Source organism: Leptidea sinapis, chromosome 18 (genome assembly GCF_905404315.1).
Source record: "Leptidea sinapis chromosome 18, ilLepSina1.1, whole genome shotgun sequence".
NCBI lineage: Eukaryota > Metazoa > Arthropoda > Insecta > Lepidoptera > Pieridae > Leptidea > Leptidea sinapis.
In genome coordinates this window covers 658,181-730,269 of record NC_066282.1, presented here as the reverse complement: position 1 = coordinate 730,269, position 72,089 = coordinate 658,181, and the positions used below count along the sequence as shown (strand labels likewise).

Genomic DNA, 72,089 nt, shown 5'->3' with positions numbered 1-72,089 from the left:
CCCTTGTCGACGCTAATTACAAGTTCTTGTATGTGGATATTGGCAGCAAGGGTCGTATTTCAGATGGTGGAGTTTTCAAAAACACAAACTTAAATAATAAACTTGGAAAAAAGGAACTCAAAATTCCTTCACCGATAATTTTGCAGGCGCCCTACACAGTAGAAGTACCTTACTTCATATTGGGTGATAAAGCGTTTGCATTGAATGAGTACACATTGAAACCATTTGAAGGTACTCCAGAAAGAGGCTCAGCTGAAAGAATTTTCAATTATCGGCTTTCTAGAGCAAGAAGAGTAGTAGAGAATGCATTTGGAATTTTAAGCTCAGTTTACCGAGTATTAAGAAAACCTCTTCTACTGGAACCAGAAAATGCAACAAAAGTTGTCTTAGCTACCATTTGTTTGTATAATTATTTGCGTAGGGATGAAAATTCGAGTAGACTGTTCAAACCGCCAGGATCATATGATACTGAAGTAAATGGGGAACTTGTACCAGGTAGTTGGAGAAATGAACCAAACATGACATCAATGTTACCTATACAAGCTGTACCACGAAGAGGACAACAAAACGTAAAGCAAATTCGTTTGCATTTGGCCAGACACTTCATAACAAATGGTGCGATTCCATGGCAAAATAATTATCAATAGACACTTACTTGTGTATGAAAAGTATCTTGGGTTTGACCTGGATCATTTCTATTTCCCATAAAGCTGAAAGCTCCATATGCATACCATGTTGAAGTATACACCTCGTCACGAGGTCGTGAATTTTCAATTATCTTTCAGGTGAAAAACACGAATTTTGAGTGACTCGAAACAAAAGATAAAATGACATGACAAGTGCATACTATAATACTTATTAATTTTTAATATAATGCTAATATTTTTACTATTACTATTATAATAATGTAGCTAATTTAAAAAAAGGAAAACATATATATAAAATTACCTGATCCTGTAACCCGGCTATTTTTCTCCCTTGATTTTTCTCTTCGGTATGATCCCATCAAAGACTCCATCTTCTTTTTCAGATCTTTTACTGGGAGATTCATTTCTCTGCTTATATTTCTCCATGCATCTTCCCTCAATCCCCTGTTTGTGTATTGTGGACATTGCGCGTCCCAAAGAAGTTTGTAATTCCCATATTACTCGATAAGTTTCAAGCACAGCTCCTTATCCATGACGCGAGCGAGCGAGGCACACAACGTCCGTCCGACACGAGGCGGATCGGCCGAGGCAATGCTCGCCCGAGGCAGCGCGTGCGCTTGCCGCGAGGCATGCGAGGCGAGGCAGCCTAGCGAGGCTGCCTCGCTCAGTCAGTACGCGCCTGATTGCGAATGAGCCTTCTAGTGTTAGTTCGCGGCCTTCTCAATCTTATGGCGGGAAACAGATCAAAAATGTTTCAACGCGGGCGCAGAATTATAAACGTTCTGCGCTCACTTCTCAATCTAATCATTCTAAAAGCTTGATATCATTAGAATGTTATCATTGTGGTGCAGCGCACAGTATTTACAAGTGCCCCAAATTTCAATCGTTAGGTTCACAAGCTAGGTTGGACTTAGTAAAACAAAACAAGTTATGTGTTAATTGTTTACGTAAACATTCAGTAGATAAATGCGTTTCTAAAATGAAGTGTTTTATATGCGGAGGTAATCATCACACGTTAGTTCACGTCGACAACCCTTCTTCGTTAGTGACTGCGGCAGCCACCGGTCGAAGCGGCACCCACGCCAATACTAGTGCGTTTTTGGGACAGCCTCGCGAGTCGCGACTCGTGCGTGGTACTGCTCGGTACTTGCGTAGTGCACGTGCAAGATGCTTATGGCACGTTGCAGCCGGTTCGGGCGCTCATCGATAGCGGCGCTCAGGATTGTTTCATAACTATGGAATGCGCAAGGAAGCTTGGTTTTCAGTTAAGTCGATGTAACACTACGGTGGCCGGACTTGGACAACATACTGTGTGTCAATTGAGAGGAGTGACTCAATGCTCCATACGGCCGTTTGATCTCACACAGCTCCCAATTTAGCCTATTGTTATCGATAGCATCACTTCTAAAATGCCTACTTGCTCAATTCCAGAATCGGTTCGTAATTATAACAAACACTTAATGTTAGCGGACCCTGGTTTTGACAAACCGTCCGACGTTGAGTTACTCCTCGGCGCTGAAGTGTTTCATCATATCTATGATGGACAGAGGTTGAACTCCAAACCTGGTTATCCAGTGGCTCTGCACAGTATTTTTGGGTGGATTATTTCTGGTCCAACATATGTTGCCAGTTGACAGATGTCGGGTGCCACTTCTTTACTCGCTTCCACTTGCTCTATTGATGAAATGGTCAAGCGATTCTGGGAAGTGGAGGAACCACCTCATACAAAAATTTCTGTTCCAGAGGATGATGAAGTCGAACGATTGTTTTCAAATCGTACTTATAGCGAATCAGACGGTCGCTATGTTGTACCTATTCTATTAAAACAGCCCGCTACTCATTTAGGGGATTCATATTTTAGTTCCATGTCACAATTTATTCATTTGGAAAAACGTCTATGTCGACAAGAACTACTAAATACTGAGTATTGTGAGTTCATGCGTGAATACGACCAGTTAAATCATATGCAAGCAGTGGACAATATTCCAACTGGTAAGTATTTTATTCCGCACCACTGTGTTGTTCGTCCCGAGAGTACAACAACAAAACTTCGTGTTGTATTCAATGCTAGTCATCAAACCACGAATGGTTTGTCCTTGAACGACATTGTTCACACTGGACCTAAGTTGCAGGCCGATATAGTCAATGTACATAACGTACCTTTTACTTGCGACATTTCAAAAATGTGTAGGGGCATATTATTAAGGCCTGAAGATCGAGCGTGGCAATACGTCCTTTGGCGTGAGTCACCGTCTTCGCCTGTTCAAGAATTTGAACTTTTAACTGTAACCTACGGTGTTAAGAGCTCACCTTACTTAGCCATCCGTACCTTGCAACAATTAGCTGCAGATCACGGTGCGCTATATCTGCAGGCTGCTGATGCGCTCCGTTATCATACATATACTGATGACGTAGTCACAGGCGCGCCCTCTGTTGAAGCCGCTCTTCAAGTTAAGCAAGAACTCATCCATCTTCTCAAATGTGCTCAGCTTGAATTGCGAAAGTGGAGCAGCAACAGTTCTAAGTTTTTAGAAGGACTTCCTGTGGAGCATTGTCAAACGCCAAAAGCATTTTGCGAGGATGGTTCTGCAACCCTCAAGGTTTTAGGTATCCAGTGGAACCCAATTAGTGACTATTTTACATACTCCGTTACCCCTGTGAAAGTCGTGTTTACGAAACGTTCTATCTTGTCGAACGTCGCTCGTATTAATGACCCTATGGGTTGGTTAGCGCCATTTATTCTGTTAGCTAAACTGCTTCTCCAAAACTTGTGGCGTAAACAGTTGACTTGGGATGAGCCAATTCCTCAAGAGCTGTCTAAGCAGTGGTCTAACTTTGTTTCTAATTGGTAGCATCTAAATGATGTTAAGATACCGCGAAAAATGGTGGCTCATGTAGAAGCTGAAAATCAGCTTATCGGGTTTTGAGATGGATCTACTTGAGTATGTCCATCGCAAAACCTTATAAATAATAAATATCCTTGAGGATATGGATGCTGTATATATCTTCGGTCAAGTATCGGAGATCAGTTTCAGGTTTCTCTTTTAATTGCAAAATCTAAAGTCCAAGTTTTTGGCCGGCACCTTTCAAAGCTGTATATTCACAAGATGTGCCAGAAATGAAAACGTTTTCTCATTTAGTTCAGTCAAAGGAACCGACGGACAATATATGTCAATTATTGCTAGAACGGTGTTCCTCGTTAACTCATCTTAAGCGAACATTGGCTTGGGTTTTTAGGTTTGTAACCAATACCAAAACTGAGGCTGGAAAACGAATGAACAGTGCTCTTACTACTGAAGAGTTAGATCACTCTTTGCTGGTACTTATTAAGTATGTTCAGCAATCCAGTTTTGGTAATGAAATCGCTAAAATTAAATCTATTCAGTGTCTTCCTAAATATTTGCAAAAGTTGTCTCCTTTGCTAGATGACTCGGGTCTCGTCCGAGTGGGGGGACGACTTAAACATTTTAATGTACCTGACCATGCTAAGCATCCCTATTTATTGCCAAAAGAATCAAATTTGTCTCAATTAATTATTACTTTCTATCATAGGTTAAATTTGCATTGTGGACCTCGCACTTTGCAATCGTTAATACAACGCAAGTTCTGGATTCTAGGCATCAGAAATCTAATTCGTTCTAACTTGTCTAAGTGTTGACGTGTTTTAAGGTAAAACCATTACCGTTTCAACCTTTAATGGAAAACTTGCCCCCTTGTAGAACTCGACAAGGTTATTGTTTTCAAAATGTAGGATTCGACATTCCTCGTAAAAGAGAGCAGACGACGTAATGCACGAACTAAGTAAGTGCTTTTCAGTAAAAGCAGTTCACTTAGAACTCGTATCTGAATTGTCAACCGAGGCGTTCGTAGCCGCTTTAGTTAGATTTGTATCTGGGCGTCGTATCTGTCAACAGATCGTGACAGACTGTGGTACAAATTTCGTAGGTGCTAAACGCTATCTTCACGAAATGTTTCAACTCATGCTAGATAAGAAGGAAGACATTTCCACTCAATAAACTTCACGAGGGATTTCATGGAAATTAAATCCCCCTTCCGGTCCCCATTTTGGTGGGATCTTTGAAAGTGGCATCAACTAAATACCATTTAAAAAGAGTCATTGGCTCTCAAATTCTTACGTTTGAAGAGCTCACAACTATTTTGACTAAAGTTGAGGCTATGCTCAACTCTAGACCATTGTGTCAACTATCTTCAGATCCAAGTGAAGTTGACGTTCTAACTCCCGGACATTTTATTGTAGGACGTCCGTTAGTTGCTCTTCCTGAACCTACTTTCGATGATTAACATCCTAGAACTCGTTGGCAGTTATTACAAAAGCTTTCGCAGCAGTTTTGGCGAGTTTGGCAAACCGAGTATTTGCACACACTGCAACAGAAACGGAAGTGGTTCAAAGATGACCAACAACGACCTGAAGTTGGACAGCTTGTCACTGTTCAAGAACCTAACTTACCTCCTAATGAATGGTGTTTAGGGCGTATAGTCGAAGTTCATCCTGGTAACAATAATATTATTCGCGTCGTGACGGTTAAAACACCAAAGCGTGTACTTAAAAGACCCGTCGTGAAGCTTTGCCCTTTACCTCTCAATTAAAACTATTTAATATTTTTTATATTTTCATTTTTTTATATTTTAAAATAGTACTTAAAGATAAGCAACCTTGTCTTATATCTTTCCTTTTAAGTTAGGTTATCAATGCACATATTTTAGTCTAGCTAGAGAAGATACCTACTTATAAATTTATATTCTAGTTACTAGTTTGTTTTTTTTCTATGTATGTCTATTCTAGTCACTGTCTGAGCTATTGGATGCCTAGATGTTGCCGGGCAGTGAACGTCTTGTGAAACCCCTGGATGGTTTCAAATGGGGGGAAATGTTGCGGCTTCAGAACAATCCCTTATACTTGTCCTGAAAGCCATAACTTCAATCCCATTTCAAACTTTCCCTCCTTACATGCACATCCGTGATGTGCGGCATCTGGCGAACTGTCAAAAGAGAACTCTTGAGGCGCTATAGTCCTAAAAAGTAACATTTTTAAAAATCTACTTAAAATACTTCTACAAATACTACGGTTCCAATTTTTTGACATGTTTATCTTCATTTCTTTATCTAAATTATTGCTGTTTCGAAAACACGATTACGAAAAAAAATCTCGATAGATTTATTTTTTTAAAAATAGTCTTTTTTATTTGAATTGTTTATATTATCATAAAACTATGATAGCTATAAACACAAAACTTATTTTATTCGATAGTTTATTAGTATTTATAAGTTTTCATTGTGGGATTTATCAATACGCTTTGTTAATTATTTTATATTAATTTTTTTCGTAATAAACCAAACGCGACGCCTTGGTTGCATGCTCGCTCAAGCCAACAGTACGCCCGTGACCACTGTCAAGGAAGGTACTGTGTTCGTATCTTTCGGGCTCACATTACGTAAGATTTTAGCAAACAACTACAAAGCGGGAATCATAGTAAAAAAATAATGATGATGACAGCGTATTTGTTGAAATATATAGGTAAATGTAAGTCAAATCAAATCAAATCAAAATATTTTATTGCAAGTTGCAAAAAGGGGGGATTTCATCTATTCCGAAAGAGATTTTATTCTTAATATTTTTTATTATGTTAAAGATGTCTTTGGGTTCAAACGAATTTAGAAGTCGGAAAGTACTAAAATAAAATTTACGTAATATTATTTTGAATATTATGCCACGCGGGATTTTTGTATATATATACGTACTTTAGGGAAGTTAGATAAATCCAAGATGGCCGCCGCACAAAATTATGATTTCATCAATATGGATATCGTGTCCGAGGTTCTCGAGGGTGCAGAGAACGATTTTGGCATCATTTTTGAAATCCAACATGGCCGCCGCGCAAAATTATGATTACAACTGTATCTATTAAATTAATTTTTTAGTTAGTTGATAATTTTCAATTTTGATGTCGGTTTTTTTAAAAGTAGATTATTTTTAACGTTTTAGTGTCAGTTAATAATAATGTATAATCAACCTGAATGATAACTTCAAAAAAGCTGTACACAGAAAACAATTATGTCATCCAGGCAGACGAAAATTTTCAAATGTTCATAAAATGAAAACAACTGGGCTAAACTATGTAAAATTTTTATGGGACCAAATGGCATCATTTCGCGTCAAACAAAAGAATTACGTAAATCGGATCATAAATCTCAGAGTAATCGGTGTACGTATACATAAAAAAAAATACCGATCGAATTGATCACCTCCTCCTTTTTGAAGTCGGTTAATAAAATAGCCACATAGTAATTCTTAGGCAATCTTAAAACCACATGGGAGCCGCGCGGCCCTTAACCATAACAGTTAAGGGTTAATATAATCTTGTGAAGTACCCACCTATTGACATGTGTGTCTACTACAGAAACACCATATCATAACTATTACAACATGCTACACATTTTATACAAATTGCAAGGCGTAAATCATGCGTGACATTAATGCATGTATTTAATAAGATGGAACAAAGTAGCGAGTGTTGTGTGTCCGATTGTACGCCTGATTGACTCCATAATGGATCTGTGGTTAGCTGTCAGCGTCATCTTTATATTATAGGTACAAGCATTGGCACTTGGCAGATGTAGATGCGCGGAGTGTGGACACGTTTCATGTCATGTTCAATTCATCTAAGCTTTTTATTAATTATGAAGTATGAATATGATGTAAATCATAAGAAAGATAAGTATCGACAGATTCTAATTAAGATGTTATGCAACATGATCAACGGTATCTCGATAATGTGTAAAATGACAACTGACTTTATATTCCTCCATACAGCTGTAGCTGTATACAATGTGAAACTGACAGGTGACCGTCATATCGATAATGACAGAGACCCAGCTACTGTCAATGTCATAATTTGGAACACAGTGTCTTTGAAGAGTAGTGTACTTTTAGTAAAGGTACCTTTTAGTGAACTTTTTAAATCACTTAGGTAAGTACTAAATTTGCTTTGGTTTTGTTGACAACATTAGGTAGAAGGATTCTATGATGCAACAGGAATGTCGCTTGCATCTTTGTAATACTAATTTCGTATTAAATACTTAGCATTTTAAATGATTACATCCTGCGCATAAACCATGTACCTACTACAGCTCAATCTACATACATATTTTCAGATTAAGGTATTCAAATCGTACTGTAACGTTTGCGGCATGATGGTGGAGAGTCGCTGTAGCGTGGCGTGCTAAAGAGTTGAGGCTGATATGAAATGAAACGATTGTCTAAATAACTCTTGTGGTAGAAACGGTACACGCGACCGTAGCGCCACCGCGTGGAACGATCCTAATTAAAGTTTATAGAGCGTGACACGCCGCCGGCCGCGCCGCGAGCATTCATATCATCCTCTTAAAATGTAATTAAACGAGAATCTAATTAGATTAGCGGAAGAGTTAGCATACCTAATGAGTTACTTTCAATTGGTAGACATCTTACTATTTCTTTTGAAAACGACTAAGAAATATTAATTAACGTGAAATAAAATCTTTGGGATACTAAGAATGTTTATCTCAGTTCAGTATGAATATTACTAATAAACTGTCTAAATATTCTATACCGTATTATGAAGGGAATGATATCTTTATGGGCTAGGGTGTAGTTTGTGCGTTACTTTTTATATCAACGAGTGTAGGGGGATTGTCGCTTAGGTCGGAAACAGAACGTCAGTGTCTGTCCGAGAGCCTTAACTGAACGCCGCAATCTGCTTACAAATAATTGATATCGAGAAAATCACAAATGCACAGATCCCCATTTGTTAGAGATACAAACAATTTAAGAAGACTTGGATAACCTCCTAACAAATGAAACTTCAAAAAGCTCAATAATAAGAACTGACCATGTGAATATAGATAGATACAATAAGTAATATATGCTACAAGTGTGGATCGATACCACCACGAACACCAGTGCCTGTATTCTTAAAATCAACTCATGGCAAAACTTATCCACAGAGGGTTTTATTTGCAGCGTAGATCATACTGATCACAATTGGATGATTGCATATTAATAACTTAAAAGCTACATACGCAGTTGGACATAATCACTGTACAAGTGTCACAAAAATTGACAACGTCGCAGTCACGCACGATCTACAAAATACCGACTAGACGGTATCGACGGTAACACTCGAGTGGATTAAATTATTAAAACTTTCGTGAGAAATTGTAAACTTTTCTATTAATTCGGCTTTACTCACGTTTTATCGGTGTGGGTACCGACTAGTTTCGGACCAAACGGAGGTCCTTCATTAGGGCAGTGTCACCAATGCAGCTTTTACCAGCAAAAGCTACATTGGTAAAACGGGATCTACCATGGATTAATACGATGCATGCAAAAAATACAAACTCCATCAAATCTACAAAAATAATAGATAGTTCATTGTTGATAGGAAATAAAATGATAAAAAGGAAGTATGGAAGGTGATTGAAAACATAACTCAGACATAAACAGAAAAATGAAACCGGCCGCGGCGGGGAGAAGCTACAACGAACAAATCCTAAAAAATATGTAGACATGGAAAAGATATTTTTTTTTTTATGGAAAAGGAAGACAAACGAGCCTACGGGTCACCTGGTGTTAAGTGATCACCGCCGCCCACATTCTCTTGCAACACCAGAGGAATCACAAGAGCGTTGCCGGCCTTTAAGGAAGGTGTACGCGCTTTTTTTGAAGGGACCCATGTCGTATTGTCCCGGAAACACCGCACAAGGAAGCTCATTCCATAGCTTTGTAGTCCGAGGGAGAAAGCTCCTTGAAAACCGCACTGTGGAGGACCGCCACACATCCAGATGGTGGGGATGAAATCCTAACTTGTGGCGTGTCGTGCGAAGGTGCAATTCGGCGGCAGGAATCAGGTTAAACAGCTCTTCGGAACACTCCCCGTGATAAATGCGGTAGAAGACACACAATGATGCTACGTGCTATGTCTCTACGCAACGCCAAGAGATCCAGCCGTTCACAGAGCACTGAGTCCCCGACAATTCGAGCTGCTCTACGTTGCACGCGGTCAAATGGATCGCGCAGATACTGGGGTGCGCCAGACCAGAGATGACAGCAATACTCCATGTGTGGCCGGACCTGCGCTTTGTAGAGCGCTAGAATGTGGGCCGGCTTGAAGTATTGCTGTGCTCTATTGATGACGCCCAGCTTCTTCGAAGCCAATTTGGCTTTGCCCTCCAGATGACCACGGAATTGGCAATCGCTCGAGATTTCGAGACCCAGTATTCCGATACTAGGCGCGGCTTTAAGAGAAGTGTTCTCGAAGAGCGGTAATACGACAAATGGGTTTTTTTTAGTGGTAAACGCGCAAACTTGAGTCTTCTGGGGTTTAAATTGGACAAGGTTCAACTTACCCCATTCCGCGACCTTCTCGAGAGAGGACTCGATAGAAGACACAAGTTTCTCCCGGCACTGGTCGACGATTTCCCGAGAGAGACCTGCATGGCCCGTGTATATGGCATCACCAGTGCTGTCGTCTGCATAGCAATAAATGTTGGAGGTGTCCATCATATCATTGATATGCAGAAGAAACAGCGTAGGAGATAGCACACAGCCCTGGGGCACTCCAGCATTCACGGGCTTCGGGTTCGAGCAATGTCCATCGACAACGACCTGTATGCTGCGCCCAGTGAGGAAGCTGGAGGTCCACTTACACAAGCTCTCGGGAAGCCCAAATGATGGAAGTTTAGAGGAGCGCCTTGTGCCATACACGATCAAAGGCCTTCGCTATATCCAGGCTAACTGCCAGGCCTTCCCCCTTGCTTTCAATAGCCGCCGCCCATCTATGTGTTAGGTATACCAGAAGATCACCTGCCGACCGTCCATGGCGAAAGCCGTACTGTCGGTCGTTGATCAACTGGTGACCCTCTAGGTATACTAAAAGCTGGCGGCTAATTATGCTCTCCATGATTTTAGAGAGCAGGGAGGTGATAGCAATAGGCCTGTAGTTCGCCGGATCCGAACTGTCTCCTTTTTTTTGGATCGGATGGACAAGGGCTGACTTCCATGAGTCAGGGACTACGCCTTTGGAATAAGAGTGCCGGAATAAACGCGTTAGCACCGGCGTCAACTCAGGGGCACACGTTCTAAGCACGATTGGAGAAATGCCATCCGGCCCGCTCGACTTCCTGACATCCAAGGAAAACAGAGCTCGCCTAACAGTTTTCTGTCTGAACTGTAATTCAGGCATAGAGCTCTGACACCGCGGGATGGTCGGCGGTGTTTTTCCGTTGTCGTCAAGTGTCGAGTTGGAGGCGAAAAGAGCGCACAGGAGCTCGGCTTTCTCTTTTGCCGTATGGGCCAGGGTGTCATTCCTCATGTGCTACGTATTACTATTAAATAAATCAAAAGTTATTAAAGCTTAAAATAACCTGAGGCAAAAGCAACAAAAAATAATAAAATTGGATCTCTGCTATTGCTTACTTAATTAGGAAGATTATTTAAATGAGCTTACTTAATTCTTCACATTTTATTGAATAGCTTCAACATAAAGCGCGCTAAAGTTGTATCGTCTTCATGTTGAATAAGAGCACTAAAAAACTACATTCACCCCACTGTGAGGTAAATACAACTATCAGTCCCTGAAAATGTGCTCTGCAAAGGTCACGAAACGTCGGGTTAAATAGAATTTTACCTTTACGCAAAAACCTAATGTAAAAATACAGTTACTACTACACGCGATGTAATCCTTTAAAATGTATTTTATTGAAATGACACTCGCGTTAAAATATATTTTATTAAAGGGATGGCTTTATGCATAATTAGGCACCTTTACAACTAAAATATTTATTAAGGTAAGACCAGGTATGCAGTTTTTAAATTTGCCTATTGGTATTTGTAATATTATGTATTCTTTGCTATTGGTAGGATGGTATCACTTCGCGGATTTTTTTGTTTTTCGGTAATTTTCACTTTGTAAAAATGTGCAAGTACGTATTCACTTTATTTAAAAGATGAATAAGTATTTTAAATTTATCCAAGATGAAATTCACGATGCTTTCTTAGGTATTAGTTTGGCTCGATGACAATATGATTTTGTTCAATGACATGAAAAAATATATGCCTTTTGCTGTACCTGCGTGGCAAATGATGAGACGCTCGTCCTTTCCAATTGGTGCTGCAGAGTTTGAAGCAGCAGTGTCATCAGTCCAGGATCGGGATACCGTGTGGTCATCGTTGAGCCATGTTTCACCGTAAAGACAATATTTGTTCAATCTTGAATTTTTTTAACTTCTCTTAAAAAATTCACATCGTTTCAAAGCAATATCACTGCGTTCCGTTAATATTTTTAATCTGATTTTTATACGACAAGTTAATTCCTTTTAAATTTTTTGCTAAAGAAGATTTTTGATCAAGAAATAGACCACTTCTTTTCAAAGAAACAATAAGTTTTCTTAAAGTTGGATTTTATTTTTACAGATAGTGGTCATATCGACGACGAATGGTATCAGCATCAAAATCTTCAACTGCTGCCACATCACGAAGCCGGCGTTTTCTTTTTGGTTTTCTTATAAAAGCTTATTTTGTTCTAAGTTGCTCCTGCTGTAGCCTTCGTTAGGGATAAGTCTTTTGACGTCAGCACAATCGGGCCAGACTCGTCCGGGTTAATTACCACACTCGCACAGAATACCGGCGTGAAGTAGCGGCCTAGTGCCGCTATGTTTCGCATAGGTTAGTGTCGAGGACCGGTGGCCATTCCCCCCCCCCCCTCCACCCGAATATGACAGCGGTACTAAAAAAGATTTTACCACAGGAGGGTACCGGCTCTACCAGAGTTGGAGAATCCCTCCCCGGGCACTCTAGCTCGGGCTGCCCTTCGTATTCTGGGGAGGGCACAGAACCGCGCATGACCCAGGACAAACGAGGCAGTATCACCACGGCACCCCGCTCCACACTCAACGTGGACTTTTGCAATATCAGGGGAATTCACTCCAATTTAAACGCCGTCCACCACCACCTTGAGACGGCGCAGCCGGCCTTGTGTTTCCTTACTGAAACGCAGATATCTCGACCTAGCGATACGTCATATTTAACGTACCCCGGGTACAAAACTGAGCACAATTTTTTGCCTCATGCCGGGGTATGTGTGTACGTTAGGGAGGATATCTGCTGTCGCCGTCTCGGCAATTTTGAGGGTAGGGACCTGTCCACTGTCTGTCTGGCTCCGCGTAGATTTAGAGGACCGCGTCCGCATCTATGCGTGTGTCTACAGGTCCCATAGTGGTAACGCAGAAACCGATCATCTCATGGGCTGCGTTCAAGCGGCAATTGACGACGTACTTGCACAGATCCCCTCCGCTGAAATCGTAGTCTTGGGTGATTTCAACGGGCACAATGCCGAATGGCTTGGATCACGTACCACAGACTACGCAGGGCGATCTGTGCATAATTTTGCATTGGCGTACGATCTGTCCCAATTGGTTGAGTCGCCAACGCGGCTCCCGGATGTGGATAGCCACATGCCGTCCTTATTAGATCTTCTGCTGACTACACATCCCGATGGTTACCAGGTCATTGTCGACGCCCCTCTCGGAACGTCCGACCATTGCCTGGTCAGGAGTGTAGTGCCTATACGACGCCTACGTCGCAGACCACCAGCGACCCGCCGCGTTTGGCACTACAAGTCAGCAGATTGGGATAGGATGCGTTCCTTTTTTGCATCCTACCCTTGGAGCAGGGTTTGTTTCCCTTCGGATGATCCTAGTGCCTGCGCCGATGCAGTAGCCGATGTGATGCTACAGGGCATGGATATTTTTATACCAAGCTCTGTAGTACCGATCGGTGGCAGATCACAGCCCTGGTTCGATGCGTCAGTTAAAGCAGCATCTGACTGCAAAAAACAGGCGTATCGCACTTGGGTTGCGGCGCTGGGCACAAAGGATCCGAACTGCATAGTTCTAAAGAGGAAATACAACCGTGCTTCCAGATTTTTTGAGCGGCAAATCGCCCGTGCAAAGTCAAAACACGTCGTCAAAATCGGCGAGCAGCTTTCCAGTTACCCGACCGGAACACGCAAGTTCTGGTCGTTGTCGAAAGCTGCTCTTGGTAACTTCAGCCAGCCGTCCATGCCGCCGTTGCACATGAGGAATGACACCCTGGCCCATACGGCAAAAGAGAAAGCCGATCTCCTGTGCGCTCTTTTCGCCTCCAACTCGACTCTTGACGACAACGGAAAAACACCGCCGACCATCCCGCGGTGTCAGAGCTCTATGCCTGAAGTACAGTTCAGACAGAAAACTGTTAGGCGAGCTCTGTTTTCGTTGGACGTCAGGAAGTCGAGCGGGCCGGATGGCATTTCTCCAATCGTGCTTAGAACGTGTGCCCCTAAGTTGACGCCCGTGCTAACGCGTTTATTCCGGCACTCTTATTCCAAAGGCGTAGTCCCTGACTCATGGAAGTCAGCCCTTGTCCATCCGATCCAAAAAAAAGGAGACAGTTCGGATCCGGCAAACTACAGGCCTATTGCTATTACCTCCCTGCTCTCCAAAATCATGGAGAGCATAATTAGCCGTCAGCTCTTGGTATACCTAGAGGGTCACCAGTTGATCAACGACCGACAATACGGGTTTCGCCATGGTCGGTCGGCAGGTGATCTTCTGGTATACCTAACACATAGATGGGCTGCGGCTATTGAAAGCAAGGGGGAAGGCCTGGCAGTTAGCCTGGATATAGCGAAGGCCTTTGATCGTGTATGGCACAAGGCGCTCCTCTCCAAACTTCCATCATTTGGGCTTCCCGAGAGCTTGTGCAAGTGGACCTCCAGCTTCGTCACTGGGTAGCATACAGGTCGTTGTCGACGGATATTGCTCGAACCCGAAGCCCGTGAATGCTGGAGTGCCCCAAGGCTGTGTGATGTCTCCCACGCTGTTTCTTCTGCATATCAATGATATGTTGGACACCTCCAACATTCATTGCTATGCAGACGACAGCAATGGTGATGCCATATACACGGGCCATGCAGGTCTCTCTCGGGAAATCGTCGACCAGTGCCGGGAGAAACTTGTGTCTTCTATCGAGTCCTCTCTTGAGAAGGTCGCGGAATGGGGAAAATTGAACCTTGTCCAATTTAACCCCCAGAAGACTCAAGTTTGCGCGTTTACCACTAAAAAAACCCCATTTGTCGTATCACCGCTCTTCGACAACACTTCCCTCAAAGCCTCGCCTAGTATCGGAATACTGGGTCTCGAAATCTCGAGCGATTGCCAATTTCGTGGTCATCTGGAAGGCAAAGCCAAATTGGCTTCAAAGAAACTGGGCGTCATTAATAGAGCACGGCAATACTTCAAGCCGGCCCACATACTAGCGCTCTACAAAGCGCAGGTCCGGCCACACATGGAGTATTGCTGTCATCTCCGGTCTGGCGCACCCCAGTATCAGCTCGATCCATTTGACCGCGTGCAACGCAGAGCAGCTCGAATTGTCGGGGACCCAGTACTCTGTGAACGGCTGGATCACTTGGCGTTGCGTAGAGACGTCGCTTCATTGGTTGTCTTCTACCGCATTTATCACGGGGAGTGTTCCTAAGAGCTGTTTAACCTGATTCCTGCCGCCGAATTCCACCTTCGCACGACACGCCACAAGTTAGGATATCATCCTCACCGTCTGGATGTGTGGCGGTCCTCCACAGTGCGGTTTTCAAGGAGCTTTCTTCCACGTACTACAAAGCTGTGGAATGAGCTTCCTTGTGCGGTGTTTCAGGGACGATACGACATGGGTACCTTCAAAAAAAGCGCGTACACCTTCCTTAAAGGCCGGCAACGCTCCTGTGATTCCTCTGGTGTTGCAAGAGATTGTGGGCGGCGGTGATCACTTAACAACAGGTGACCCGTACGCTCGTTTGTCCTCCTATTCCATAAAAAAAAAAAAAATAAGTCACAGTTGTAAGACTGATACCCAACGCGGCCGCAACACCATTTCACACTTGCGAGATAGGTAGGGAATAGCGGTGACCTCTGTAACTCTGTTAAAAAAGTTAAAACGAGTGGCAATAAGTTTCTTGCCACTTCGTCTTCTTCTTATTAAAGCTTAACCCTGAAAGATGGATATAAAAAGAAAGTCATTTCCTTGACCTGCATGAATTAGGTGATTTTTTAACACACACCCTTTCGGTATTTTTACGATCAATGTACTCAGTCGAATCTAAGCACTCCCAAAATTTGCACAATGCGGAGAGCACTCAGCGAAGGTAACATTTATGTTTTTTAATAAAATCATCATTTTAAGACTGAAGTGTATTTCGTAGTAAGAAGGTAATTGACAACACTAACAGATTGATTCACCTTGTATGAAAATTACGTGGATATGGTGTATAAAATTGCCCACCATAAATGAGTTTTCTTTCTGCTATTTTAATATCAGTGTCGGCCATAACTATACACGTGTCATCAGCAAACTGGTATACGGAACCGTGTTTAAATAACCTGCACATATTGTTAACGTATATAAGGTATTCGTTCGTTGCGATTATCGAGCCCTGAGCAGTTCCTCGATCAGTTACAATATTGTTACTGTAGTCGTTTCCAATCTTAACTCTTGTATTTCTCTGTGTGTGGTAACTTTTTAATAACTCTAGCAAGGGGCCTCGAATACCAGTCTGCTCAAATCTTTTATATAATACATTGTATTGTAGCATACCAAATGCCTTGCTGAAGTCAATGGAAATAACGAGCACATGAAGTTTATTATTCAAATGGTCATGAATTTCATTTGCAAATTGACACAACAAATGAGAGGTACTCTTTCCTTTTTGAAATCCGAACTGTTTTTGATGTATGATACTGTTTTGTTTTAAAAAAGTGCTTATTTCATCTGCAATATACCTCTCAATTATTTTGTCAATGCAAGATAATATTGTGATAGGACGGTAGTTATTACAATTGCCGTGGTCACCTTTTTTATAAATCGGTCTAACAATACCTATTTTTAAATCATCCGGGTACTTGGAGGTTGCAATTAATTAAATGGGTTAGCACAGGTGTTACGTTTTTATTAATATTTTTTAAATCTATTGGTCTTATTCCATCTATACCTGGGCTTTTGTTGTTAGTTTAGTTTTTAATTAATTTAAAGGTCTGTTGATTTGTAATTTTTTTTATCCTCATTGATACCTCCAAGCATTCCGGGGATAAGGTAGGTAGGATAGGGTGACAACAGGTCCTAGGTTTCTTAGGTTACTGCTAAATTCTTGTGCAAATTTATTAGCTAAGGCTACATCTGGTATACTAAAATATTTATGTACAACATCTTCTATTAATGGACTAATTTTGCCACTTAACTCGTTAATTATTTTCCATAACTTTTTTGAGTCCCTAAAGTGTTTTTCTATTAACATTTTATAGTATTAAAAGGCATAAAAGGCATTTATTTTCTCAAAATTGATTCCTTTAGAATTCTTTTTGATGTCATTTCTTATACTACTAGATACTACTACCGCTTCAGAAACAAATGGCGCTCTGAGAGAGAAGAAGCGGCGCAGAAACTCTCCCAGCATTCTTTTTTTATGCGCTCTTTTCAATAAAAATATACAATATTGTACAGTCGCTATAAAATAATCACAATCTAGTCCCAGGCTGTCCGATCATTTAGATATTCAGCAGTGGAGTAATAGGATTTACGACAGAGCCATTTTTTTATAAAACATTTAAACTTATTTATAGATAATGCCTGAACAGTGGCTGGGACTTTATTGTAGAAGTGTATACATTTACCCTTAAAGCTATAGCTTATTATGTATCTTATGAAGCCTACTAGAATTAGTTACAAGCAATCCCTTAAATTATCCTTATTTATTTTTAATATACGAGTCGGTATCATACGGCGTACCACAGGGCAGCGTTCTTGGCCCAACCCTATTTTTAATATATATAAATGACTTATGTGATATGAGGCTCAAGAATGCAAACATCTTCTCGTATGCCGATGACACTGAGATAGTATTCACTGATGACTCATGGGACAGTGTAAGGAAATATACCGAAGTGGGTTTGCGTGAAATTTACACTTGGTTAAATATGAATCTACTTACTCTAAATGCAGATAAGACCATCTACATGTGCTACAGTTTATATAACGATGCCCAAGCTGCTAGAGAATTCAAAATACAAATTCACGACTGCGTTAATATCGTACATTGTAACTGCCCATACATTCAGAAAGTTGTTCAAACTAAATATCTTGGTATCATATTGGATCAGCGACTTTCTTGGAATCCACAAAAAGACTACATAATGCAGAGGTTGAGAAAACTAACCTGGATTTTTAAATCATTAAGTACGGAGGGTGCCGGCTGGCCCCAAATTGGAAGACAAAAATCTCCTGAACGAGATCTATACATCGTTGGTACAAACTATACTAACGTATTGTATAACGATCTGGGGTGGGGCCACTAAAACAAAATTCCTTGAACTTGAACGAACACTACGTAATCTTATTAAAACAATGCAATTACTTTAAAAAACGCAGATTTCCCACGGATAGCTTATATAAAGAAACTAAAATACCTACAATTAGAAAACTATATATTACAAACACTATTACAAGAAAGCATAAATCCCTCGCTTATGACCCTTAAATCCTGCTAAAAAGAAGAAAAGACTTTGTGGCAGTAGTTCCTAAGTCAAACTCAACCTTTGCTGATAGACAGTTCATTAAGCGATCTGCCAAATTATATAATTTAATAAATAAAGAATTACAGATATATTCAAAAAATATATATATATGAATGTAAAAAACTTACATCTAACTGGTTAGAACCCAAATCCTATGACTGGGTAGAACAGTTGCTGAGTAGCAACACACACACACACACACACACACACACTTGCACACTAAACACTCATTTCCCTTTTTTCCCCCTTCTATGATCATGTCTATTTTATATATACAGTAGTAGTAACGTAACGTATAATGGTAGAACTTTCATAAATAGTTTTAAAGTACATATTATTTCATTTGTGTAATTTCCATAGTAAAAAAAAAGGTCAAAAATAAATTTTCATTAGTTAACTTTTACATGTATGAATAACTCTTAAGTATAATGTAATTTTGTTTATAATAAATAAAGGTTAAAGAGCGGTGACTCCCAACACAGGCGATAAGCTTAACGGGACACACCTGCCCCTAGTTTTTAAGTACTTTTTGTTAAAGAAATAAACAATTTATTATTATTATTAATATAATTTATATACCTATTTGTTTTATTCCTATAAGAGTTATAAATTATTCTATTTTCCATTGTTTAATCTTTTTTCCATATCCTATATAATTTCTGTTTTGACATAAGTAAAGCTCTTTTATCTATCCATTTACAATGTATGTTTCTATTGTTTGTATTCACTACTTTTATCTGTCTACATTTATTATAAATACAATTCAACTTGTCTTTAAGATTACAATAGATTTCATCAGGCGTACGCTGCGTTAATACATCACACCAATTCGCTTGATGCAGTTCGTCCCTAAGCCGTGCTTCGTTATACAGGTAGTTATAGAATATTAACTCGTCGGCTTTATTGTATTTGTGTGGTCGCTTACGAACGCACACACAGTTATGTAATGATCGGCTAGGTTCTCCTGTATTACAGCTGTTTGTATTGTATCTGAGAAGGACGACATGCACCTTACGAAAATATACATGATTTTGTAATTAGATCACCTTTTTTTGCCACTCTGGTGTATTGATTAATACAGCTAATCAGGCCTTTTTCGCAAAGAGAATCTAAGTAGTGTATTGCCACATTTTCTTTATCTATTAAATCTATATTCATATCTCCGATTAATAATAGATTCGACTTGTCTACTTTATTCAATATGCTATTAAATTCTGTTACAAAACAAGTTTTTGACATTCTAGGTGGTATATACATCGCACAGATAGTGAAGTTAGTGTTTTTTACTTCTACCGTCCCAAATAAAATCTCGCTAAAAAAGGTGCATGTAGGTATTATATTGAATTTAAGTTTTTTATGGATCTATATAATAACACCACCTCCGCTACTGTGCTGCCTTAATTGAGTATACACGTTGTAGTTAGGTAATTGAAATAGACACTTGTTTGTTTCTTATAAGTTAGCCTCCGTTAACACTACTATATCTACATTCCTAAGACTTGTTGATATTATAACTTATATTTGACTAAAGTTTTTAATCATAGATCTAATGTTTACATGTAGTATGGTTAATAATTGCTTTGTTTTAGGTAAGGATTTTATAAAGTCGTTCCAGCAAAGGAAGCTGCTTTCATATATATTATGAGATGAAATATCCATTAATCACTTAATTTAGGTACATAATAAAATAATAGAAATTTAGCAATTTAAAAGATAATTACAATTAACCTTGCGATACTCACTCTTCTCTGTCGCTCAGTTACTTATGTCGTCTTCAGATCGTATAGTATACACCTTGGTCCAGAGTTAGACAGGCTGCGCTCCAAAGTAAGGAAGCTGTTCAACAGAGCCAAAAATACTCGGGCACCAGACGACTGGGATGCATATAAACAGGCCCAATATCGTTTCAAGAGGCGCATCCGCGAAAGGAAGAGAGAAAGCTGGAGACGCTTCTGTACTAACATTGAATCCACAAACCAAGCGGCTAAAGTAAAAAACATCCTTTCACGCGACCCAGAGCGTAATCTAGGTTGCTTGAAAAAATCTGACGGCACATACACCTAATCCGACCCCGAGACCTGCGAACTACTCCTGCAAACTCACTTCCCTGGATGCCGCATCACCAACAACCAGACGTGGGAGGAAGTGGCGTCGCAGAGCAACACACCGGATCAAACGGATTGGACCACAGCTCACAGGGTGGTAGACAAAGACAAGGTAATGTGGGCAATTAACAGCTTTCTTCAGACGGGATCTTCCCAGGACTGCTACAATGGAGCGGTATGGGGCCGCTAGTAGCGCATTTAACTGCAATCTATAGGGCATGCCTGGCCTACAAATACATAGCGCTCCAGTGGAGGGAGGTAAAAGTGGTATTTATCCCTAAGCCCGGCAAAAGTGATTACACAAATCCCAAATCGTACAGGCCAAGGCGGGGGTGGCCAACCAACGGGCAAAAACCTTAACCAATACAAGGTCGCTCCAAGAAGTCTGTGAACACCCCAGGAATGTTCTGAACTTCTGGAAGGAGCTGGGCTGGTTGGAGTAACCGGCCATTACTGCACGCAAAATGGACCCATGCTAGTGGTTTAATTGCGGAAACAGGAGCCCTATACCATACCATAGTATACACCTTGGAGGTATCGGTCTTCCTAGCTTGGATGTTTCCTCTCTTGTACCATACATATTTAGCTATTTTGGTCAACTTCAGCTCCATCTTTGCTCTCAAGAGTAGGTACGCATTGGTAGGTGTAAGCGTTTCTCTGAGGTAAATTTCTCCACCACCGAAGTCATCTCCTCTTATAGTTCTTGACTTGGCTGCTTCCAGCCAGAGGTCCCTACGGTTATGTTTGATCGTTACTACTATAGTGGTTTCATTTCTCTTTTGGCTGGAAGGGGCTTTCGGTGTTTTACGGTAGACCTTCAGAATGTCACCTTGTTCCATTTCTAGTTGATTTCCTATTTTTTCTGATATATCCATTAGGTTTTCATTCTTCTGTTTAGGTATTCCACATATTTCTAGTTGGTTTGCAAATTTCTCCTGTTCAATTATATTTATCTTTTGCTCATGCAATTGATTTTTGTTTTTAATGTGGGTATACTTGTTGTAAAGGTCTCTGCACTGCCTCTCCATGGTCTTCACTCTTTCTTCGTAGCCATTGATGATTTCTTGGAAGTCATCAAATTCATCAGAGAAGAATTGCAGAGACCTTTTCATCGCCTCCTGTATAGTTTCTCTGATAACTCGAAGCATCTCTTGTCCTCCTTGCTTACTACTTTCAAGATTGTCGGTGCCGCAACCTCAGAGTCTGAGTTGAAGTCCTCCTCATCAGGGATAATGGCTTAAATGCGTTTGTGTTTAAGTCGAATGTTGCAGTCCTTGCATCTCCAATCCACCGCCTCCATGGCAGTCAGAGTTCCAATTTGCTCTGTTGTTAGTGAAGCACATGTTGCATGAAGCCATTTATTGCACTTTCCACACTGCAATCCAGCCGCCTTCTTTGATACGACTTTACCACACTTTGCACATTTACCCATATTGCACTAAACGATATATTGCGCTAAACGGTAGGTAGTTATTTGTTACTTATTTGATGTTGAAACGTGCGTAGCGTGCGCACTCGATGACAGCGTCGAGCGAACTTTGTTAAACAGCTCTTCGGAACACTCCCCGTGATAAATGCGGTAGAAGACACACAATGAAGCGACGTCTCTACGCAATGCTAAGTGATCCAGCCGTTCACAGAGTACTGGGTCCCCGACAATTCGAGCTGCTCTGCGTTGCACGCGATCAAATGGATCGAGCTGATACTGGGGTGCGCAAGACCAGAGATGACAGCAATACTCCATGTGTGGCCGGACCTGCGCTTTGTACAGCGCTAGAATGTGGGCCGGCTTGAAGTATTGCCGTGCTCTATAAATGACGCCCAGTTTCTTTGAAGCCAATTTGGCTTTGCCCTCCAGATGGCCACGGAATTGGCAATCGCTCGAGATTTCGAGACCCAGTATTCCGATACTAGGCGAGTCTTTTAGGGAAGTGTTGTCGAAGAGCGGTGATACGACAAATGGGGTTTTTTTAGTGGTAAACGCGCAAACTTGAGTCTTCTGCGGGTTAAATTGGACAAGGTTCAATTTACCCCACTCCGCGACCTTCTCAAGAGAGGACTCGATAGAAGACACAAGTTTCTCCCGGCACTGGTCGCCGATTTCCCGAGAGAGACCTGCATGGCCCGTGTATATGGCATCACCAGTGCTGTCGTCTGCATAGCAATAAATGTTGGAGGTGTCCATCATATCATTGATATGCAGAAGAAACAGCGTAGGAGATAGCACACAGCCTTGGGGCACTCCAGCATTCACGGGCTTCGGGTTCGAGCAATGTCCGTCGACAACGACCTGTATGCTGCGCCCAGTGAGGAAGCTGGAGGTCCACTTGCACAAGCTCTCGGGAAGCCCAAATGATGGAAGTTTAGAGAGGAGCACCTTGTGCCATACACGATCAAAGGCCTTCGCTATATCCAGGCTAACCGCCAGCCTTCCACCTTGCTTTCAATAGCCGCAGCCCATCTATGTGTTAGGTATACCAGAAGATCACCTGCCGACCCACCATAGCGAAAGCCGTATTGTCGGTTGTTGATCAACTGGTGACCCTATAGGTATTCCAAGAGCCGACGGCTAATTATGTTCTCCCTGATTTTGGAGAGCAGGGAGGTAATAGCAATAGGCCTGTAGTTTGCCGGATCCGAACTGTCTCCTTTTTTTGGATCGGATGGACAAGGGCTGACTTCCATGAGTCAGGGACTACGCCTTTGGAATAAGAGTGCCGGAATAAACGCGTTAGCACGGGCGTCAACTCAGGGGCACACGTTCTAAGCACGATTGGAGAAATGCCATCCGGCCCGCTCGACTTCCTGACGTCCAACGATAACAGAGCTCGCCTAACAGTTTTCTGCCTGAACTGTTCTTCAGGCATAGAGCTCTGACACCGCCGGCCATCCCGCGGTGCCGCTATGCCTGGGTGCGGTTTTCCGTTGTCGTCAAGAGTCGAGTTGGAGGCGAAAAGAGCGCACACGAGATCGGCTTTCTCTTTTGCCGTATGGGCCAGGGTGTCATTCCTCATGTGCAACGGTGGCATGGACGGCTGGCTGAAGTTAATAAATGTTGGAACAATTAACTGACATAGATACGGCGCGACTAGTATACTTTAGGTTTTTCTATACTATAGTGTCCTATGGTAATTACTATGGGGCTATGGGGCAACGCTGCCGATATTAATACAATATTTGTGCTGCAGAAGAGGGCTATTCGCGCTATTTATAACCTAGATCCTAAGGAATCATTGAGAGCAAAATTCAAAGAAATTAACATCTTTACTGTTGCTTCTCAATATATTCTTGATAATGTAATGTATGTCCACAGGCACCTAAGTGAATTTGCTATAAACTGTCATAAGCATAATGTTAACACCAGGAACAGAGAAAAACCTATAATGCCTACTACTCGGCTTAGTCGAGTTAGTAAGTCTTTTGTGGGGCGATGTATATGCCCAACAAGAACCCAGAAAGTGTTCAAAACAAAAGTATTGCGTTATTGACTATTGTTAAAAAACCTTTGTGTGTGGTAAAGGTAACTGTAACATAAATAACTTTCTTAATGATACCACAATGAAAAAAATAGTCCGCCGAGTTTGTTGCGCCCGTTCTTCTCAGGTCTGAGGCATTCGTTTTGGAATGGGTGGTAGTTGTTGACTTTCAATAAATGATGTCACATCCTATTTTTGAATAAAAATATTTGAATTTGAATAGCAGTACCACCGCCGCGCCGCACCGCACGGGTCTCTTCGGAGAGCAACAGGCAGGTAATTGTCGCGTCTTCTACTGGTGTTCAGGGGGGTGTTTTAATTAAAAGACAGTATACTGAAAAACTTATATATTTTTTAATTAAATAGTTACATAATTTTTTACAGTTCTTCCTAGCTAAGTGACACATTAGATTAGCAGCATCGATGCAATATATTGGTCAAAAATAATATATTAAATAAAAATTTATCTACATAACCGATAATATAATAATTAATAACCATTGAAACCGCTATTAGTAAACATAATCAAAATGAAACCGTACTTATATTAATTATAACCAGCGCAAAATACTTGATGTTTCAATGCCAGCACGTAAGCAACTTGACGTCGATGTACAAATAGCACTTTGGAGTGGACGAGACCGTCCACGGCCGGCCGCACGAACTACGACGACTTGAATATCAGAAAAATATAATAATCCTTGTTCACGAGGCACTTAAATATCCGTAAGGATTTGAAACACAGTCATACGGGAGGAACACGGCAGTACAGAACACGCCCCACCTCACACATTCACACACACTCCATAATACGCGGGAGTACTGAGTGCAGCGGCGGTGAGTAAGGCACGGCGGGACGGAGCACTCGCAACCAGAACATGTCCGTGTCCGAGATACAACACGGTACAGAGCGAAGCACATGCTCAATGAGCGACGTTATCACATTATATAAAGTAGTACAGACTACTGCTAGTGTATTCGCTTACATTCCGTTACTTCGAAACGAAGATGTTCTAATTTCGCAGCAAATCGAACTGAAGTTCCGTTGGAATACTTTATTTGTCCAGACATTATAAACTGATACTTTAATTTCACCATCACAATACAACTATTTTATTTGATCATTACCGCGAACTAACAAATTTCCATTATACTACATATGAATGTAATAATAATAATAATTAATCTAAATAATAATGATATTATGATTGGTGTAACGACACTCCTCTTCACACAACGTGACAGCGGACTTTGATTGACTCCATAATATATGTTATTTACAACTAATATTAACCATTCTTGTCGACTCGAAAGGTATTGTTCATTAAGTATTCAATAATGTTAAATTCGAAAACAAATTTGATACAAGTCCGAACAGTCTTAGACGGCTGGGGACATTAGAACCATTTCGACTTTCAGATTACCAGCGAGAGAAACTGGACCCGACCTCACCAACAGAACACTTCTAATAACATAATGATTTCAAATATATAAAGCCAAACAACAAAAGTTACATCAATCAAATCAAATCCAAGTTTTGTATTATATGATAATTAAAGTTAGTTATCTGAAACATAGGCTGGAATTGAAATAATTTCATAGAGTATAGACGATCTCAATACTGCCCATATGAACATACACTGAATTAGGTACCAATGTGTTATGCGACAATAGACCGAGGCTGAAGGTTGGGGGAAATTATTGCATAATATTACATATTTTGTACAACTCTCAGTTCAATGTTGTGTGAACAAGTGAGTGATAGAATGTCCATCAACCGTACCGCATCATGACTGTACAGACATTGTTTCGACAGGTGATAAAACCTTTAGGTTACTTGGAGTCAAGTAGACGAGCTGCAGGTCACCGACACCACACCACCACTCGTGTTACCCAGTTTACTTTACAAAAATATAATATTACCTTAAGATACCTTACAATTATTATAGATTCATGATAAATGAAAGTTGTGGGGCAACAATCAATACATCTGTCTTCATTCGACAATATATTGTAAACAATTCATTAAAATCTATAACGTCATAATGTATATATAAAACTCATCATTAAAAGTACTGATTTGTCAGTTACAATTGTAAAAAATATTATCAACAAAAAATATATTTTATCTCTTTTAATGTTTATTTTAATATTTGTTTCGTTTCAATTATTATAATTTAGTAAAAATGATTTTGTTATTATTTAAAAACATAAAAGACAGAATTAAATAACGTAGGGTAGTTTGAATATGTAAGAACGTATATCGTGATTGTTGAAGGTTCCGGCACCATAGTTTGTTAGCAGCGGCCGTCACTGAAACATGTCGTAACGTAACGAGTATTGTTTGTCGCCGAGTGTGTACGGACGGACACAGAGACAGGACGAGGGAACATAAAGTGAGAGATGCGACCAAGTCAAATGGCCGACTTGAATAAGCACAATTTGGAGCCTCCGTGTTGAGGGATACGAGGGCATCATTTATTACGTACAAAATATATGTTATATGAAAATTCCTTTCTAACGTGTTCTTACCTTATTCTATTGTGAGTGTATTGAACTTGTAACGGACTACGACACTGGTTAGTTGCAGTTTACATACATACAGATTGTGTTTCAGCCAGTGGACAACCTTTATCTTATTTTTTTATTGTATCAAATCGATTTCAAATAAGTATTCATTTATTTCACTGTCAAAATTACTCTTGTAATTTAGTGGCCCACATACCACTGAAAGGATCAGGACAGTTTAATCAGTATGTCCATTGTTTGTCGTGGAGCTCGCCCGATGTATGCTATTAGCACAATTAATATTAAATATTACTTGTGCTAATAGCATACATCAATTTTATACTAACCGATAACTGATATAATATGACATGTCATTAAATTCGTACCGTATTAGGTATTGACACAAGTCAAGTGTCAATGGTTTTGTATGAAGACCTGAAGATTTGTAAGTTTGAACTCGATGGATATTGCATGACTTATTGGAAATATAATGGAGGACAGTTGTTGGGTCGATATAATATTGTCGCCGGAGACGAAACCGGAAGAAGACGGCAATAACCATTCTCGCAACAATGTCGTTTTTTTACCACGACTATGTTGTTGAAGGCTTCCAATATAGAGCTGTTACCGCATTTACCATACAATTTTTAACCTTGCACTTTGCTTTTTAATTTCCGAATCAGAGGGAATCCAAGATGTTACTTCATTCTCAGGGAGACTGGAATCACTACTTTATACTGCGGTTTCAATTAATGCGAGTATGTATACAAGGAAATAATTATGTATACAAGGAAATAATTTTTTTTTTGAAATATTAAACATAAAATGTGGCATTATTAATGATGAATCAAGGAAGTGCGATAACAATACTCAAATATATTGAGGCCCTCGACTCTATCTGGAGCCTGTAGATTGCGTATTTTTCCATTTTTTTTTTCATTTGACAAGGGAGGACAACTCTTGCAATATCATACAAAATAGGCAACATTCACCAAATATAAATGTTACTGCTATAGATAATCATATTATAAAGCTCATAAATATTGTTCACCAGAATATACAAGGTATCTCAAGTAAGGAATTAGAAATTGAAATGTTTTTGAGCTGCTGTAATATAGATATATTATGTATTACAGAACATTGGCGTAAGAGTCATCAGCTCCAGTTTAGTTTTAGAGAACATAAAGTAGTCAGTTCGTTTTGTAGAAGTAGGGCAATACATGGAGGTTCCCTAATTATTATTAATAATAGATTAAAATGTAAAAATAGAAGAGATATTGTTAATCTCTCTATAGAACAACTAATTGAGATAGCTTGTATAGAACTAGAGCAATTTATTATTGTAAGTGTATACCGCCCCCCTACTGCATCATATGAACAATTCCAACATAGAATGGACGAGGTACTATCAAAATTTAGCAAAACTAGCAAGTCAATTATAGTGTGTGGAGATTTTAATATAAACTTGCTTGAACCTTCGGCCAATTGTACTAGCCTTAAAAATTTATTTCAAAGTTTTAATTTGTTCAATGTATTTTGGGAACCTACTAGAATCACTTCTACAACAGCAACCTGTTTAGATAACATTTTTACAGATGTTACTATTACTAGTAAACTCATAATTAATAATCTTCAGTCCGACCATAGTGGGCAACTTATAAAAGTAAATACAAGATTGGACAATGTCAGACCAAAAAAGGTGACCATTATACCAGTTACGGGTAGCCGTCTTGAGAGGTTTAGAAATTGTATGAAAATTTATTTCTAATTCGTCCTCCACCTCATCATTTCCTAGGTGGAGGATAAAGCACTATCGATCTACTCGGGTGTATCGTAACCCTCGGGTTTGCCTCGGGTCCGCGCACAATGCAATGCCCGCTCTCGTGTCAGTCAAAGAAGGTAACATTCGACGCTTCTCTTTAGCTCTTTCTTAATAATAAAATGGTTCACGATGTACTAGGAAGAGTTCCGCAAAGTACATCTTCCGGGCGGGTCGCAGGGTGATAATATCGGCGAGAAGTTTGTTTTGAAAAAGAAAACTTAAGACAGAATAATGATTCAACAGTGGGACCGCGGGCACCCGGCCGGCTCGGATCGACGAAACTTAATGTTAATACTGATATATGAACGACGGGAGCATAAACAAACAGTTACTTAGTATAATAAGTCATAATGAAAGTTTTCCATGTTATTAGTTTGTTGTAGTGAATGCACCAGCACCGGCGGCCCCCCGCTACGACAGGAAGGGGTTGGGCGTCCCCGACCACGGCGACGAGGGCCGCGCCCCCGCCGGCGCCCAGGGATCCAGGCCGGGGCCCAGCCCGGGGCCCAGGCCGGGGCCCAGCCCGGGGCCGGGGCCCAGCCCGGGGCCCGCGCTCGCGCCGAAGACAGGCGCCGCGCTGGGGAAGCTCACGCTACTGGCGAGACCCATCTGCTGCTGCTTGATCTCGTTTATTGATAGTTTCGCCTGAAATATTTCATTCCGAATTGCAGTATGCGCTTTTTGTCAATCAATTTTAAATTGTTTTATATTTATGTATATATTAAACTGACACCCTGCAAAAGCAATAAATGTTTTTTGCAATAGAAAAATTTTGAAGTGAATCTTGTTTAGGCGCATGAGGGTAATATTTTACAAATGAAACGGAAACGAAAGCGTCCCGGCAATTAGTGACGTTTTTATCCAAGAAGAGAGACAGAGGGATTGAGACCAATTGAGATAGAATGAGAAAAAGCAAACGTAGTATGAAGCACATGGCATCACTAGTAAGTAGAAAAACTTCGCAACGAGCATTGTATCATTTAGGTTTAGCTCGCGTTCGCGAGTAAGTAGAACATCTTTCCTGCTAGAGTTATATCGTCCAGGTTCAGCGTACGGCCGCAAAAACGTAGAACTTCTTCCCCACTAGCTTTTTATCGTGCACGTTATGCGCGCAGATGCGAAAAAATTGAACATCTTCCCTACTAGCGTTGTATCGTGCGGGTTTAATGCGTGGCCGCGAGTAAGTAGAATAATAATTTCTAATATAAAAAAAACATTTAGTTTAAAAACGAGATTTAAAAATTAGTTTCCCAAAGATGTTTCACTTCTGACATGTTTACTTAGTACGCACCACATTTTTTTTTCTTTGTTTCAGTATTTATGGCAAAACTAGGTATACTTGTGTGTGACTAGGTATATAGGTGGGTGACAAAGCCCATGTAAAAGAGATAAATCAAGCATGTTACGTCTGTTTTCAAGACTAATGAGTTGATGGTGTTTACAAGATTCTTCATAACCTTTATTATAACTGTTTGTTCTAAAGTTAAGGTGTTTAACATATTTTCTCCGAATGCTTTCTAATTTGTTAATATACATAGAATATTAAGGGTTCCATATAACACTGCAATTTTCAAGAATGATTCTAAAATATAAATTTAACAAACCTTGGTGCAGTCCAAATCAGAAAAAGGGCTACTTACGCGCAAGATGAAGCGTATAAACATTGATTTACCAACAATAGTGTCTATTTGTTCTCCAAATATTAACTTTGCATCCAGAAGTACTCCTAGATCATTAACTACTAGTTTTTTATCGATTCGGTGTTTTTACATTTGGTAACTAAATTCTGTGGATTTTTCTGGTGAAAGCGACAAATAAGCATTTTTCATGGTTAACACTTATGTGGCTGCAATTATAATAGCAACTAAGCCTACAAGAATTGCAGCTTTAATTATAGGTTCTGAAAGCTTTTGAAAAAACTCTTCAAATCATGATTTGGCTTTACTAATTGTTTAATAAGTCCCAATTTAATATGCTTTGGCTATAATATTCATATAGTTTTAAGATTGATTGCATTTTCCTACCTCGTACTCAGTATGTATAGGCCAATGTTTTACCAGCTGTGATCGGCATAATTTCTACTATTCCACAGAGAAAGATATCACGAGTGTTAGTTATATCCACCTTGCATTCCAGTCAAAAACACACCATCTTGAAGTTTCCATTAATTTTCCACTTGGTTTTCATATATTTAATTGCAGTTAATAGCATTTTAATTTTATTTTGTAATTTGAACACAGGCATTCATTATCATGGGCACGATTATCAGAAATGCTCAAACCGTCCTAAGTATTTAATAATCACATATTTTCGATTTGTAATCACATTTTTTAATATAATGTGCTTATATAATCAGAATATTTTAAGTAAAACCTAGTCACCTTATAAAAATGGCTCAATTTTTTCTATGGTTTTAATAAATCAATATTTTTTAAACCTACATTAGTTGCAAATAGTAATGCATGCGGTGGAAGACCACAATATAGTCAAACATACTTAGTATATAGGAAATAAATAGGTAGCTATCATGAATGGTAATTAAATTATAATGATAATCACTTATAATAGCCAGGCTAGCGAATAATAAATAAATAAATAGCGCGGCCGCCACACGTACTCACGAGTTCGATATATCGGGGACTGAGACAGGCCTCCTATACGAGGGCTGCACTAAAAGTATCGGGAATGGAATATTTCCACTGTTCCTGTCATATTAAAATCTTTTTAATTGAAAGCTCCTTGCTTTAAAAAATCAAATACCATTTATTTATTTAAAAAAAGATTCTCGGTCTTGTCACAAGGTATTTTCAAACTTGTTGAGAAAATGGGATTGACTCGAGAAAATTCTAGGGGGATGATTTATTATGACTTTCAAAGTGGTTTAACACAAAAACAGTGTGTTGACCGGATGATCTGCATTTGGTGATGAACCCCCATCCAAAATCACAATTTATCGCTGGTTTGCTGAATTTCAACGTGGACGTGTCAAGCTCAGTGATCCCCGTCATGGTCGTCCAAAAACTGCAGTCACCAAAGAAAACATTGATGCTGTGCGTAAGCTGATTGAGGAAGATCGACATGTGACATACCGAGAAATTCAGGCAACTTTAGACATTGGCATGAGTCAAATACAAATAATCTTGCATGAACAATTAGGTGTAAAAAAGTTGTTTTCCCGATGGATACCGCATTTGCTCTGTTAAGAGCAAAAAGCGTCTCGCGTTACTTGGTGCGTCAGAACTCTCGAAAGATTCCACGCAGGGTCCTCAAATGCTGTATACAACATCTTATCAGGTGACGAATCTTGGATATACGCGTACGAACCCGAAACAAAAAACCAGTCACAAGTTTGGGTGTTCGAAAATGAGTTAAGGCCAACAAAAATTGTTCGTTCACAGAGTGTTGCAAAAAAAATGGTGGCCACGGTTGTCTCCAAAACCGATCATGTTGCGACTATTCCTCTTGAGGGACAAAGAACCGTTAATGGAGAATGGTATGCTAGCATTTGTTTGCCACAGGTCGTCTCTGAACTTCGTAAAAACAACTGCAACCGCCGCATCATCCTCCATCACAACAATGCGAGTTCTCACACCGCGCACAGAACAAAAGAGTTTTTAGATCAAGATTTCTATCCTTTCCCTAAAATAAAGAATAAATTGCGTGGTCAGAGATTTATTTCACCTGAAGAAGCTGTAGACGCCTACAAAACGGCCATTTTGGAGACCCCAGCTTCCGAATGGAATGGTTGCTTCAATGATTGGTTCCATCGTATGGAAAAATGTGTCAAATTTCGCGGAGAATACTTCGAAAAGCAATAAATACATTTTTAAATAGTAATGTTGTGTCACTTCCTTGATTCCCGAAATTTTCAGTGCCGCCCTTGTAACTCTAAATTCTAAAATGGTATTCAGAATAGCCATTTTTGGCTTCGATATACTTGTTTTAAGAAGAAGTTCTATTACAAATCCGTGTCTTTTTGTTGTTTAGTTCATCAACTAACGGGTAGATCATATTCTTAAGTAACATTTTGATTAAATTATTATGATAGATAGATGACAGCTGACATAAATTGCGTTTCGCTTCTGAAATTGTTCCTGTACACTTCAGTTTATGTTGTACATAATGATGTTTTAGTTAAACACGAGCTAAACACTTTTTGTAATAGGAAAAGATAAACTCCATTTTAGACGTCGTTATTGTTGGGTCATTGACGCTATTATTGCTAGGTCACTGTTTAGCCAAAACACGTGTCTAAAAAGTCCAAGTTTATATTTTTTTATTTTTCACCGCAAAAGTTTACTCTTAACTGCCTCAGCCTGTTTACATAGCGTGGATACAGCCTCACATGAAGTGAACGGTTCTTAATTGTCTAAGCCGCTGCTATTCTGTTAGTTAAACACCGGCCAGCGACATACCGGCGGGGGCGGCGCGAACAGCTGCCTTGCGGCGGGTGCGGGGCCGACGGGCGCAGGCTCCGCGGCGAAGGGGTTGTGAGCGAGGGGCGCGGCGGGGGGCTGCAGCAGCCGCTCCAGGTTCACCAGCGACGAGTTCTCGCCCAGGAACGACGACGGGGACTTCTTGACCGGCTCGCTGCTGCCGCCGTCACCTGGCCGGACACACAGAGTCCTTTATTAGTAGCGCATTTATATATCTCTTTACTAAGGATATCAAATACGGCATCTATAATCTATTTCCTTCAAAGTCAAACATAAGCAAGTGAGAGGGCTCGTTGGTGAGTTTGTATAACGAAGGCATTTGTTCGATATTATTCCCGTGAATTTTGAGAGTGGACCACAAGTTTCTCATTGGGATTCCAATACAGATATTTTTCGACGGGAAATACTTGAAACGAAAAATTCTTGAGTTCCATTAGGCTGATGCTATTCCCAACATTCAACATTCTACATGGTATTTATTTATTTTCAATATATAATATTGGGTTCCACTTATAATATTGGGTCTCGAATTCATAGCACACAATTCAAAGATCATGTGGAAGGCAAAGTAGCTTTGATGAAAGGATAAAATTAAATACTTTATTGACATATTCAATCAGATTGCTCTTCAAAAGAGCAGTCATATTAACGGCTCTCAGATACAGTTACTCTCAAACCGGCCCTACCACTCTAGCCAAATTGACAACATACCAACGCAAACCAATATAAACCTGACAGTGTAGACGATTCCAAGTTAAAAATATTAAAAACCAAAACGGTAGATATGTGATTAATGAAATAGCAGCAGTATATAGTCATATCGTCCTTAGAATTCCTCTATATCACTGCCAATACAACGCCATGAAACTTATATGGGCAAAAGTAAATAAAAGGGCATGCTGCAAGAAACAATACAAGATCCCCCATCCACATCAAATAAAATGTTGCAATTATTCAAAAGCGCTTGCACCCATGTGACGGCCAAGAACTGGCCAATGCAAACAGCTGAACTACAGTAAAAGCCCCTGCGGAACATATTGTACATTAGTGAAAATGTGGAGGAGGTGAAGACCACACTTAGTTTTAATATATCAAGAAATAAATATTATTATCCCGCACGGAACGCGAGAGATCGCTGGTCGTATCCTGCATCGTTCATAAAAAAAATGTTTTCAAATTTTATTTGAAGAAATATTATATTTTATAAAATTTAAAATAAACAATACAAAACTTCATGGGTGTGAGCTATCAAAAAACTATTAATAAAATGGACAAAGTGTAGACTTCACGTTAGAATAAGTTCAATGATGCACCCTCGATAAGATTAATATTATAATATAGATTAACAAAGTTAAACAATACTTGTGAAATGCGACTAACCTAGCTCAAGACAAGAATCATTGTTAGATAAGTAAATGTGTGTAAAGGCGTGCGTGTGGTGTCGCACCAAAATAGCACCACCCCATCTCCTCCCGTGGGTGTCGTGAAATGCGACTAAGGGATACAAACAACGGAGGATGGGTAGCAACATCCTTCCGAGGAGCATCAACATCTACTGCGATCGCCAACCCGCCTGCCAAGCGTGGCAATTATGGCAGAAAACACCACAAAAAATGAGAACATACACTGAAAGACCCCGGCCCCCAGTCCCCGGCGCTTGTGGTGACCACGGTAGCAGCCACATAAGCGAGGGGATGCTAAGAATTCCTGGATTCGGCAATCACCAACAATGGCCCTGGCAACATATAATGTCAAAACACTGCGGACCGACGAGAAGTTGGAGGGAGCTCTGAGCAGGCTATCTTGGGATATCGTGGGGTTAACGGAGGTCCGAAGACAGGGAAAGGATTCGTTAATCCTAAATTCAATCATATCAAATTCCGGACACCTGCTCTACTTCCGGGAGGGGAACCAACTGTCCCAGGGTGGTGTCGGGTTCCTCGTGCACAAGTCTCTCGCCAGTCACGTAACTGAGGTGGGTAGCGAGTCGACTAGGGTAGCGTACCTAATACTCAGTATTACTCAACGGTATTCGCTGAAGGTCATTCAGGTTTACGCTCTGACTTTGACACACTCAGACGAGGAGGTGGAGGCCATCTCAACAGCCATTCACACTCCTAAGACCCACTTCAACGCTGTCATGGGAGACTTTAACGCAAAGCTGGGAAAACGTAGCGGCGATGAGTTCAGAGTGGGGAAATTTGGTTATGGAAATTGGAACGCCCGAGGCCATATGCTGGCTGACTTCATAGAGAAGGAGGATCTCTATATGATGAACTCAATCTTCATGAAGCCAGCACAACGTAAATGGACTTGGATCAGCCCCAATGGTGCCACCAAAAATGAGATCGACTTCATTATGTCGACCAAAAGACATATGTTCAATGATGTCTCTGTTACAAAATCAGTGAAAACTGGGAGCGATCACTGCATAGTAGCACATTCAATATCAATGCAAAACTGGAGCGGTCTCGACTGGTGTAGTCTACGTTCCGACCTGCACCTATCAAAATTCAAATGCCGGAAAACTTTCAAGTCGAATTGTAAAACCGCTTCCAATGCCTCGGTGACTGCGTTGACGTGGACGAGTTTAATAACAGGTTCGTGGCAGCTGTTTGTTCAAACATCAGAGTCTAATTTCTTTAAGGCTAGCCGTTCAAAATGAACCGGAAAATCTCAAACTCTACCCTCAATTTGATGGATAAGACGCCAAATGGTCCTTCAGTCACCGGACGATGCATCCCAGTACAGGCAGCTAAATAGACAAATCTCCAACTCGCGACATACGCCCCTATAACAAAGATTTCATTAAGGCGACCATACAGCGTAACAATGGCTCTAAAGTATTCGCACGAGATTTGTCTATTGGGCAGAGCCAACAAACGAGGCTAAAGACCGGTGACGGCAGGATTGTTTCGTCTAAACCCGAACTTTTGAGAGAGGTCGAGAAGTTCTACGGACAGTTATACACGACTGCACGGGCACCTGTTAGAAACAAGGCTGAACCCAACACTATACCGAAGATATCCCAGATACCAGTTAGTTGTCACCGTTGTCGTCACCTGTACGAGATTAGCCCTATGGTCCCAAAACAGCTTAAAAACAACAAGGCGCCGGGTGATGATGGAATTACAGCCGAGATTCTGAGAGATGGTGGTATCCCTGTGCTGAAGATCCTCCAGAAGCTATTAAATTTAGTCATCCTCGTAGGCAAAACGCTTTTGAAGAACTATAGGCCCATATGATGGGTGAGAAACCCATGTATATAAGCTGTTTTCTAGGGTTATCACGAATCGTCTCGTACGCAGGTTCGACGACTTCCAGCATCCCGAACAAGCCGCATTCCGAAAAGGCTTTAGTATCATAGATCACATACATACGCTGCGGCAGGTTATACAGAAGACAGAGGAGTATAACCAGCCACTATGCTTGGCGTTCGTGGACTATAAGAAAGCCTTTTATTCGATTCGAGACGTGTGCGGTGCTTCAGTCTCTTCAGAGGTGTCATATTGATTATCGATATATCGAAGCGTTTAAGTGTTTGTATGGTAACGCCACCATGTCAGTCTGTCTCCAGGATCAGTTCTGGAAGCCTTTTGTATGGAAACGCCACCATGTCAGTCTCTCTCCAGGATCAGTTCTGGAAGCCTATCCGACTGCAGCTTGGAGTCACACAAAGCGATGTTATATCGCTGAAGCTGTTCACCGCTGCATTGGAAGATGTCTTTAAGCTTCTCGACTGGAACGGGTTGGGCATCAATATTAACGGCGAATATATCACTCACCTACGATTCGTAGACGATATTATAATCATGGCAGAGTCCATGGAAGACTTAAGCCATATGCTTGATGGCCTCAATACAGCTTTCCAAGGATTAGGTCTCAAAATGAACATGGAAAAGACGAAGATCATGTCAAATGTCCATTTCGCACCTACTTCCATAACAATAGGGAACTGTACTCTCGAAATTGTCTACGAGAATGTCTATCTCGGCCAAATAATCCAGTTAGGCAGGTCCAATTTCGCTACAGAGGTCACTTGTCGAATCCAACTCGGATGGGCAGCGGTCGAGAAGCTCCGTAAAATCTTCTTGTCCAAAATACCACAGTGTCTGAAGACGAAGGTTTTTAACTAATGTGTGTTGCCAGTGATGCCATGCGGAACGCAGACGTGGTCGCTAACTATGGGCCTTATGAGGAAGCTCACTGTTGCTCAGCGGGCAATGGAGAGGGCTACGCTCGGAGTTTCGCTACGAGATCGAATCAGAAATGAGGTGATCCGAAGGAGAACCAAAGTCACCGACATAGCCCAAATGATTGCGAAACTGAAGTGGCAGCGGGCAGGGCACATAACTCGACTGACAAATGGCCGTAGGGGCAGTAAGGTCCTCGAATGGTGTCCACGAACCGGAAGACGTAGTGTTGGTAGGCCTCCACAAGATGGACCGACGATGTGGTCAAGATCGCCGGAATAGCTTGGATGAGGGCAGCGGAGGACCGATTTTTGGGAGAGGCTTTTGTGGCACTGCTGGAGTGGACGTCTTCCGGCTGAAATGATGATGATGAAAGATGTGTGTGCGTGTCACCTGGCGGGCCGACCAGCGCGGACAGGTCGAAGGGGTCGGGCGCGGGGGCGGGGGCGGGCGCCGGGGCGGGGTCGCGCCGCTGGGACAGCGCGTCGAACTGCTCGAGCTCCGACGACGACGGCGACGACAGCAGCGACACCGGCGACTTGCTCTGTGACACGGACATAGTGAGCCGGCCGCCACTGGCACTGACTATGTTACGTAACATGCATATACTCAATGTGGGAGAGCTTATCACTACACTGCGTGAACGATTCCAGTGACTCTATCGGGAAATTCGACGTCGCTTCATTGTGTGTCTTCTACTACATTCATCACAGGAAGTGTTCCGAAGAGCTGTTTCACCTAATTCCTGCCGCCGAATTCCACCTTCGCACGACACGCCACATGTTAGGATATCATCCCCACCATCTGGATGTGTGGCGGTCTTCCACAGTGCGGTTTTCAAGGAGCTTTCTTCCACGTACTACAAAGCTGTGGAATGAGCTTCCTTATGCGGTGTTTCCGGGACGATACGACATGGGTACTTTAAAAAGCGCGTACACCTTCCTTAAAGGCCGGAAACGGTCCTGTAAATCTTCTGGTGTCGCAAGAGAATGTGGGCGGCGGTGATCACTTACCACAATGTACGCTCGTTTGTCCTCCTTTTTCCATAAAAAAAATTACCTGTCATATTTAGAAGAGTACACTGTACTGCCCAAGAACCTTTAAATCCCAATAATTGCTCGATTTTGTCCACCGGTCACAAACGTAATACCTCCGTGTTATTTTAATGTAGTGTTACTGACACAGAGTTCCTTAGGTAACAGTGTTAAAGTGTCCTATCTCTTAACGGTTTGACATATCCCACATCCCTGCTAAACCATTGGTCATACCCTTACATTTTCCTTTTCTAACGTAAAGTAATTATCTTGCGAGAACGTTAGTAAACAATCGACAAAATATGATTGATATTGACAGTTTTAATACGTTCTACTCTGGGGAGGCGTGTTCTCACCAACAGCTTTCTCGAAGTGCAAGGTTGCTGAATGTTATTCTGTTTGCTCATATTAAATCGAAAACCTGATTTGATTGTATATTACTTTAGCCCAAGATGTATTATGATTTAACAAAATATGTTGATTGTCCAAACATAATTAGCTAAAAATTAATAAATAAATTATACAGTAAGAAATAAGTAATAAATCTTTACGCCAATTTCGGCACTTCTTATTTTCAAGACTTCATCATCATCCATTGAGGCCTCTCAGTGTATTTGGAACCTCATGCCTCATGGGTCCATGATGTTTCTTGTCTATTCATACAATAGATAACAGACCTGCGCCAGCGGAGCCCAGGGGTCGGCAGCGAGCGGCGCCCAGGGGTCGCGCGCCGGACTGCTCACCCCGGACCACACCTCGGGGCTGGTGTCCTGTACACGTAGTACACGCACTTACACCAACCATAATAATGATTCAGTCTCATGAGTTTGTAAGTAGCAGCTGGGGGCGGTGAGCTTGATCACAAATATATGCAGCCCTGTTCACTACAAGCTAAGACATTATATGTCATCAACCACACCCCACGTATTACATACATTCGATAATAAAGGATGTGGAGAGCTTACTGTTTATTATTTTATTATTACTGTATATTGTAAACAAACATACCGAACACTCGCATAATAAAAGAACACAAGCGCCTACTATGACGAAAATAATTAAAATCGTCGTAAATTACTAACGCACAATAGACACACGAGAGTAATGAAGAGCTTTATAAGATGCTGAGTTACCGAGAAGGAAACTTGAGGCGGTACGGACACGAGGAAGGAAATATACTGGCTACACAAATATATACAATAGCTGGCGCTGGCAAACATTTGATGATCACGGTCACGAGGAAATAGGAAAACCAACTAACATTTATTGAGTTAAAATATTGCTCTCAGAACAATTACGTGACCTTCCTCTTCGTATTGATTGTGGCAGCCGGCAGCCCCTTCCTAATGGGGTTCCGAACCTGCCTCGGCTCTCAACGGCCGCCGCGTTCAAGAGAGTATGGGCGGCCAGAAATGAAAATAGCTCCAGTGTGTGATTATAGCAAGCTGCTAAATGATTGATATGAACAAGATCCACAATGATTGAGCACGCTCTCACCATGGCGTCCGTGAATATACTGACATCCGGAGTGTCGGGCTGAGGGGGTGTGCACACAAAACAAAGTTATACATTAAATATTGTTAATTGTACATACGTTATAAGACACTCTCACACATCTCAACACTGGAGTTTAAGTCACATATTGACTATTTGTCAACAATAAAATAAGAGAAAAGCCTGTATAACGCATAATATTATTAATGTGTAATATGTCGTAACCAGCGCAGCGATGCACTTGGTACTGTGCGGGCACGCATAGTGTACGCGGCCAATAAACTTACTATGTACGGCACCTGATTCCTGCCGCGAACTCCACCTTCGCACGACTCGCCACAAACTAGCATATCATCCCCACCATCTGGACGTGTCGGCTACAGTATAGATTTGAAGGTCCTTCCTTCCGTGTACAACCAGACTATGGACGGAACTTCCTTACGCGGTGTTATCAATAAGACACGGGTATCTTCAATGAACGTACACTTGTCCACTTTTCTTAAAACTTTCAGCAACGCCCCTGTGGTTCTCCTGTTCTAATGTTGCAGGCTATGTGGGCGGCGGTGACCATTTAACATAAGGCGATCCTTACCTCGAATGTCATAATTTTCAATAAAATTCTCCCAAAATTGGGTTCATTTTGTGCGCAAAAGGACTGCCTAATGATGCTGCATGTATTCAATTGGAACGAGTGGCAGTACCACGTTGTGACCTCGAGCTGTGACCGAATTGGGCTGGCATGGCCGCTCTGCCTTACAACCGGCGTCAAACAGCGGTACACCGTCATCTCATCGGAACGCTTGTGTGACTAGTATTGATGACGTCCAGGGCGGCTGATAAGTTTATTTCCATCAGGTAAGCCACTTGTCCCTTTGCACCGTCTAATATAAAGGATACTTTGAGCAAATCTGCTAGACTAAAGGACTTAAAAACGACAAGAAAGATAAAGTCACAAATGAACTTGTGAATTTAGTTGGCACTGGTTTTTTTATGTAAAATGAAGACAAGATTTTAATTGGTACGCGAGCTGCGCCCGCGTCGTCCCAGAGGAATCGCAACAGCGTTACTGAACTTTTAGTAACTGCTAAAAAAACTTGTGACTTTTATACAATTTACAATAATTTTGTATTCCCGTAGGTAGGAGGGGGGTCGCTACTGACCTGCCTCTGCGGCGGCGACAGCGGCCAGGGCTCGGCGGCAGGCGGCGGGCCCAGCTGCACGTCCAGCAGGTCGAGCAGGTGCGACTGGCCGTTGGTGGCGCCGTCGGGCCTGCAATCGACCGAGGACATTGCATGTGAAGTGGACACGACAAAACATGTTCATGTATCCGGTTTTGTAGTTTTCGAGGGCTATAAAGCTAAGATACATTTTTTGCAAAATGAAGCTAAGCGTTATGTAAACAAGTTATTTTTTTTTCAGGGAACATACAGTCTTTAACAAAAGATATACATGATATAGTTAAAATTAATTTCGACAGTGAGTCCCATACAGGTTAAACATAAGAATTTTTTTAAAGTATAGACACAACTTATACATAGTTATCACAATTTTGACAATTATCTAAAAAGAGTACAATATTTTTCTTATATGTATCTTAAATTTACCAAATAAACAATCAAATATATAAACTTCTAAAAGATTGCTGTTATACAAGTTAATAGTTCTTCTAAAATAAGTTTAGTATTCTATGCATAGTTGGTATGACACATATCTATTTTTTTTCTATGTAAAATAAATTGTGGGAACGAGATGATTTCCTTGGAATTCTAAAGCTATATTTAGGTACTAGAGAGGGTAAGTCGACAATGGTATTTAATATTTTATATAAAAATATGGTGTCTAAATATCAACAGCGTGAACCTGATATTGCGGGTTCCACACAACTGAACCAAATTCAAGTATGCTTCTTACGTACGAGAAATATAGTATTTTAAGAGTAGAAGGCTGGGTAAAAGGGTTTGTGATACGAAATATTAAGCCGAGCAGTTTAAACGCTTTATTAATAATATTATTAATGTGTACATTAAAATGCATTTTAAAATCTAGAGTAATTCGAAGACCTCTGGTTTCCACAACCCTTTTGAGACTTGCAAGATTATAATCGATGATTATCTTATTCTGTTTCCTTGTGACTAAGATAACATGATATTTTTGAAGGTTAAGGTAGAGATGATTTGCAATAATCATTTAATTTATCTAGATCATATTGTAAATGCTGACAGTCAATTAAGTTTGTAATAATTTCAAAAAATCTTTGTGTATTTAGCGTAAAGCAAATGAAAAGATTCATTAAAAACGTGGTAAATATCGTTTATATATATATAGAGAAAAGTAAAGGACCCAAATGGGAACCCTGAGTAACTCCGGAGGTAGCATTAAGAAAATTTGAAATGTAACCTCTTAAAGCAACTGCTTGACTTCGATTACTAATGTATGATTTAATCCACCTTAGAAGGTCAACGTGTATACTGAATGAAGATAATTTCGTTATGAGGATGTTATGATTTATTATGTCAAATGCTTCGGAAAAGTCTGTATATACAGCGTCAACTTGACATCCAGCGTCTAGTGCGTTTAGAATAAAATTTGTAAAACATAAATTGGTGTCTGCACTCCTACCTCGAAAGAAGCCGTGCTGTTGTGGAGAAATGTGATGTTAAACTGCTTCAGCTAATTGGTCAGTAACAATTTTTTCCAGTATTTTGGCTAGTGAGGATAATTTAGAAATACCTCGATAGTTTGTTACTAGTTTAGTATCACCGTTTTTAAAGATAGGGGTAATTAAGTAAGATATGTTATCTTCAATGTAGCTTCAATAATAGTTCGGCCTCCTCCCGCGACATGGCCAGCCTGTACTGCACTCAACCTCCATCATCAGCCCACCTGGCGTCCTGCTGCGACTGCGAGAGCGCCAGCTGCAGCCGCACGTGGTCGGAGCGGCGGCGGCGCTCGTCCCGCTCGGCCTCCTCCCGCGACATGGCCAGCGCCAGCTGCAGCTGCAGCTCCTCCTCGCCCGCCGTCAGCGGCCGCGCCAGCTCCGCCTCGCGCCCCGCGCCGCCGCCGCCGCCGCCCACAGACCCCACCGACCCCAGCGACCCGCTCAACTGGAACGGAACGACAGACATTCAACATACAATTGCGACATATTCCTCTTGAGATACCTAAGGGTTCGCGCGTCGGAACAGGGACGGAACCTCGTCATATCTTCGTCAAGTCACCGGCAGTTCTCACTTTTCCCCATTCTGAGCGCGGGAATATTATTGATGTTGAGAACAAAATTACAAACTTGCAGTTCATAAGTCACTGCTGAAACATGTTTCAACATTTCCATAAAATACTTTCAGAGACACACGCCACACTTCCAGAGATAAGACTTTACGGGATGATTTAAGTACCGTAAAGTACGAGTTGAAGGATGCCATCGCGGGAATTCAGGCTCTCCATATTAGACTAAGCGAAATTGATGCTAAATTCACGAGCATTGATTGTTAGTTGAGGATAGAGATGGCAGTGGTTACCAAATTGCAAACTGAATTAATATCGGCAAAAGACACAATAAATACCTTACACGAATCGAATCGGATGTACAGTGTAGAAATCTCAGGTGTGCGGGTAATTAATGGGGAAAAACTTCAAACTATATTACATAATATAAGTGCTAAAGTAGGTCATCAACTCGACCTTAAAGACATCGATTACACACACCGTGTGCGCCGTTTTGATATGAAATCAGACAAAAACGGTCAGGCTCCCGTCCCCGCGATAATGGTGAAGTTCACGAGGCGCTTTTGCAAAGACTAGTTCCGGCGGTAAAAGGCGGTACGAGCTCGGCGCGGTCTCACCACCGCGGACCTGGGAGTACCTGGTCCTGCCAGTAGCATCTACGTCAGCGATCACCTTACACCAGAGAACAAACTACTATTGAAGCGTGCTCGTTAACTTAAATTGCAAGTATGATTACCTGTGGGTAAGGGACTGTAAGATTCTGATGCGTAAATGAAAAATCTAAAGTCATTCATATCTCTAAGCCATCTGATTTAAATAAACCTTAATGAGCACGTACATGCAATTATTTAAATGACTATGTTATTCATATAATGAAACATGTAAATATTATTTTTCTACACATAATAATATACGAGGGATCAGTGCTGTTCATATATCGTCGGGTATAGTGCAAAACCGCGAATCTACTATAGGTAAAGGCAAGAAAGGTATCTACGTATGATCTAGTTTTACACGGGGAGGTTAAAACTTTCTAATGTCGTTATTTTAAGGGCTGATTTTTAGATTATTTCAAATAGAGTTATAATTGATGTTTTCTATTTATTTTTACTAAAGATTACCCGTTACAATGTTTAATTTACCCGCCACGCTACTTACGCTTTGCTTTGACCACAGTCTTATCGAAATGGAACCTAACAGCAAGTTGCGCGTTTTTGAAATCAAACAGATTTTTAATTTAATAATAATAATAATAAAAGCCTTTATTAACAATCTATAAATAAGTGCAGTTACATTTCTAATCTTAAATCTACTATTTTAATTTGATTATATAAAAGTACTTATGTGATAATTTACTATATTAGACACCGGTTTCTAGATTGTTTTGCTTTTCAGCATAGGCCTCCCCAAGTTTTCTCCACAAAGATCTATCTCTTGCTGTCCTCATCCAAGTCGGACCTGCCACCTTTAGAATATCATCTTCCCATCTTCGATGCTGTCTTCCTTTATTTCTGGTATTATATCTTGGACACCATTCTGTCACTTCTTTAGTCCATTTCTCAGTCTTACTTCGTATCATGTGTCCAGCCCATTTCCATTTCAGTTGTTGGATATGATATTTTATATCTATCACATTGGTTCGTTTTCTTATTGTTGCTAACCTAATTTTATCTTTAAGTTTTATGTTAAGTAAACTTCGTTCCATTCTGTGTTGGCAGGTTTCCAGCACTTTGATATTTTTGTTTGTGCAACTCCAAGTCTGGCACCCGTAGGTCATACTGGGTAGAACACAAGTATTAAATATTTTCTTTTTGCCTTCTATTGGTATATGCGGGTTTTTCATGACATCTTTTAGGGCCCAATATCTCTTCCATCCTATAGTTATTCTATTATTTATTTCTTTTGTAGTGAGGTCTGTAGGAGATATTATTTGGCCAAGGTATGTATATTTCTCTACATATTCCAATTCATTGACATTATTAGGTTTAATAGGAACTTTAGTGTAATTAGTCATAACCTTTGTTTTCTCTGTATTCATTGATAGTTCAACCTGCTCACTTTCATGTACTAGTTGTTCTATCATGTTTTGTAGGGTTTCTGGGTCTTCGCTTATTAGTATTAGATCGTCGGCAAATCTAAGGTGGTTTAGTAATTTCCCATTAATATTTATCCCGTGTTTATACCAATCGAGCTGCCGAAATACGTGTTCTAGGGTTGCCGAGAAGAGTTTGGGTGATAGAGGGTCACCCTGTCGGACTCCTCTTCTAATGGGGAAGTAATCTCCTATCTTCTCTGTCCGTACTTTAGCTTTCATATTCCCATATATGTTCCTTATTATACGAATGTATTTATTTTGTTGTTTAATTTAATAAATTTTATTAAACAATCAAAGTAAAATACGATTTTTCAACAACATTTCTGTATTGCGCTTTACATCCATCACTGAAAATTACGACGTCTTTAGGACTTTCACCTATGATTTTCCTCAAATAATCGATAAAAAAGGTAGCATATGTTGATGCTTTTAAATTTGATGCTGTCTCATCAAACCAAAAGCATTTTACGTCATTTGTACCCAGATTATATATAGTAAAATTGTAAACCATTTATTTTATTTTAAAATATAATGCACTGGCATAAAAATAGGACATAATTTCACAGCTTGTAAATCATCTGTTCCTTTTTTCGCAGCCTCTTTATCTAAAGTCTTATCCTGTCTTGCTAAATCTTTTCGTAATACATGTTGTTGATATATTTCCTCTGTAATATTGCCAGCTTTGTATGAAGAACATACATCTCATGCATCTTTTTTTGGCTGAAACAAAGCCATGTCCACTTTTTGTTGCGTCTTTAACATAAGTACGATAGAGTTCACGTTTAAACGGTACAATAGGAAGGCATTTTGGGCATGGACCTTAAAAATATTTGTACCAACTCTATCAACTGGAAATACAAAATTTTTTGTTTTTTTATTTCTACACGGAAGAAAACTAGCCTCCTATTCAAACTAAGATCATTAGAGAGACGACAAACTTATGCATTGGAGTCAAAGGTAACCATTTTAGAGAGATATGAAAAGCAATTTGAATTTTTTTTCCTTTAATTTTTAGGAATACATATCTTTGCAAAGATTGATCCTTAACAGCAACAGAGTTAATACAGGATGTAGTTTTTTTGAAAAATCATTCGGGTAGATCTCTGACAATAGTTCAAGAAATTTTAAAAAACTAAATATGCGGTTAATAGTTTCTTATAAATCGAGGGCATGACTCCTTTCACGACTTTTCTCTATGTCTTTCCGACTTGGCCATCACCGCCCTTCTCAAAAAGCCACCATACACTGATTATGACATATCGGCAAACAGACATAGAATTGAAGATCTTAAAAACAACATCATTTTATTGATACTGTTATTTTGTATAAAATTATTTGTTTAAAATGATAACCCTTCTTTTTTTATTTTAACTTCTAGGATTAATACACAAATAAAATTTAAAAAACAAAATTTTATGATCGATGCGGGACTCGAATGCGCATTCCGTGCCGGTGCCCTAACGGACTGAGCTAACCGTTCGAGTGACGTATCGTCATAAAATCTTGTATGCTTTGTTCAACTCTCAGGTTGTGGCTTCATCTACAGGATCTACTTTACAGTTGATAACCTGCTCAACCCCAATATTTGCATATTAGGGTTATGGATTCGAGTCCCGCATCGTTCATAAAATTTTGTATAACCCTCGAAAACATAACAAATTGTTTAGATTTACAAGAGCGACATCTTAAGTCAATTTCCTAATATGCAAATATTGGGGTTGAGCAGGTTATCAACTGTAAAGTAGATCCTGTAGATGAAACCACAACCTGAGAGTTGAACAAAGCATACAAGATTTTATGACGATACGTCACTCGAACGGTTAGCTCAGTCCGTTAGGGCACCGGCACGGAATGCGGATTCGAGTCCCGCATCGTTCATAAAATTTTGTTTTATAAATTTTATTTGTGTATGTAGAAAATAGTTTTGTTCGTCGTGCAAGTAAATTTTACAATAATAATTTTCACCACGATTAAAGTGTAGATATAGCATCCCGTTCCAGTTTTTCAAAATTTTAAAAACAAATTAAAATAATTTTATTTAAATTCTCTTAGGATTTTTATGCAATCAAGGAGTCCGATTTCCAATCATAAATCTCTGCTATCAGAACGTTGTACAAGCGCCAGGTACCTGCGGGTACACGGGGCTGACGGGCTGGTCCAGCGCTCCGTCGCTGCCGAAGGCGCCGGCTCCCTGCGCGAACCTCTGTTTCGCTTTCAAGGCCCGCGCTCGCTCGTTCTTCAGCCGCTCGTCGTCTTTCAACAAATTAACTAATTGTTTCGCCTTCTCTCTTACATTCAAACCTGAAATTATCAAGCAACATTTTTATACTGATTACATCTTTAAGATCAGGACGCACGTAACCGGTACCACTAAACAGTTCGCAAATCTTGGGAAAAATTTAAAATCTTGCTTGTGGTGACGTCGGGTACCGGATTGTCTACTACCATCAAATATGTGAGCCGGGAAAAAGGCATAAAAGGCATTTATTTTCTCAAAATTGATTCCTTTAGAATTCTTTTTGATGTCATTTCTAATAACTACTAGATACTACTACCGCTTCGGAAACAAATGGCGCTCTGAGAGAGAAGAAGCGGCGCATGAAACTCTCCCAGCATTCTTTTTTTGCGCTCTTTTCAATAAAAATATACAATATTGTACAGTCATTTCTATCGCTATAAAGAAATCATAATCTAGACCCAGGCTGTCCGATAATTTAGATATTCAGCAGTGGAGTAATAGGATTTACGACAGATCCATTTTTTTATAAAACATTTAAATTTATTTATAGATAATGCCTGAACTTACCCTTAAAGCTATTATGTATCTTATGAAGCCTACTAGAATTAGTTACAAGCAATCCCTTATTTCTAGTGTTATAATAATGAAAATCACTATTAAGAGCAAAAAGGTGACGATTTTTGTGAACGTTTATTAAATTTTCATAAATGTACTGACAATGAACAGTCATAATATTCATTTCTTTAAATTTTTATTTGAGAGACTGTCTATAACCAAGCTGATATATGCACGAACAGCTCTCTTTTGCAGAGCAAACACTATATCAATGTCAGCAGCATGACGCCATAGTAAAATACCATACGTAATGATGCTGTGAAAATAACTGAAGTACACTAATCTAGCGGTCGCAACATTCGTGTACTCTCTAATCTTTCTAACTGCATATGCCGCAGACCTGAGTCTATCTGCTAGATGGGCAATATGTGGACCCCACTGAAGCTTTTTATCTAACGTGATACCCAAGAAGACCGTAGTGTCCACAAGTTCCAATCTCTGGTCATTTATAAGTACGTTGGTTTGTATCTCCGCTGTGTTTGGTGTAATGAACCGTAAACACTTTGTATTTTTACTGTTTAAGTGCAGATTATTCGTCTCAAACCAACGCACTATCTTTGAGAGTGCATTGTTTACCTCGTCATCAATATCTGCACGTCGCTTAAAAATAAGTGAAGTAACATCAGCAACCAATACAATCCCACAAACGGTAGATCGTTAATATATATAAGAAACAAGAAAGGACCAAGAATAGAACCCTGTGGAACGCCTATTCCGACAGGTTTACCCGAAGAACGTTTGCCATTTACATCGACTATTTGAACTCTTTCGCTTAAATATGATTTTAACAGATTTAGGGCTCTATTTTTCATTCCATAATGCTTTAGTTTTAGGAGTAAAGTTTCATGGTGGACGCAGTCAAATGCTTTGGACAAACCACAAAAAATGCTCAATGCATCCTGTGACTCTTCTCAGGTGTCAAAGATGTGCTCAATGAGTCTAGTACCCGCATTAATTGTTGATAAGCCCCTAGTGAAACCAAATTGATTTTTGTTCATTAATTTACAAAAATGCATTTGTAGCTGTTGAAGCAAAAGTTTTTCAAAAATTTTACTAAAAACAGGCAGCACTGAAATAGGTCTGAAATTAGCAGGGTCAAAGGAACTGCCTGATTTAAACAAAGGTATAACTTTGCTGTATTTCATGAGGTCAGGGAACACACCCTCATCTATGCATTCATTAAATATTATTGGTAATTCAGGTTCTATAATGTCAAGTATGTATTTTACAATATTAGTCGAATGGCCCCATAGGTCTTTTGTATTTTTTAGGTTAATTAATATGAAGATTTTTATTATATCGCTACCTGTAACATACTTAAATTTCAAATCAGTGGAAGATACTGGTACGTGTAATCTAAGCATATCATGTGCTGCTTTTGGTGAAGTGTTAAGGTCTTTAGTCGTGATAATCGGGATTTCGGAGAAGTATTTATCAAATTCATTTGCAATTTCTATTTCCGAATTTATAGCGCGATTATTAATATTCAAACAGATTGAGGTGTTACGGCAATTCGATCTAGCAGTTTCATTCTTAATTACACTCCAAGTCGCTTTTACTTTATTATTACTGTATTTAATTTTATCTGCAGTGAAACGAGTTTTCGCTTCATGACAAACTACTTAAAAGAGCTTGGAGTATTTTTTTACATATATTTTAAATTCTTCACTATTATTGTAATGTTTCTCATAATAAAGGTCATACAAGCGTTTACGACTTTTGTGGATATCCATTGTTGCCCAATCATTAAAACAATGTTCGTTGTTTAAAATCCTGTCAAATTCCTCGCAGAAGGAATTGAGGACTAAGTTATAGTGAAAATTTGAGTTACAGTCTAAAAATGGTACCGTATTTACCAAATTATTTCTAAACCTCTCAAGACGGCTACCCGTAACTGGTATAATCGTCACCTTTTTTGGTCTGACATTGTCCAAAATTGTATTTACTTTTATAAGTTGCCCACTATGGTCGGACTGAAGATTATTAATTATGAGTTTACTAGTAATAGTAACATTTGTAAAAATATTATCGAAACAGGTTGCTGTTGTAGAAGTGATTCTAGTAGGTTCCCAAAAGACATTGAACATTTGTTCAATGTCTTTTAAATTTAAGTTGAAATTTATTTAAGTTTAAGTTTAAGTTTTAAAATTAAAACTTTGAAATAAATTTTTAAGTCCAGTACAATTGGCCGAAGGTTCAAGCAAGTTTATACTAAAATCTCCACACACTATAATTGCTAGTTTTGCAAAATTTTGATAGTATCTCCTCCATTCTATGTTGGAATTGTTCATATGATGCAGTGGGGGGGCGGTATACACTTACAATAATAAATTGCTCTAGTTCTATACAAGCTATCTCAATTAGTTGTTCTATAGAGAGATTAACAATATCTCTTCTATTTTTACATTTTAATCTATTATTAGTAATAATTAGGGAACCTCCATGTAATGCCATACTTCTACAAAACGAACTGACTACTTTATGTTCTCTAAAACTAAACTGGAGCTGATGACTCTTACGCCAATGTTCTGTAATATATAATATATCTATATTACAACAGCTCAAAAACAGTTCAATTTCTTACTTGAGGCACCTATATGTATATTCTGGTGAACAATATTTATGAGCTTTATATTATGATTATCCCTAGCAGTGACATTTATATTTGGTGAATGTTGCCTATTTTGTATGATATTGCAAGAGTTGTCCTCCCTTGTCAAATAACTTAATTTAAATTAATTGAAGAAAAATCTTCATTGTTTTATTTTTGTACATTAGTACTAATACATTCCCCAACAGAGGCTTGTATGTCGATTATTTTACAATTTTGCCCAATAGAGGCATGTTTATTAAATAACACTACAGAGGAAGTAGTTTGTTGACTAAGACTATAAGCTACTAAAGTAGCCAGCTGTCGCTTAACTCTAAATGGTAGGTATAGGTTACCATTGGTTATTTTTAGTTTATAATTAATGAATTTATTTGTGTCAAATAGAATAAAATTTTGAAAGGTGGTTGATCCATGCTTCAATTTGTAAATGAGTCCTGCTTGTGGTGCCTACTCGACCTGTTATACTTAATTTTTTTATTTGTTTGATGGGATTACTAATTATGCCAGTAATCCAACCATAACGTTCACGAAGCATCCTTACACAAACAATGAATTCAAGCTCTAAAGGTCGATGAATTTTATATACGATTATTTATACTAAAATATAATAGATATTAGCAAATTGTCATTTTACTAAGAAAACTCGATGTTGCTACGCTCACAAAGAGAAAACCATAATATATGGGCCCAGGTTGTGGCAGACAATAATATATTTTATAATTTTAGTTACATTCTTATATTCAATTTGTGACTTTAAATAAAGTGCTTCCTATCCCGAGTTTTCTTTTCACTTTTAAGTACTTTATATTATTCAAATAACAAAATGATTCATTTTTTATTCGTAGACTAGATATTTTATAACCAAATGGATCTTTGTTAGTCGAATCATAATCGATTATGAGCTGTCATATTCATAGTACCTACATTTAAGGAAAAATCAATTTTCTTTGAAATTATCTCCTTATCCAATTAAAATCGAATCGGAACAACTCGTCATATTAAAGTGGATCTGTACTCTGTGCCAGTGGCTTCAACTTTCAGTGTCATTTTTACGTACTAAATACAATACAAATCGTAATTCACAACAGTAATGGTATATTTTCATTACCATACCGTTGTTTTGTATTACAGTGTGTGTTTCGTATTAAATTGTGCGACTATGCGATCTATGACTATGTTTATGCTACTTTTTAGGTGTTTGAGGCTTGAGCTTGTTGACTCTTTAGTCTTTTGAGTTTCAAGTAGTTATTTTTCATTTATTTTACTTAATGCTCGTTCCAAGTATTGAGCTGCATGAGGACCATCTTCAGTTAAGTTCTTTCGTTAAGTTTAATTTATTTCTACCTTGAGTTTTATTTTCCCATTTCCTTATTGGAATTAGAAACAACACTGTGAATAACATGTTTCTATAGGTAGGTTCATAAGATTTAGATGATATTTTATGTTATTAATAGGTGAAATAAAAGTAATTAATATACTGTACCAATAGTTTTATTTTTCTCTTTTCGGGTTCATCAACTACGTAGTACTAAGTATTGTATCTACTTACTGGCTTTATTATGCCATTAGTAACCTATTTAAATGTATACGTGGCTTTTACGCCAGTCTTTAAATCATCATTGGACATGATGTTTCAGAATAACTATGTAACCTTAGGCAGTTGTGTTCGTGCAAACGAGCGCTAACTTCTTACCAACCTAACTTAACATTCTTTGTTTTTCTCTAAATCTGGGATTCCAACCAGAAAAATATTATTGTGAATGAAAATAGAATACTCAAACTATAATTCCTTCCTTATGACAAACATAGCTTCAAAACCACGATAAGCCATTACTACAAATTATTTACTTTAACCCTTAATTCAATTACGCTAATCTCAAATTCTAATGATTATGATGACTGAACTTTCTTAAAATGCGATAAATACCACATCAGAGCTGCAAGTAATATATCTATCTGACTATAGATTTTTCTACTATTCAAAATGCCTCATGTTGTACCACCATAATTGAATCTGTCGACAAGGTAATGAAGAGTAGATATAAATGGTGTGATCGGGGTTAATAAGGTACATTTACCAACTGATTATGTCACAAACACATAATATAAAGCCATTATTTTTTTCATTGACATAATTTTATTTTTAATAATGGTTCCTGAGCCCATGTTATTATATTATATTCAGACGGATAATTTGTGAACGACTGACTTGACAGTATTGAGGAAAGTGGAGCAGATATAAAATTTCTTACAAAACAAGGAAAAGTACCCGCTTTTTCTACCCGCTCATCTGTGATTGTTGATTGAAGTTTTCAAAAGTAACAATCCAAATTCAAATCAATATCACGGATTCATAGGGAAAAAATTATGAAACCTATAAAACAAGTGTATTAAGTTATTTATTACATTGAAAAATATATTTTGTTTAGAATTTTATGCATTTGAAACCTTACACAAAGAATATGTAACAGTACAAGAACATAAGTCTCACACCGCAAAATCAATTATAGAAATAGGGACTCTTGCGGTCATAAAATAAGGTGCAATTCAGATCGCACAGCGCTATTAACCTCCATTTTTATTCACCTAGAAGTTGCTTCTCTTTCTATCGCGTGACTCTTAACTCTTCTGACGACATTAGAGTTGGCTTCTTTACCTTAAACTGTGCCTACCTAGTTTAAGGTCATCTTATAAAAATAGCTGAGGTTTTTCTATAATATAAATATGTATATAATCGTTATTTTAAATCAATATTCATTATTTGTCAAACCCAAATTAGTTGCAGATAGTAATGTATGCGTTGGAAGACCACGACATAGTAAACATAGTTCATTTTTCCTTCAAAAAGTAGGAACTATTGATATAGGTAGTTAGGTAGATAGAAGCTTGAAAAGGATCGTGACGCGAGCTAGAGCTGCACACGTCCTCTTAGGTGTTATATTAACAATAACAAACAACTTCTTTGCAGTCGGCCTTTGGTCTAAGTACGAAAAATGAAACACAACCATTGAACCTATTTAGTATAGGTACTAAATTGGTACCTATGATAAATGGTCACTGCTCGCTCGTGAGCACTCTCGAGTCCTTACTGGACCGCCACGATAGCGTGGGCGCTGCGTGTACTCTCGATTTCGATACCTACTCGGGGATTGAGACAGGCCTGCCGTAGATACCGTAAAAATACCACCCCCAGATGATTTGTGAAACGAAAGTCTGGTTATGATGTAATTCAAAATGAATACTCGAGTAGCAATAGCCGCGATGGCGCGAGGGGAGCAGTGTGAGCAGATAATTACGAGTTGTAAGTGACACCGAAGCAATTGTACAAATTTCGTGATCTCGTAATTGATAGGGCTCCATCGATCGGCTTAACTCAATTAGCGCCGGCTGCTTGCGAAGCCCCGCCGAGCTCCACGGTCTTCCCCCGCCCGCGCCGCGCGCCCTCATCTTACATAATCTGCGGCTCATCCAACAACTTGCCAGATCACAGATTGCTGCACGGCATTGACCCAAACCTGATATAACTTAGTGATGGCCACAACACACGGGGCAGCGAGCGTGCGTACCTTGATCCTTGCCCTCCTCCATGTATTGGAAGTCCTTGAGAGTGTGAATCGCGAAGATGTTCTCCTTGCACTGCAGCGCCACCTTTTCGCTCCCCGTCTTGATGAGGTACTCCATGAGCACGAGCGCTTTGTACACGTGCCGCCAGTTCTTGCCGTGGTCGTTGAGCCGCTTCCAGATCATCTGCATGATCTCGGTGAAGGCCATCACGTTGTAGGTGAGGTCGGCGATCTCCGCCATCAGCGTGCTGGACGGGCCCCATGGGTCGTTGGATGTGGCTTCACGCACTTTTACCTGCACCGCACGCAACAACCATGTCATTCATTAACATTCAAATTCGATAAGATTGGACCAATATCTATAATATAATTCATGACATACAACCACGCGTCTCCTGACATAATTTCCTGGCTTCTTTCACTTCTTACACTTTCATCAATTCTTTCATAAATTATGTCTTTAATACAATTCGACCTTATCGTGTAATACACACCTAGCTCGACCATTGACAACAACAACAATAGCTATACATTACTATGATGTATCTTCATTAAATATTCACACAACGCGGGAAATGTGATTGTAGGAACTTATTTTTTCCTCATATTTCCTCATCACCTACAGCCCTGGTGTTGTTGACATTGGTCACGATCTTACACGTATAAGTAGTAAATACATATAAGCTTAGGTTGAGAGAGAAGCAATATAGATGTGTCGGCAGTAGAATGTCAGAAACAAAGATACCTGAGCATCAGAGTAGTTGTGCGCGAGATTTTTAATATTCCTCCTTAGGCCCGCCACGTTTGCTTGCATTTCGTACCCAGCGCCCGGGAAAAAATCTGCAACAAGACAACTATCACGATGTTACACAAACATACAACAACACGAAGTACACACGGTGACACACCCGCACCGCACCGCGTGCCGAGTTGTGATATAAAATACAAATTAAATATATCATACAAATTACAGGTGTCACAAAATTTCGTCTGAGTATACTAATATTAAAGAAGTATAGTTTGTGAGAATGTTAGGGGTAATCTACTGAACTGATTTTGTTAATGTTTTTATCAATAGAAAGCCACTTTTTTGTAAGTGTCATAGGCCATATATTAACACAAAACATTAAAAGACTTTGTATAGACCAGTGCCGAAGCCTTTGAAAATGATAAAAAGTGAAACAAAATAATAGTAGGATGAAACCCATTGGAAAATGACAACAATATAACAAAAATTAAGGGAAAAATAAATTACGGGCGATATGAGGTCGGAAAGTGGAAAAGGGGGGGTGTTTTAGGGTAAAAAATAGTTTATCTTGATTTCCGGCAAAACTTCAAGTCCTATGGAAAAAAGTTAATTGGCAAAGTTGTAGATAGTAAAGAGATCTACAACTTTTGTAATTACACTTTTTTCACATAACCTCAAAATTTAGGTGAAAAATTCAAAAAACCAAGTTTTTGTTTTTTTATTTATATCTTTTTCAAAAAAAAAATTTTGCCTACGAAAGTTGGTGAAAACTTACCTTATTATGTCCCAAATACACTGAAATTTTTAAGTGATTTAAAATATTTATTTTTTCGCCTTATTTTAACTTAATATCAAAAAAGCACCCTAATTTTCAATCGAAAATTCTGACGTCAAAATATCAGCTTTTTTCAAAAAGTTTGGGGGCTTTTTGTTCGTTGAAATATCTACTTTCTGATGGTGTAAAAAAAATATTCATTACTGTAGGAAATATTCTCAGAAAATGCAAAAAATTAAAAAAAAACTCAAATTAGAATATATTTTTTAATCATTATGTACAATTTTGAGGTATTTATTAAAATTTACACTTTAATTACTCAAAAAACGTAAGATTTCATGTTTTATTGATAAACGAAAAAATTGCAAATTAAAATATACTTCTATAATTAACAAACAAATAAGTTAATAAAGTTAATATTTAATAAGACATCTACAATATTTTGAAAAAGTTGTAGTCTTCTATAAATAATATTTGTAGATGCCTATTTATTGCTGTTTTAAGATAATTTATATACCTGAGTGACCTTCGGTAAATTTTAACCCATTGTAAGTTATTTCATTGAGAAGTGGAGACAGACCTAGGAGGGTCTGGGCCTTACTACATACCTGCTATTTTAGTTAACAAATTTAGTTATGAAAATTTATTGAATTAGGCGTTACTTTGCGGAAATCCATAACTATACAAATGATTTAAATTTTATTTAGTGTTAATTCCGCCAATATTTGATTCTCGTGCCAGATTTTGGCGAGACAACACGTCCTGAGGATGCCTCGTGTAGAGGCGAAACACGTGTCGAATTGTTTTAAAGACAAATATTGGCGGAATATTAACACTAAAGAAAACTTGAATCATTTGTATAAATTTAGTTATACTCATGATAAAACTTTGAAGGCATTATTAATTTGATTTTGTCTTTTCAGATTATCAGTATGGATAAATCTGTTTGTATAATCTGCAATAAGTCAGATGACAAGCAAGTGTATGAAATAAAAAAAACAGATTTGAATCGTTTCATTTTTTTGATGAAATTGTACATAGTAATTAAAAAAAAATCGAATTTGAGTTTTTTAAATTTTTTGCATTTTCTGAGAATATTTCCTATAGTAATACATTACTATAGGAAATACATTACTATAGGAAATATTCTCAGAAAATATGATGGTGTAAAAAAATATACATATTTTTTTACACTATCAGAAAGTAGATATTTCAACGAACAAAAAGCCCCCAAAATTTTTGAAAAAAAGCTGTTATTTTGACGTCAGAATTTTCGATTGAAAATTAGGGTGCTTTTTTGATATTAAGTTAAAATAAGGCGAAAAAATAAATATTTTAAATCAATTAAATTAGTGTATTTGGGACATAATAAGGTAATTTTTTCACCAAATTTCATAGAAAAAATTTTTTTTTTAAAAAGAACTAAATAAAAACCAAAAACTTGGTTTTGTGAATTTTTCACAAAAATTTTGAGGTTATGTGAAAAAATTGTAATAATTTATATATATTAATTATATATTATATATTATATTATTATATATTAATTATATATAATTTATATTTTTGCCATAGGACTTGTAGTTTTTCCGGAAATCGAGATAAACCGATTTTAACCCTAAAACATCCCCCCTTTTCCACTTCCCGACCTCATATCGCCCGTAATTTATTTTTTCCTTAATTTTTGTTATATTCTCGTCCTTTACCAATGGATTAGATCCTACTGTAATTTTTTTGGTTTCAAAAAGTATCGACCCTGGTCTAGTAGTGGTAGTCCTATTTGTAAACAAAGTCAAAGAAAAATGGATCGAACGAATACGTTTCTTACAAACGCTGCCTTAACGAATTTTATTTATTGGAGTTACTACCTCACTAAAATACCTACATCATAAGGTGATACTAAATGTGCAACCAGCACCGTTAACCACAGATTAGATACAAAAAAGAGATGTTATATTATAATTGTTTTGTATACGTACTATAGTTATACACTGATAACGTACGATGCGGACGAAGTCGCGAGTAACAGCTAGTTTCAATATAATATATACAGAATTCACGAATAACAAAAATATTTAGTTTTTATTTAGTACCTCTATTCTACGACTCGCATCAATTAAAAGGCATTAGTCTATCTGCTCACAATTGAATAGGATAACAAAAGAAACCAACAATTATCAACAATAGCGTTGTTGTTTATCAGATATATTAATATAGTATGTGAAAGTTTAGCGGACGCTGTATGTTCAGCCGCGGATAACACAACGATATTGAAATAAACTGACACCTCGGTAGCAGGCAAGCCTGATGATGAGTGTTCACCGCAAACACGTGGCGCGGACGACATGGAGCGGCTAAATTACATCACTATTAGTGTAGGCTTCTTTTACACTACACCATAATAAGCTACTTATAAATTACATTTAAATACCCCTACAGTGAGCGCAGCCGCATAACTTCATGATAGTACAGGTGAAGAGGGTTATGTCGGATTCCAATGAATCTTCCTTCTACAAACCACGATTTAAATTTGAAAAAACACTTAACACAAACTTAAAACTACAAGCATAGTTTTGTAGAGTCCGGGACTGGTGACGCCGGAGCAAACGACGTACGATTGTCCGTGCGAGGGCAGCTTGGCCTACGTATTCAAATTGGAAGGAGTCATTGCGAGTCATGCTATGTATATAGAAATATTTAATAAATTACGAAAAGAAATAAGAGAGGAAACAGTGTTAGATTTAATTTTAAATTAAACTCCGCCTCCATATCCTTCCCTATATCAAAGGGTTGGTATGGTGCCGGTCGCAAGCCCGGATAAAGGAGGAGGGAATCCAAGCCAAGTTGTGAGACGTACCGTGACGAGGGCTGCGTGTCTGTGGGAGAGCTCAGACTTTAACGGTGTACCTCCGATACCTGGGCACCTCGGAGTGTTATTTTATGCCCTTCGGCCAGTAAGCGGGGCTCTGCTGGTTCGTGACCTTTATTTCCCTAGCTTCTCGTGGGAACAAAGTGGAGGAAAATAACATTTTAAGTTCTATTTTGTCTACCATAGGTGCAAACCTATCTATCTCGGAACCCGAGGGTGAGCGGCTAGACGCCCCCAAGGGAACCAAAAACTTACCTCAGGCCGAAAGACTAATCCCAGGCGAGCTGGCAACCGTTAAGGAAACCACAACGCCTACGGAAACAGACTCGAAACTGAGAAATATAAAGACGAAGCCAAAGAAGCTGTCCGGTGCAGCCCGGAAAAGATTCAGAAAGCTTCTCCAAACGGATATGCCTGTAGAGGAAGCCAAGGCGTTAGCCAAAATGCCTTGGAATGACCTACAGAAAGCAGGTCACAACCCTCCACCACCTGAAGCGAAAGCTGAAAAACGTGGCAGGTCAGAGGAGATTTCTCCGAAAACCCAGCCGAAGAAGGTACCCAGGCTAGATGACACTCAGTCAACCTCGGGAAGACCTAGCTTCAAGGAGGTAACCGGGTCCTCACGTGTGGGCATTCGACATACCCATACTATGAGCGAGGACGAAATGCGGAAAGTGCGCCGCGCACTTCTTGCTTTGATCACCGGGGCTGAACAAGGTACCGGGCCGACATTTTTGGGCTTTGCCCACAAGCCTGGCTGGATTCTGGTGACTTGCGAAAATGATTTCAGCCGAGAGTGGCTTGTGGACAAAGTCAAGGATCTGAAGCCGTGGCCGGAGGCAGAGCTCTCATGCATGTCGGAGGAACAACTGCCCAAACCCTCCATAGCCACGACTTTTCTGCCGAATACTGAGGCTGACACAGTCGAAGAGGCACTGAAGCTGATCCGAGCGCAAAATGCGGGACTGAACACCGAACACTGGAAGGTGCTCCACGCGAGGGAGGACAAGGGAGGCCAAGTGGTCACTTTTTCCTTGGACGATCCCTCCGCGGAGACTCTGAAAGAGTCCGAGTGCAGAGCTGCCCTTGGTTTTAGAAAGATCAATTTTAAGATCAAGGGCGTCTCTGAGGGTTCCGCAGCAGCGAGTGGACAGCAACCGACCCAGACCAGCGGGCCTGTGCGACCGGGAACATCCGGGATCTCAAAGACCCCGCTACGGCCGGCTGCCCCCACAACTACGTTCCGGGGCAAAGGGCCGATGTCGAGGAACGTCTCAGGTCCCCTCAGGGGAGGGAAGGATCAGAGTCGGGCTAATTCTGGCCGCGGGCGGAAACACCCATACCAGAAGACAGACCGACCTAAGCCTTCCACCTCCGGTGGGATCCAATGACGCTCCGCAGAAATAGGGCGAGGATACTCCAGGCAAACCTCCACCACGCCAAAGCTGCTACTGCAGTAATGGAGAAATGCCTTGCGAGTGGTGAAATCCTCTTTGCCCTACTACAAGAGCCGTGGGTCAATACCGGCAAAATACTGGGACTGAACACCGCGGGTAAGTTAATCTACAATACCAGCGGATCAAAACCCAGAGCTTGCATAGTCTTCAACAAGAACACTAATTTCTTACCTGTTACAGAGGTCTGCACCGACGACCTTGTTGCGGCGTATTTCTGTTTCGAAGGTTGGGAAGGCACCAAAGTGATCGTTTGCTCGGCGTACCTTCCATATGAAGAAAGAGAGCCGACAACAGAATTGGCGAGAGTGGTCGAGTATGCACGACGCAACAACGCCGAACTGATTGTCGGGGCCGACGTCAATGCGCACCACACAACTTGGGGAAGCAGCGCCGTCAACCACAGAGGTGAGCAACTTCTTAATTTCTTAGACACTAACGGCCTACAGGTACTAAACAGAGGTAATAAGCCAACCTTCGTTACCTCAAACAGGCAGGAAGTTCTAGATATTACTTTCGCTACCGACAACATTGCCAGGCGAATATCAAACTGGCGAGTCAGTGATGAAATTTCGCTATCGGATCACCGACACATAGCATACGACATCTTGACTTGCCTCGAAAAACAACTATATACGTTTAGGGATCCAAAGAAAACAAACTGGACTGTCTATAAAGAGAAACTCAGGAGTAATTTGGAGAATATCCCTAAGCGCATCAGAACCCTGGATGAGCTAGAGTTGGCAGTAAAAGTAACCACGGATGGCATCACTGACGCCTACGAGGCTAGCTGCCCTCTCTCCTTACAACACTCAAACAGGAAAGTGCCTTGGTGGAATTCAAACTTGAACAAACTAAGGCAGAAATCCAGAAGGTTGTTTAACAGGGCTAAAAAAACCCAAGAATGGGAACCCTACAAAGAAGCCCTAACAGATTACAACAGAGAAGTTAGGAAGGCCAAACGAGCATCTTGGAAGAGGTTCTGCGAGGATTTATCTAAAATTCCCCAAGGATCCCGAGTACACAAACTGCTCGCCAAGGACAAACCTAGCCAAATCGGCCTGCTTAAGAGACCAGATGGATCTTTTACAGCCGACGATGTAGAAAACGTAAGAGTACTGATGGCCCACCACTTTCCGGGGGCTACCTATCAACCAACTGTAGCAACGCCTACACAACGGCCTCTTGACGAGGACTGGCGTAGAGCGGCAAAGATAATCAGACCCCGGGATATAAGGTGCGCCATCAAGACTCTGAAACCCTACAAGTCAAGCGGTCTAGACAACATTTTTCCAGCGCTTCTTCAAAAAGGCCTGGATATCCTAGTACCGCTACTAGTCAAGATATACCGGGTAAGCTTTGCCTGGGGCTATCTTCCAGAGCAATGGACTAGGGCTAAAGTACTATTTATACCTAAGGCAGGCAGAAAGGACTACTCCCTGCCAAGCTCCTTCAGACCCATTAGCCTAACCTCCTTTCTCCTGAAGGTTATTGAGAAAGTCTTGGACAGACACATAAGAGAGCATGCTCTAAGCCTAAAGCCCATTCACAGTTCTCAACACGCCTACTGTAGAGGCAGGTCTACAGAAACGGCCCTTCTACAACTTGTGGATAGAGTCGAGAAGGCGTTACAAGACAAACAGATTGCACTTTGTGCGTTTCTAGACATTGAGGGCGCCTTTGACAATACCCCGACAGACACGCTAGTGAAGGGACTAATTAACAAAAATGTAGACTCCACCACTGTCAAATGGGTAAGGTCAATGCTCTCAAATCGCAAAGCTCTAATCTCCCTCCATGGGACACCACTGGAGCTATACACTACGCAAGGTTGCCCACAAGGTGGCGTTCTTTCGCCACTTCTATGGACACTAGCAGTAGACGAACTACTTAGTAAGCTGGCAGAACTCAGAATTGATGCACTAGGGTACGCAGACGACCTAGTTATTATCGTCAGAGGTTTCTGCCAAAGCTTACTAAGCTCTATACTGCAAAAGGCGCTAAACACCATCTCACAGTGGTGTACGGCCAACAAACTGTCAGTCAACGCAGGAAAGACTGTTATTGTGCCATTCACGAGGAAACGGACACTTAACAAACTGAAGTCTCCCACCTTGAACGGCTCTACTTTGGAATTCTCAGCTGAGGTTAAGTATCTGGGAGTCACATTCGACCAGAAACTCACATGGAATTCTCACATCGACAAAGCCGTGAAAAAGGCTAAAACAACCTTGGGTGTATGTCGACGTCTGGTAGGGAGACATTGGGGAATGCGCCCCAAGATCCTCCTATGGCTATTCAAAGCAATTGTGAGACCAACAATCACATACGCCTCCATTGTGTGGTGGAACAAAGCCAACCAGAAAACAACTGCAGACAGACTAAATAGCCTGCAGAGACTTGCCTGTATGTTGGTAACCGGAGCCATGACGTCTTCTCCTGGTGCGGCCATTGAAGCAATGCTAAACCTACCGCCTCTTCCACTGTTCATACAGCAAGAGACGAAGGCAAGCATGCTGAGGGCAATCGCCCAGGGGGGTTCATGTAACTGGATGTCGCAAACGCTTAGGACCTTAGAGGACTCAGTTCTGCGAGACCACATATTAGGCATGTTACCTGATCAGATGATTCCACAATTAATCTCTGTTAAACACTATATCGTGGAACTACCTTCCAGGGACGACTGGATGAACAACAAAGTCACGTGGAAGGACGGGAGCCTCATGTGGTTCACCGATGGGTCCAAAATGGAAAATGAAGTCGGCTGTGGGGTCTATGGAGAACGCCCCAGGTTTAAATCCAGCACAAACCTGGGAAGCTTTACCTCCATATTTCAAGCAGAGGTGTATGCCATCCTGGAATGCGCGGAAACCAATATCCAAAAAGGCTACTTCAATCATAACATATACATTCACTCTGATAGTCAGGCAGCATTGTTGGCTTTAGACGCTGACTTGACGTCGTCTAAGTTAGTCAATAATTGCGTCGAATGCCTGAATTCATTAGGCATGAAAAACAGAGTGATTCTCAGATGGGTCCCAGGGCACGCCGGAATCATAGGCAATGAAATGGCCGATGAGCTCGCAAGAGCTGGGGCTAAAGCAGTCCGATATGGTCCGGAACCCATTTGTGGACTGCCAAAGAGCGCCATCCGACACACCCTGAGTAACCAATGTAAACAAGAAGCACTTAAACGCTGGAACAACTCTTCAGGTTTAAACCACTCTAAAGCACTGATAAGGGCATTCAACAGTAGCTATGCGAATGAAGCCCTATCATTGAACAGGAAAAATCTATGCATACTCACTAGGATGCTAACCGGGCACTGTCGCCTAAACAAGCACCTCAGTGTGGTCGGCATCAGAAGCGACAAGGCTTGCAGGTTCTGCCTTGAGGATGATGAAACACCTATTCATCTACTCTGCGACTGCGGCCTACTAATGCATAAGCGTAACACAATCTTTGGCAACTACTTCGTACCACCAGATAGTGTTTACAACACTCGCGTCAAGGAACTACTGCGGTTCGTAAAGGCGGTAGGGCTTGACGATGAGCTTTAGTATGAGTGGCGAACACAATAGTCCAATTCTGGACGCGGTGTTACTAGGAACCTTTTAGGACCAGGAAATAGCCACCCTCTTCAAATAATAATAATAATAGATTTAAATTTAAATTATTAACACTACTAAAAAAATATTGTTTTTACTCAATAAATGAATATTATCAGACGAAGTGGTAACTGGCACCAATACTATTTTTACCAATGTATTGTAGGGGCTTTTAGTACCTAGGCTTTACGTTGATTAAATTAAATGTAGCAGTAATTATCGATTGTGTTAGGTTTATAATATTGTGAAGAGAAACCACAAAAATATTTGCATGTCTGTCAAGACGAAACATGTGCCTGCTCTTAAATTTGTAACAACTTTACTTGTGTTTCTGGCAAATAAAGAACTTTGACTTTCAGGAACGAGGGGAGGACGCCTAGGGTATACCCTAACACATTCGCCGACAACACAACCTGACGACTTCTAGACGGGTCCCGTTCCACAGCTTCGGAAGAGACACAACTCTACGGAATGTGTGGCGTCATTGATCGACTACAGCATGGGTAGAGCTGTCAATTACTTCATTCATTCATTGATGCTCTTTGCTCAGTTTTGGGGGACAGTTGTTGGTGGGACTCATGTCCCCGTACACACAGCGAATGAGTTCTTCCAAGCTTGATACCATTTTACCAAAAGACTCTGGAAACTTCTGTTCATCTCTCTCCTCTCTCAGAGTGCCTTCGACGAGACTGGTAAATCTTGGTTTCGTCAATTGCCTCGAAGCTGAGTTCCTACACTGATGGTAAATGTTCACAAACATTTTATGTAAATTTAATAACACGACATCATGACACTGACCGGCGCAGAGCATGCTAGAGCGGGTCCCGCTCTCTCCGGACACCCTGCTGTATCCTGGATACAATATGTTTCATTTGTTACAGTTTGTTAACTAAAAGTTTTGTTGATCAATGTTTACGAACATAACATGAAAACATGCATTTATAACAGCAGTGTAGGATCACCATAAGATGTTAAGTTTCATTAGCCCAGTAATTTCAGTAGCTAGGGCGCCTTACGTACATAAACACGGTAATGCTTGTACATGACTGTTGCACAGCAGACAGTAATATGCAGGCGCCGCGGCCGCTGTGGTTGACCAACTTGTGACAAATTATAATTGTCTGTCTTAATGATACCACAGATTGGGAATGGAGCGACCGCCTGATGATTTGATTGAATCGAAATTTAATTGAAAATAAAAGAAGAAGCCCGCTTAGTTTGTCGGGCCCATTCTTCTCAGACCTGAGGCATTCATTCCCGAACGAATACTAGTTTTTGAGTTATAATAAGTGATTTCATATCCTGTTGTGTATAAAAATATTTAAATTGATTTTCATGATGGCTCTGTGGCACTCGCATCCGTCGGCGTGTCACTCCTACACACGACTCATTAAAAGAAAATTCATATTTGAGACAGATTCTGTTGCAGATAGTTGTGACGCGGATTCGTTCCAAGGAAGCCTTTCGGATGCGTTTCCAAACGAAGCCCAACTAATATTATAAATGTTAATGTTACTTTGTTACGCTTTCACGCCTTGGTTACCATTGAAACAATTTTGATGAAATTTAGTACAGAGATAGAATAGAACTTGGAAAAAGATATAGGCTACCTTTTATCGTGAATAAAAGTTTTAGAGGGTTTGAAATAGGAAGTGGAAGTTTGTATGGAAATTCGTTATTATCAAAGATGACACAGAACAGACAAAAAACAAAAATTTACTCTAGCGTTTTTGAAATTTCGACCTGTGGTGGGATGAATGTTGATTTCGCTAGTAAGTAACTAGTTGACCCCCATATGGCGTCTCCCATCATAAAAAATGTCCCCCAAAAATAAGTACAGTACTTAATGTGAGCAATGAACATGTAGGACAAAAGAAACCTGCAATCACAATCCGCGTCAATAAACACAAGGATCGCGATATAATGTTATCAGTGCGCCGTGCCGTGGCCGGGTCGTTAACACTCAACGTTAGTTGTTAGTTGGTACCTACTACACTATCGTATGTTGTACTATACTTCAATAAATCTTTTTTCACTATCGTATGTTGTACTATAAACTATGTGAAGGTTGTATATTGAACCTATTCGGCCCGCCCGTCCTTGTTGAGGTCGAAGAACATAACGGATCACGGAGCACTGATTTTGGAAAACATGGAGCTTCAACATTAACATTAATTCAAAGGGATTGAAAACACAATTGAGGAAGTGTTCGTTCACAAAGTGTCGGACAGACTCTAAAGTTGGCAATAATGAGAACCAATTGATGATGTCATTAGAAGCATTCGCAAACAGCATACATGGTGCAGGCGCCAGGATATGCCAGACGTGATATGCGACAAACACGTAACATAAACTGATTGCAACTGTTAACGCAGTGGTAACGGGGAGCATATAATTATTACAATTCAAACCAAAAGGTTAAGTCATGTGTATTTTTTATTTAAATATTTCGAAAATCAGTATGTTTTTGTTTATAGTTACTTCTAATTGACCCACAATTGGGTTGCAGTATTAAAATCAACAAAACTTGCCGGTTATGTGAGATCATATAAAACCATTGTCCATGCAACCAGTTGGTCATGTAACAAATAGCACGGAATACAAAATACAATTTTCAATAGAGTTTGTATTTTCTTGTAGTTATGTATACGTAATATTCGCAGCTGCCGCGCGTATCACTAACATGGTGTCCGGTGCTCCTCAATATTGGTTTCATCTTAAGTAGTTTCGTTCAAAGTGCAGCCGGTACATCTTGTAAACAAATATGTCTTTATCTTTTAGGCTCTAGTTCTTTTGTTGTCGGTCGAGACAAAATAAATTTGTGTAAACAGCATGAAATTTTCAGCAAAGTTTTTGAAATGCCTTAAAACTAAAATACTTTAAAACCACCAGGTCTAGAACAAAACAAAAAAAACTTTTTTTTGAGTAGATAAAAGTAAAGGTGAAGCTATTCACGAGCTATTTTCCGCCGCTCGACGTCTACTAGGCTCCCCCCATTTTGAGCAAGTTGTACCACATAATAACTTGTTTTTCATTTCTTCGTAAGCGTGTGTAGATCTCCTCGCATTCTATTATTCACCGTAAGAGCGTCGAAGAAACGTACTAATGAATTAAAAAATCGAAAAACATTAGTTTGGTTGGGGAGTGTACTGGCGCCTCCCGATGAGAGGCAAGGACTCTAACCTTCCTGGTAATCTGGTAGGTAGTAGCCCCCACGAGGCCTGTATAAGATCTGTGTGATCTTGTACAGGTTGTTATACAGATCTTTTTCCCTTTATTAGGGGGTTGTAAGGATACGCCAGCCGATGCAAAAACATTTAATGTAAACAAGAGAGTGGAGGCTTTATGTAAGTGACTAAATATTCTACCGAAACCGTGCAATACTCATTTAACTTTTGTTAGAGGTACATTTCTCCAAAAAAACTTGCATTTTTATTTGTAATGGAACTCACTGACAGCCTAGATAAGTTAAGGTCATTTATAGTACAGCACAATAGTGATGTTTGTACTCCGGTAGCCAGGCAACACCGACCTTGACGGCAGCATGTAGATAGCTGCCCTGGTGAAGGTCGTGGAACACCGCCCCAACACAGAGCTGAGTAGCACCGAGCCGGGCCTTGCTCAGTACATCTTCAGGCCAAGTAAAGAGAGTTGTCACATCCTAATAGCGGCCGCCGCCAATAAGAAAATTATCTAAGCTATACTAACTATATAGATTTTATATTTATTTGTAGTGGATCTATTATTATAATACTAACAATTTAATAGATTTAAAAAAAAATCACCTAACATGGGCTTGCTTTATTTGAAAAATAATAAGAGATTAAATTTAAGCTTACAAAAATGTGAGCAAATGTATTCTTCTACATCATAATTTAATATAATTTATAGTCATTAAAGTAAAGCTTGTTTAAGCAAATATTTTTGCAAAAGCAAAAATTTTAACACACTAAATAATTTGTATCTTGAATGTTAATTTTATACATAAAGGGGATCACATATAAAATTGTGATACATATTTGAATTGAATCGTTTTAAAAAACTAGAAATCTATTTGAACTAAATCATATTTTAAAAATGAAGCTAACATTTAACGGTGGGGAAAAATTTATAAATTTAACTTGATCAAAAAAAAAACTGAATCTGTTTCAATACCTACAACCTCTCATGTTCTGTGTGAGTGCTCTTCCAACTAAGCTAACCGTTCGAGTGACGCATCATTATAAAATCTTGTATGCTTTGTTAAACTCTCAGGTTGTGGCTTCATCTACAGGATCTATTTCACAGTTGATAACCTGCTCAATGACATCAACAGTGACATCTCAAGTCAATTAGGAAATTTACTTGAAATGTCGCTCTTGCAAATCTAATCTAAACCCAGAAGTGAGGGTTATCACTGTAAAAACATAACAAATTATTTGAATCTGTTTTTATCCCATATTGTATCCCGAATTTTGTTTTATAAATATATCCTAGCGACCAACCTCCGCTTTGGGTATTAGAAAGCTAAACCAGGCAGCTTGACGTTTTCAACAATTATTGTCACATTTCTGCCAATTTACAGCCTTAACAAATTATACACCTAAACCTTCATTGGATCACAATTCTATTGGTGAAAACTGCATGAAAATCCATTCAGCACCTTTAAGAAAAATAGCAGTTTCAAAAAAGAAAAAAGAATGGATATTGCTTTTGTGAGCATTTATTTTATTCAGAAAGATAAATATATTGGCAATTAGGATAAAGAAATTTACAAGAATGATGAAGATCACCAGTTGACCAATCTTTCCGAGATCTTACTATAATTCATTAATGAGCTGGTGCTTTTCTAGAAATTCCAAGAACTGGCTGTTAAGAATAGAATTGAAGTGAAGCATGAAGTGGAAAAGTTCATCAGTCTTTCAGAGTCAAGTGATACAGGGTGCCTAGTGCTGACTGCATTAGTAATGATTACAAAATTCCAATTTGGGATCTTTGTCCGGTTTCAATGCTGCAAGTGGCTAGATTTTAATGGTATAGAAACCAAAATAGTCTTGAATACTACTTTATAATATGTATATCTATACATATAAATAAAATTGGAGTGTCTGTAAATATAATAATATAATAATGTAATATAGAAATAATAATATTTACTACATGTATATGAATATACATAAGGTACCTTCGCCAAAATAACACATTTTAAAATTTTAGTCTCTTTGTTCCGGCTTATCTTTGTAATGGCTGAACCGATTTCGACTGGACTTTTATTGGCAGGTAGCTGATGTAATAAAGCAATGTGACAATGTCTAAGAAACGGTCTAACCCTTAAAATAATTTATATGGCAAAACAATGATTGCCAGGTCAGCCAGTAATGTATATTTTTGATAATGTTATGTGGGTATGTAGATAGGCACATAAGTGAATTTGCTAGAAACTGTGTAATAACCATTATGTTAACCGACTGGGAACTAACAAGCTAAGTCAAGTCAGTCAGTCTTTTGTGGAGCCATGTATATGCTTTTACAATAAGATCTCAGAAAATGTTCAAAACAAATGTATTATGAAATTCAAAACAATTGTTAAAAAATGTTTGTGTGGTAAAGGTTACTATTTATAAGATTTTATCTATATTTGATTTTTCTTATTTATTATATTTATCTATTTTTTTTATTTTATTATAATTTTCTTAATCATACCACAGATTAGGAATGGAGTGACCACCCTCAGAATATTAAATAATAAATTTTATTGTAAGATATTACATTGTAACCATACTTTTATTTATCAGAATATTTTTTTTCTTTCTAATATTACATTTTATAAAAAAGATAGCTCAAGTAGGTAATCGGGGACCCACAATACATCCACTCCCGCTCAACACCTCAGGGAGGAGGGGATGGCTGAAAAACAGTGCTGCATGGAAACATAAATCCATGATTCCATGTCAGGTGGAGCTGAGCCTTTTCCTTTTGCCTTTTGTTTCATTGCGTATCCTAATTGTTTATTTTATATTTGTAATGATTTTTATGGCAATAAAGAATTTATTATTATTTTAAAAAAAGAAGTTTATAGCTTCTTTTATATTATTTCATATATTATATTTTTATATCAATGAAAATTAAGATGTGTTTGGCACTCATTCTTCTCAGGTCAGAGGCATACTTTTTCTAATGGGTGGTAGTTTTCGACTTTCAATAAATATTGACATGATATTTAGATATAAGAAAAAAATTATCTTTTTTAATATTAGTGATGAAGTAATGAGTCACTATAGTCTAGTCTTGAATCTTTGATGATATTGGTTTTTTGTCAAACTTCAAATAATATTTAGTATTATTATTAGATAATACCAAGCATCCTTACCAGATATTCAATTTTATTATGCATTACAATTGAGTGTGAGTTTAAGATTGTTTGTCTAAACAGTGTCAGATAAGACAGCAAATTATGATTATTAAATAAATTGAATTTCAAATAATGGCATACCTGTCTCAGCACCTCCGAAACCAAGATGTACTCTTTATTTTGTCACAGCCGAGTTGCATTAATAAAGAAAAATGATTTAAAGACTAAATAAATTCAGCAATGAAATTATCAATGAATAATATTTTACAAGAATGTTCTCAGGATGAGAAGTCAATAAATTATAATTCTTATCATGAAGATAAAACTTTTATCATTTTATCATCACGATGCATAAATTCAAAGATTTTTCACCTCGTACACAATTGACGTCACGTTACACGGTCGAGTTCATGAATAACCCGACAACCACTAAATGTACTATCACGTCCTAATTTTTTGTTTCCTCACATGTTTACTCATTATGAAAGGAAGAACCACTTTAAGAGCCCCTAAATATGAATAGTAGTACAAGCTTTAGAGTTTTCTATATATCTTGAAGATATGTTACATCTAACAACAGAAAAAAGAAAAAGGTAAAACGGATCATTTACTACTCACCAAATTACTTGCTACGAAGTAATAAAAAAGTTTCTTCTTATCAATCTTAAAAATGTAAATACATATCAAACATTATACTATTATCACGGTACACAGCACGTTATCACTTGATTATAACTAAACAATTTTGTACAAAATCTATTCTAAACAAAACACTTCACGAATTGACAAAACTCGTAATCAGCTCAATCACAATCATGACAAATCAACATGTCTGCCAACAACTTACACAACATCCGGTCAGCTAAATATTTTTATTCCAAATAATCTGTTCATTTTTCAACATTGATTCAAACTACTTCAATGTTGAATTATATTAATTAAAAAATCATATATTCAAATCTAATTAACGCACGGAAATAGTAACCATTTACTTTATTTTACTTTGTATGTAAGAAAAAAAAATTGAGATGGTAACGTGACATTTGTGGCTTTCAGGAGTTATCCAATGCCTGCTGGCATCTCATGGCATTAAAAAAATAATATTTTGACATTTAACATTGTTGTAAATTCAATTCCTTCAGAGAAGAAGTGTGAAAAGGGCGGGAAACTTAAGATCGGTCGCACGTAATTTTGATAATTTTTCATTTTATTTTTAAATTTCATGTAAATATTTAGATATTTTGATCAGATAAGTTGTAGTTTGTATATATTTTAGTAGTTAGTTTTTATTAAAGTGTTAATTTGTGTAAATTTCATAATATTGGTAAGTCTTCTTTTCTTCACTTTTCTATGACATGATGGACCCCCCGGATGATCCTGGGGGGACAGCCCCTGATATAGGTCATGTAGTGACAATTTCTCATAATGACGAAGGTAGCACGATGGATACAGATGGTTCTGTTTCTCAGACATCTAGTGGCCGTAAAAGAGTGTCAGCTCGACCCAGAATATGCAGACACTGTAATAAAAGACGACGAAAACACCGTGGTGATAAGAAGGATATTAAGGAAAGTGATTGCAAATGTGTAGACATTAGTGATAAACAAATTCTTTCCAAAGTCGATTCCTGCAATAATTCTTCTATAGTAGTAGAGACCATACAAAAAAATAACACAGACACTCCACAACAGCCACAGCCCCCTGTTGCAAGGCTGTTATATAACTCATTAGATGCTGCTCCTTTTGTTGTACACATTCAGAAACAGTATTCATCTCCCGATGATAATGTTACTTTACATCCAGTTACATTTGGTCGTTTTCTCAAAAGAAATTCTATTAAAAATATTGTGAATGGAAGTTTAAAAAGGATAGGCCGGAATAGGTTATCTATTTCTTTTTCTAAGTACCAAGATGCAAATGACTTTGTTGAAAACAAAAATTTAGAAACTGAAAAATATAAGGCTTTTATTCCATCATTTTCTGTGAGTAGAATAGGAATAGTCAGAGGAGTACCAGCTGAGTGGTCTGAAGAGGAAATAAAAGATAATGTTTCTGTTCCTATTGGCTGTGGCCCAATCATAAAAATTAGGAGAATAAAACGAAAGATGATGATGGATGGACAAAACCATCTTAAATGTACTGAGTCTGTGGTATTTACTTTTGATGGACAGTTTTTGCCTAAACGAGTATATATGTGCTACACTTCTCTTACTGTAGACTTGTATATATATCCTACTATTCAATGCTACAATTGTTGTCGGTTTGGTCATGTGAAATCTCAATGCAGATCTAAACCAAGATGTTTTAGATGTGGTCAAGGACATAGTGGTGATAACTGCTCTGTTCAAGATGATTTTATATCTTGTTGTTTATGTAAAGGTTCCCATATTGCAACTGATAAAAAATGTTTAGAATATGAAAGACAAAGAGCTATAAAGGAATCAATGGCTAAAAACTGTATTTCCTATTCAGAAGCTTCAAAGATACATCCAACTGTCTCTCGAATTTCATATGCAGATACATTACTCTCATCACCTAACATCACTCCTAATACTTTTCCAACCCAGCATCAACATTCAACACATA

The 72,089-nt window shown here is 39.3% G+C and overlaps 1 protein-coding gene across 4 annotated transcripts; it reads right to left on the bottom strand.

The window, feature by feature from the left end:
- Positions 1-24,218: 24,218 nt before the first annotated feature.
- LOC126969629 (epsin-2) lies at positions 24,219-70,457 on the bottom strand. Of its 4 annotated transcripts, none has more exons than XM_050815183.1 (11): positions 70,122-70,457; positions 54,467-54,561; positions 53,725-54,016; positions 46,822-46,994; positions 42,257-42,477; positions 40,534-40,642; positions 39,377-39,415; positions 38,557-38,649; positions 37,239-37,389; positions 32,632-32,822; positions 24,219-28,861 (listed from the first exon to the last, which is right to left on the bottom strand). In XM_050815183.1, the coding sequence occupies exons 2-11, from the start codon at positions 54,533-54,535 to the stop codon at positions 28,628-28,630; spliced, it is 1,572 nt and encodes a 523-aa protein (XP_050671140.1). In that variant the 5' UTR covers positions 54,536-54,561; positions 70,122-70,457; the 3' UTR covers positions 24,219-28,627. The 4 variants fall into 4 exon arrangements, with proteins under 4 accessions (XP_050671140.1, XP_050671141.1, XP_050671142.1 ...); XM_050815184.1 differs by lacking the exon at positions 70,122-70,457 and adding an exon at positions 69,645-70,059; XM_050815185.1 differs by lacking the exon at positions 39,377-39,415 and having other exon boundaries at positions 70,122-70,455.
- Between the last annotated feature and the right edge of the window lie 1,632 nt (positions 70,458-72,089).

What these genes read in the sequence shown, in the direction of transcription:
- LOC126969629 (XM_050815183.1), bottom strand. Translation starts at nt 54,535, where the DNA reads ATGCAAGCAAACGTGGCGGGCCTAAGGAGGAATATTAAAAATCTCGCG. An exon ending in GGAGGAGGGCAAGGATCAAG is followed by an intron (nt 46,995 to 53,724) that starts GTACGCACGCTC and finishes TGATAATTTCAG; the next exon opens with GTTTGAATGTAAGAGAGAAG. An exon ending in TGTTCGCGCCGCCCCCGCCG is followed by an intron (nt 28,862 to 32,631) that starts GTATGTCGCTGG and finishes GAAATATTTCAG; the next exon opens with GCGAAACTATCAATAAACGA.